General features: G+C 44.1%; 1 protein-coding gene across 7 annotated transcripts; it reads right to left on the bottom strand.

The window, feature by feature from the left end:
• Positions 1-29,907: 29,907 nt before the first annotated feature.
• Positions 29,908-55,484, bottom strand: LOC146359568 (uncharacterized). Of its 7 annotated transcripts, none has more exons than XM_084827619.1 (6): positions 55,347-55,449; positions 51,739-52,110; positions 48,801-48,986; positions 30,836-30,913; positions 30,512-30,588; positions 29,909-30,284 (listed from the first exon to the last, which is right to left on the bottom strand). In XM_084827619.1, exons 3-6 carry the CDS (start codon positions 48,819-48,821, stop codon positions 30,092-30,094), a joined length of 369 nt encoding a protein of 122 aa, XP_084683745.1. In that variant the 5' UTR covers positions 48,822-48,986; positions 51,739-52,110; positions 55,347-55,449; the 3' UTR covers positions 29,909-30,091. The 7 variants fall into 7 exon arrangements, with proteins under 7 accessions (XP_084683748.1, XP_084683745.1, XP_084683743.1 ...); XM_084827617.1 differs by having other exon boundaries at positions 52,022-52,110; XM_084827620.1 differs by having other exon boundaries at positions 29,915-30,378; positions 52,022-52,110.
• Between the last annotated feature and the right edge of the window lie 514 nt (positions 55,485-55,998).

The raw sequence follows: 55,998 nt of genomic DNA, 5'->3' as shown, positions 1-55,998 counted from the left end.
CCCATTAAGATATAACTGTATGGTAAGAAGATGTAATCCTGATGGAATTTGTTTTATTTTAGTTTCTATGGAGAGCCAGTGTGGTGTAGTGGCTAAAGTGCTGGACTAGGAGTTGGGAGATCTGGGTTCTAGTCCCCACTCAGCCTCACTGGGTGACTTTGGGCCAGTCACAGGCTCTCAGCACAGCCTACCTCACAGCGTTGTTGTTGTGAGGACAAAATGGAGAGGAGGAGGATTATGTATGCCTCCTCGGGTTTCTTAAAGAGGAAAAATGGTGGGATATAAAGGTAATAAATAAATAAATAATGTTGGTTTGTTTTTGTTTTACTTTGCTTTGTTAATATTACTGAAATTTAATAAAAATTTGTATTAAAAAAAAGAAAAGAAAGAAATGGACCTGCCTTATCATGCTACCACACAGGAGCAGACAAGGAATTTCCCAAGCAGAGAGATGCCTGCCCCTTCCCATTGCTGCCCTCTACCTGCTTGCTGGCAGGATAGGTGCTGAGAAGGCTCCTGACTGCTGGGATGGGGGCGGAGGGAGGGATTTTCTGGCCCAAGCTCTAAAGATACAATTCTCAGGTAGGTACAGACCTGAAGGTTGCACAGAACTAAGAATTTCACCAGGTGTAGGGTTCCCAGCCACTTCCTGACAAGAGATGACATAGCAGGTCGAATTTCCCTTTTCCTGCAATTTTTAAAGTTGCAGAAGCCCTTTTGGGGCCAATCTACATTGTGCCTGCCATCGCAATGAATTCGGTGTCCTGTCGGGTTAAACGCTCTCACATTAAAATGTGATTATCCACACTCACCCATTTCCCCCATTGCAGTGCTTCATCGAATGCACAAGCTTGGTTCACACTCAAGCTCTGTGCTGTTTTCCTGCTCATAAAGATGGAGGTTCTCATTGGAGGATCAGAAACTCTTCCTGTTTCTGCTGATTCCACACCTACCACACTCACAGCTCTCGATGGCCCCATGTTGTCTTCTGTTCTACTGATCACATAGCTCCCTCAGCACTCAATGTTCCCTCAGCAACAAGCAAAGGGCTGGATGTGCATGCACTTGTCTGATCTCGGAAGCTAAGCAGAGTCGGCCCCGGTAGTTGGATGGGCGACTGCCTGGGAATCAGGCTTCCTGCATTGAGCAGGGGGTTGTTCTATATGAAACTAAGTTTTACCCCCTTCTATCCCCCACTTTGGATTTTTTTTTAAATTAAGGCATTATCTTTGAAGAATCGTGGCTTCTCTGCGATTTTTTTCTATAATTCAGGCATGATCTTCAAAAATGCGAAGATTTGAAGCTTCAAATCTTTGAATCTTTGAAGATTTGAAGCTTCACATCCTCGGATCTTCGAAGATTATTCCTGAATTAGAAAAAAAATCACAGAGAAGCCACGATTCTTCGAAGATAATGCCTTAATTTAAAAAAAAATCTAAAGCAGGGGATAGGAGGGGGTAAAACGTAGTCTCATTTGAAGGGATAGAGCAACCCCCTGCACAATGCAGGAAACCTGATTCCCAGGCAGTCGCCCATCCAACTACTGACCGGGGCCGACCCTGCTTAGCTTCTAAGATCAGACGAGCGCATACACATCCAGCCCTTTGTTTGTTGCTGAGGAAACACTGAGTGCTGAGGAATCTATGCGATCAGGAGCTGGAAGACAACATGGGGCTGTTGAGAGCTGTGACTGGACAGGAGGGAAATACAAACACCGCTGTATATGGACAGGCAGGGGAGGGGACTACGACCAGATATGGTAGTGAAGGCAGAAAATCAGAGCACATTAAGGGGAAATACCAGGATATCAGGGTATTGAAAGTGGGAGCACAGAAGTGTGAAATTCCGGTTCCAATTCGAGGCGGGTACTGCGTAGTGTGAAAAATGGGCAGTGAAACCTCATTGGAAACAAAAAAACCCATAAGTGTAGATCGGCCCTTGGTGTCTGAACCAAAAGACATTCTTGTGAGAAAGTCTCTGGGCAGTGGTGTAGTGGAGGAGGAATGCAGGGAAACATAGCTCCATGAAGTCTTTTTAGTGCAGGCATGGTGACATCATTTCCTGGAGCACCAGAGTGATTGACAGACACTCTTTTCCCTGGAAAGTGAGTGAAGCAGTGGAGGCTGGTGGCTCTACACATTGGAGAGCTCCTTTAGAGTTCTGACTGGTTCTGACTAAAACCTGGAGCAGGTTCACCACCCCACTGACATTGGAGCCACCAGCCTCCACTAGAATTAGGTGATAATGAGGCTTTCAAATGTTAGTTTTCTTTGTGACAAATTAGCATATAGGAACTTTTAGAGATGACCTGAAAACAAAAAAGGACACATATAGGAAGTGGAAAGAAGGCCAAGTAACAAAGGAAGAGTGCAGGCAGGTAGCACAGAATTGCAGGGATGGCGTCCGGAAGGCTAAAGCTGAGAACGAGCTGAGGTTATCGAGGGATGCTAAAAACAACAAAGATGCTTTCTTCAGATGTGTGCATAGTAAAAGGCAGAGGAAAGAAATGGTTGTTCAGCTATTAAATATGGATGGCAAAATGATAACAGATGACAAAGAAAAGGCAGAGGTGCTCAATTCCTACTTTGACTCAGTCTTCTCCCAAAAGAGGGTCTATCACCCCCCTGGCAAAGGTGAAGTACAGGCTGAAGGGGCAGGATTGCAGCTTGAGATCGATAGGCATATGGTCAAAGAACACCTAATTACTTTGAATGAGTTCAGATCTCCAGGGCCAGATGAACTGCATCCTAGGGTAATAAAGGAACTGGCAGAAGAACTCTCAGAACCACTGTCTATTCTCTTTGAGAAATCATGGAGGATGGGTGAAGTGCCAGATGACTGGAGGAGGGCTAATGTTGTCCCTATCTTCAAAAAGGGTAAAAAGGAGGAACCTGGGAACTACAGACCAGTCAGTCTGACATCAATCCCTGGGAAAATTCTGGAGCAGATGATAAAGCAATCCATCTGGAAGCACCTTGAAAACAATGCAGTGATTACTTGAAGCCAACATGGATTTGTCAAGAACTAATCCTGCCAGACGAATCTGACCTCATTTTTTGATCAAGTCACCTCCTTCGTGGACTGTGGGAATGCTGTAGACATCATATACCTCAACTTCAGCAAAGCTTTCAACAAAGTGCCCCATGATATCCTGATGAGCAAACTAGCTCAAAGTGGGCTAGATGAAACAATGATCTGGTGGATCCACAGTTGGCTACAGAATCGGACTCAAAGAGTGCTTGTCAATGGGACCTTCTCAAACTGGGGAGAGGTAATGAGTGGGGTACCGCAGGGCTCATCCTGGGCCCAGTGCTCTTCAACATTTTTATTAATGACTTGGAGGAGAAGGTGCAGAGAATGCTGATCAAATTTGCAGATGACACAAAATTGGGCGGGATAGCTAATACTTTGGAAGACAGAAACAAAATTCAAAGTGATCTGGATAGACTGGAGTGCTGGGCAGAAAACAACAGAATGACATTTAATAGGGATAAATGCCAAGTTCTGCACCTAGGAAAAAGAAACCAAAGGCACAGTTACAAGATGGGGGATACATGGCTCAACAACACTCCAAGCGAGAAGGATCTTGGAACTGTTGTCAATCACAAGCTGAATATGAGCCAACAATGTGATGTGGCTGCAAAAAAGGCAAATGCTCTTTTGGGCTGCATTAATAGAAGCATAGCTTCCAAATCCCAGGAAGTACTGTTTCCCTCTACTCAGCACTGGTTAGGCCTCTGGAGTACTGTGTCCAGTTCTGGGCACCACACTTTAAGAAGGATGCAGACAAACTGGAGAGGTTTCAGAGGAGGGCAACAAAGATGATCAGGGGACTGGAAACAAAGCCCTATGAGGAGAGACTGAAAGAACTGGACATGTTTAGCCTCGAGAAGAGAAGACTGAGGGGAGATATGATAGCTCTCTTCAAGTACTTGAAAGGTTGTCACAGAGAGGAAGGCCAGGATCTCTTCCCGATCATCCCAGAGTGCAGGACATGGAATAATGGGCTCAAGTTACAGGAAGCCAAATTCCAGCTGGACATCAGGAAAAACTTCCTGACTGTTAGAGCAATACGACAATGAAACAAATTACTTAGGGAGGTAGTGGGCTCTTTCACACTGGAGGCGTTCAAGACAGGGCTGGACAGCCCTCTGTCAGGGATGCTCTGACTTGGATTCCTGCACTAAGCAGGGGGCTGGACTCGATGGCCTTGTAGGCCCCTTCCAATCCTACTTTTCTATGACTCTATAATTCTAAGTCAGTGAGTGAAGAAAATAATTAACCAGAGGCTGGATACTCCTTTTCTTAGGTGGAGCTGCTACTCTACCCTAGCAGTTTAGATGGTAACACTTCTTTGCAAGACTGTTTGCATTTCTACTGAAAAGATAAGGGTTGGTACCAGCTGGCTGAAGATCTTTTGTCAAAGCTCAATGTGTTTTACAACTGGAACATATACAGTCAAAAGAAAGGGCCACTGGGTTCAGTGGAGCTTAACCCTAGATACCTAGGAATAGGATTGTGGTCATGCGGATCCTAAGGAGTTGGGTATTACACTATGTACTGCTGCTGTTTGGTATGTATGTGTATGAGCTTCTGCCTCGGATTAAAAACATGGTTGTTCAGGTAGCCATTGGGGGGGTTAGGGTATTTTTAGAAATATGATGTTTTTAATGTAGAATTTTATTGTTTTAAACTGTTCTATTGTTGTACATCGCCCAGAGTGGCTGGGTGACCAGCCAGAGGGGCGATTAATAAAGTAAGTAAGTAAGTAAGTAAGTAAGTAAATAAGAATACACTCTCTCATGATGAGCTCCTGAACTCCCAGATTTACCGCTTACAACACTGTCTATGTGGGTTAAGAGACAGTCTGTGCTGCATGGAATATCAACAACTCGAGGCAGTTATAGAGATGGGTGATGATTTAATTTCAGTTCAGTTTTGATCAGAATTTTACCAACCTTTGTAAAGTCCTTCATATTTGGAAAGGAAAGAACTTGAGATGTTAAAAATCTGAATGTGGGAGAAAGTGGAACTGACAAATTTGTCCATCCCTCAGCAGTTAATACCTCTTTTTCACATCCTTACAGTTGTTCTGGCTCAATCTGAGCTTTTCTACATGAGGCATTTATTGTGTCATGATGCCTTACTCATGGTTGTTTACAGGTTCTTTAGATGATGTCATGACCCTTCACTTTCAATTCTGTTTTTTAAGAGCACTTACCCAGGGGTGTTTTTTTTAAGAGAGGGGGAAATGGAGTATTATTTCTGAAAGTGAAAACATATTTTCCTACTTGTATAATTGCATTATTCTGCTATAGCACAGCACCTCCTAGAGGTAATGTGGTGGAAAAGCAGGAAATGAAAAGCTCTTTGTGTAGAGCTCGGATCTCAATTCTGCAACAAAACTGAAAGTAGATACAGCAGATTAAAAGCCTCCTGTAGAAAAGAAATTTATCTCTAATCCTCATCTTCATTCTGAAGTAGGAGGGGATCATATAATAATTGCCATATAATTATTGTGTAACAAATATAGAAATGCAAAAGTTGCATTCATGACTAGGAATCAATCAAATATCTGATTTAAAAGTCATTACCCAAATATAATGACTTCTACAGACAAAAAAGTAATAACTGTCTTGAACAAAAACAAACTAAAACAAGAACAAAGTGAGGAGGGGAAGGGAGAACAGAAATAAATAAAATAAAAATAGGTTTGGAAAGGACTAAAATGTGAATTAAATGTATCTGTTGACTGAAATCATTTGGGCAGTTTCTGATCTGTAATCCTAAGGGCAGACTGTTCTATCAGTGGGATTTATAATCAGGCTAAACATGACTCAGATTAAGAGAAAAGCTCTCAGCTGGCAAAGAGGAGAAGTTGAATTCTGCAATGTTCAGCGATTAACTCAAATACACTATAAGGATCAGCAGGGATTTGACAGTCAATCTCTTGTGAAAATGGCAACTCAGCATTAGTCCCTCGGGGACAGAGATAATGGAGTCATATTTTTCAGGTGCTCTGCAAGATGTAGAAATTCTAAACCTGCTTCCATTCCTAACCTAAGGAAGCAATCTAACAACAACAACAAGTGTGATTCAAACTTCATATTCATATCTCCATATCTCCACTAGAGGTAGGCACGTTTTTCTGACACACATTATTCCTACAACTTCATTTGCAATAGCAACATGGGAGCCAGTAATTCACCAAACACTGTTGCCGTGATTCAAGACCAGGTCAAATGCTGTATTGCTTTCAAACTTGCAGGTGTAAAGATGGCTCCCACGTCTGTGAAAAACAGCCTGGTGGTTTGTAACTCTGCTTACCAGTCAGTTTTTAAGTAGAGCTAAGCCTAAATGTATCAGAAGATACTTTGCAAAATGTTCTCCAAATAGGAACATAGGAAGGTGACTTACACTGCATCAGCCCAGTATTGTCAACGCTGACTGGCTGCAGCTCTCCAGGGGTTCAGGCAGGAGTTTTTCCAGCCCTACATTGAGAAACCAGGAAATATTCCCCACCATGTTTTTGTGGTGGCCACCATTTCCCCCACACAGTGTCCCAGAATGATGCTAAATCTGGGACCCTGTGGGGGGTGCAAAATAGTGGCTAGGCTGCCAACAGAAAAGAAAAAGTCTTTGGGGAAAACAAAAGAAGCTGTGCTATTGCCACTGCTAAAGGAAGGGGAAAAATGATTTATTTATTTTTTTACAAGGCAGCCTCTGGAACACTTCATAATGTGAGTACTTTTTAATCTTTACAAAAGCAGCGTGTGGAGATTATTGTTTTTTAAATACTGCACATAGAGGAGATGGGGCTCCTTCACACGGAGTTTTTATCCTGCTATTGAGATTGCTCACTCATGGAAGTTTGCGGGGCCTTTTCATGACATCGTTAACCTCCAGGGCACATCCAGAGGTATTTCCTGAGTATTTTGTCACAAAAAGATCTGGAACTAATGAACCCTTTCTTTTAACTCGGAATGTTATGTGATTAAAACAGCCACTAGGTAGCGCTGTCTCATTGAGTTCTACAGAACCTTGAAAATCAGAAGCTTCCCCGCTCAGCAGTCATGTGGTCACTGTCTGAGAGCCCACTGTAAATGCGGAAAGGCTACAGAACAGGATGGCTGTGGGGGTTTTCTTTAGTGTAAAGGCAGCCCGATCAGATTTATAATTAGTCATGTGTGAAATAGACACAGCTCCGATTCAGAATGTCTGTCCATCCCTAATATAATGTGCAGGTTTTTAAAACTGCAAAAGGCATCAGAGGGTGGGCTGATCATTATCAGGATCTCAGCAGGCTTGGAGGGGGAATCCAACCTTGTATTGTTCTTGCCCAAATGATTGAGCTAGGTGGTGCCAAGTTACCGGGAAGCAAAAGTTAAACCCCATGAATCCTAGTCACTTCAGTGGGGAACAGAACTTCCTGATAGATTTTGTCCTTTCTTTTCTTTATGGCTGTCTATTGAATAAATAATATTTACTGATTTAGGGAGCAATCCTATGGCTCCTAGGCAGACTCTGGGGGGCCACAGGATAATTTGGATGCCTGGATCTTAGGTTGGGACAGTGCTCTGACTGCAGATACAGGAATCCGCATTCCCTGCCCCCACCCCCTCCTTGTTGCAGCCGCACTGCTGGCTGCCTCTCTGAAGTTGCAAAGGAGGTGTGCCAGTGGCTGGGGACAGGAGGGGACTGGGGAATCTGGGATACAACGTATCCCTACACCTCCCCAGCCACTCCGATACACTTCAGCTAGATGGGTGAAAACCCCCATCTAGTCAAAATGCAGAACGGGAGGAGCACAGAGGCGAAGATCGCCCATAAGCCTCCAAGTTCAGAGGCTTATGGGCATCATCACAGGATTGTGTCCTTAATGTCTCAGCACACATATTGCAACTTACTGATATAGGTGATCTTTTAAAAATTATGGGTTGGATCCAACTTCCTTGCTGTGCCAATGGAATGGATACAGTTGGTGAAATGGGACTTCCATGTTCCCTTCTCCCTCTGCAGCCCCCCCACCTTTGCCTCTAGATCTCCTCTGGAGGGTCTCCAAACCCTCCAGAGCAGATTTGGAGGGTGCGTGTGGGGCTGCCATTCTACCAGTGGTATCCATTCCATGGGAAATAAATATTAATAAAGGTATTATCTTAAACCAAAATCAACACACAAAGCAAAATGGGTTTAAGAGAACTTGTGAAGTGGAAGATTAGGATGGAGCTACTAAGGAAAAATCAACAGTCCAAAAGCATATTTAACATCCCTGATTTGTAAGAATCATATAGTAGGTTAAACTAATACACATCAACCTGTCCCAGATGCATTTCAACCCCAAAGTCTTCGTCAGTGGGATAAAAAATGTTACCAAAACTAATAACCCCCAAACATTCCATTTTGTTAAGTTAGTTTTCAAAATTGGACCAGAAAATCACTCTTGTATAGCTTATCTGTTTCATCTACTTCAGTCAGTTACTGGGTAGATCAGGAAGAGAAGGGAGGAACATTATTCCTTTCTATCTCATAACCAATGGTTTGCATATGCCAACCCGAAGCAAAGATCAAATTCTAGATAAAGTCCTGCATATGAAAAGTCTATACACCACAGGTTTGGGTGCTGTACAGAATGTTAAATATGCTTTTGGACTGTTGATTTTTTGTTTTAGTATAAATTTATATGGTTTGTTATATATTTAAGTAGTTATAACTACTTCTTACACTGTGTATTACAGATTTGTTATTTTATCCAATTTTATTAAAATTTATTTAAAGGAATCTGTATAATGACCAAGTAGCAACGGTAAGAACAGATCATGGAACAACAGACTGGTTTAAGATTGGGAAAGGAGTACAGCAGGGTTGTATACTCTCACCCTACCTTTCAACCTGTACGCAGAACACATCATGCGACGTGCTGGGCTTGATGAATCCAAGGCTGGAGTTAAAATTGCTGGAAGAAACATTAACAATCTCAGATATGCAGATGATACCACTTTGATGGCTGAAAGCGAGGAGGAGCTGAGGAACCTTATGACGAAGATGAAAGAAGAAAGTGCAAAAGCTGGGTTGCAAAAAACCAAGATTATGGCAACCAACTTGATTGATAACTGGCAAATAGAGGGAGAAAACGTGGAGGAAATGACAGACTTTGTCTTTCTAGGCGCAAAGATTACTGCAGACGCTGACTGCAGCCAGGAAATCAGAAAATGTTTATTTCTTGGGAGGAGAGCAATGACAAATCTTGATAAAATAGTTAAGAGCAGAGACATCACACTGACAACAAAGGTCCGCATAGTTAAAGCAATGGTATTCCCTGTAATAACCTATGGCTGCGAGAGCTGGACCATAAGGAAGGCTGAGCGAAGGAAGATAGATGCTTTTGAACTGTGGTGCTGGAGGAAAATTCTGAGAGTGCCTTGGACTGCAAGAAGATCAAACCAGTCCATACTCCAGGAAATAAAGCCAGACTACTCACTTGAGGGAATATTAAAGGCAAAACTTTGGCCACATAATGAGAAGACAGGATACCCTGGAGAAGATGCTGATGCTAGGGAAAGTGGAAGGCAAAAGGAAGAGGGGCTGACCAAGGGCAAGATGGATGGATGATATTATTCTGGAGGTGATGGACTCCTTGGGGGAGCTGGGGGTGGTGACAACTGACAGGAAAACCTGGCATGGGCTGGTCCATGAAGTCACGAAGAGTCGGAAGCAACTGAACGAATAAACAACAAGCTCCACCCTAATCATCCATTCCATGGGCACAATGACAAAGGTGGATTCAACACTTTTAGTAAAACTAGACATTTCTTTTAACTGAATTCTGCCAGACAAATCACGTTCTTTATAGATATGAACTATATTAACCTCTATTGATAAATGTCTTAAACAAGGGATGCATGACATTTGTTTGCAACCGTCCCGACAGCCATGGACATTCTGCCAAGAGGGCACAACTCAGATTCCATTCAATTGATAATCATATCAACATGATATATTAATGTGTAAATATTTTACAAATATTTACTAACAGTTAATTGATAATGCAGTTACTTAGGCCATGCTAAATGTGAGCACAAAAATCAATAAGATATAATATGGGTGTAACTTTGTGAAAGATTCATGTTTGCATCCCTGAAGCCCAGTCCTATGCATGTTTACTCAGTTAGAAGTGAATCCCATTGATGTCAGTGGGGTTCCCAAGTAAGTGTGCATCCATCACATTCAGCCTGAATCTCTGAATATCTCTGCTTCATCGAAGAATGACTCTCGGCATAGCCTTTCAATTATTAACACAAATATTTTTATTCTACCTTTTAATTGCCATTTCCTTAGCTGCTGAGACATGGCTGTCCCACAGCAATCAAATAAATGACTCGAAGTAGAACACAGCCACTCACAATGATAGAGATCCAGATAACGGTGCTTGCACTGTTCTGAGACACACCTAGTTTTTCACTGATAGATAGCCTAAATCATTTCCATGAGCACATCTGTAATGCCATTCCAGATCTACTAGGCAGATACATTGAAACCTCTTTCTAGTGGAGATGGGAGAGATTATTCTTTTCTTTCCTTTTCATGCTGCAACATACATTTAACAAGCCTGGTGCTCACTCAAGCGCATGCTGCTCAGAATGACGTTAATCACTAATGTCAGTTGCTCATTGTAGTAATCAAGAGTGTTAGAGGTTACATAAATGAATGTCATCCTGAGGAGAGAATATGAAGCAGATGGTCTCCATTCAAGAAAGAGAGTAGCTGAGAGAAATGGGAGAAGAGGAAGAAACCGAGAAGCAACAGGGAGCCTGAAAAGTTAAAAAGAGAGAGAGAGAGAGAGAGAAGGAGAAGGGAAGTGAGATGTAAGTCTATGACCCTGCTCTCTCACACATACTGTTTCAGGAAATATATCAGCTACTCAGTTTCCTAATCTTAAAACTGGGAAAACGTAATTCATCCTCACTAATTGTAGTGAGGATGAATACATCCTGAGCCATTCATATAATATAGTTATAGGACAGACCTTCTGTAAACATGGGAAAAGATACTGTTTGGTGCTCCACCTTCTTTGAGTGGCAGGAAGATAAAGGCAGCCTTTATAGGATCAGCTTTCTTTGGTGGAAAGTCTACTTGGGACTTATAGCGGCTCTGAAACAATATGTCCAGGTTGAGCAGGTGTAACCCACTGTTTTTTTTTTTTTTAAGAATTCTGAGGAATATTTCTGCACATGCTCAGTAAAGGAGTGAGATCAGGAGTGGCCACCAGTTTAGGCAGTTACCAAAATTGCAGTATAGAAGCTTGCTTTCTCCTCCCTGAACCTTATGACAGGGCTGTTTAAGTTGTTCCTGTGTTGCTGGATCCTGATCCATATTGAGAAGATTACTGTAAAGCTGGAGTGAATGGAACAGAGACTGTTTTCCTTCTTTGGCAAGCAGAAAAAAATCAAGCTCCAGAGAGAAGTTTTATTTATATTTTTGTTGTGGACTCAAGCAGAAAAAAAGACAGAACTTTGGGAGGGCTGTGCTCTGTTTTATTGTTTTGGTGGGTTAGGCATGTATAATTATTAGATGTGCAGTATTATTGTTTTTAATTAAGATACTAAAATATATATTAATTGTTCCTGTACAAAGTCTTTGCTGTAACTTCCTCTAGAGACCCTGAAGAAAAAGTGTTATACAGGCGCTGGGAGATGCAGCAGCAGCAACCACACAGGAATGACCAGCAACAATGCTAGATCGATTCAGCATGCAAAGACCAGTGGGCTGCCAAGTTCCACACCTCAGCAGGGTGAACCCAGAGCTGACTGGCCCTGCTCCTTTTCCTTCCCGCTGTTGCTGCCTGTTTACTTGCCCTCTCCAGACATGAAAGCAGTGATCTCCATTTGCCTTGCACTCTCCTTCTGGGCAGGGGTGCAGATATTGCCCTGAGGCAGAGGCAAAGGAAAGGGGCTATAGTGCCAATGACAAGGAAAAAGTGGGCCCACTCAGGGCGGGGCCCCCACTGAGGGAATATTGCCCAAGGGTCCCCCAGTATCTAGAGCCAACAGTGCACCACACAGATTGTTGTTAAGCCGGCATGGACTTAAAGTTTATACTCACAAATCCTGCACTGTACGCATTTCTCTGACCTGTTATGGTACATGAACTGCAACCAATATATTTGCTCTCAACCTCTGCATCCTCATATATCAGGTACTCACTTGCACTTGAAAACAGTGGAAGCTAATGTCACGAGAGAGGCTGAGGCCTGATTCAACCTGCCTCTGAATGCTGCCTGCTCTGTGTAGTCAGCTATCCGGTGTTGATTCAAAATTTTGATAAGTTTGATTTGAAATTTTTTTAGACGTCTGCATGAAAATTCATAAGCATTTTTGTTCACACTTCATCTAATACATACATTTTTGCATAATATACACCTTTTGGCAAGCAATTTTCTAAATGTAATGCATTTTGTTATTTTCCCTAGTATATACATTTTTTGATTAAGGAACTCCATTGCAAAATTCAGAGAAGTGTGAATTTCGAAGGATAGCTGAGTTTCAGTTTGCACAGTAGTTCGAAAGTGCAGAATTAAATATGTTCCCAATAAAATGCAAATTGAACAAACTTCTACCCCATCCCTAATTACTAGTGTAGCAAGTAAGCTATTTTTTATCATTACATTTATAGGTTATCTTTTTTCCTGTTGCAAGGAACCCAACACAGCTTACATGATCCTCCTCCTCTCCATTTTATCCTCACAACAACCCTGTGAGGTAGGTTAGGCTGAGAGTCAGTGACTGGCCCAAAGTAACCTAGTGAGCTTTATGGCTGAGTGGAGACTAGAATTCAGTTCTCCCAAGTCCCATTCCAGCACTCTAACCACTACATCACAATGGCCCTCCAGTGTAGATAACTACTTACCAGATCAACTCCATGTTCATACATGTAACTAAATCCACAAATGAGTGGCTACTTTCTTAGACTGTGCCTTGATTGGAATCCTTGCATTGTCAAGACCAGGGAATAAGCCAGGACACAACATGTTCATGAACAGATGTTTGCAGCTTACTGCTAATGACTGATGTAGCAAGGAGTGTGCTGAATGGAGGCAGTGAAAATGTTGACTGGAGAATAATCACACCCTGGTGCTATGCCAGGTTATGGAAGGCTGCATACTGAACTTACATCCCTAGTTCATAGAAATGTCATATTTAGGGTGGCCAGATGCTTTTTTCTGATGGGGCTCTTGTGCTTTTAACAGTTATCTGACAAATGACATTTAGAAATTTAGCAGGTGATATTCCCCCATCACTTCATGTGAGGAAAGACTTCAGCTGGTTTATCTCTGCATGTCAGATATGTGTTCAAGGCATAGGAGCAGGGCCAGGAAAAATAATTAACCAGCCTCGTCAAATTCCACTCCTCATGAAGAACTGGGGTATTCATCATTTCCTTTTTCTTCTTTTTTAGTGGCTGTGCTCATATGGCCTTAATTGAAGTTTGACACAGAAATGTAGCAGGTGAAGATTGTCCTGGATTAACACTTGTCTGGCTGTGGTTGAAAGCACAGGAGTAGACTCAATAAAAACCCTACTCGCAACTTATTGTGCTCTTGTCATCCTGCAGCAATCTTGCACATTCCATTCTCTGTACTCAGGTTCTCATGAACTTCAGATGAATCTGTCTATGGATGAACTTCTACAGATGTCTTCTATGGATGAACTACTGCTGTGGATGTCATCTACAGATGAACTACTATGGATAAATCTCTCAGTTGTGTCTTCTCTCTGTTTTTCCAATCTTATATTCATTTCATCCCATTTCTGCATCAGTTTGAGGGGTTTCTTTAAAGGCAGCACAAAAATTCTTTCCTAATATACACATTTTTGTGCTCAGATTTTCCTTAATATAAGCATTTTCACAAGCTAATAGAATGCATTTTTGTAATTATATTCAGTAATACATGCATTTTTGTGTCCACTTTCTCCTAATATACTGATTTTTCTATGCATTTTGTAATTGTTGTTGTTGTTGTTCAGTCGTTCAGTCGTGTCCGACTCTTCGTGACCCCATGGACCATAGCACGCCAGGCCTTCCTGTCCTGCGCTCTCTCCCGGAGCGTGCTCAAGTTCATATTCATTGCATCCGTGATGCTATCTAGCCATCTCATCCTCTGCCGTCCCCTTCTCCTTTTGCCTTCAGTCTTTCCCAGCATCAGGGTCTTTTCCAGAGAGTTTTCTCTTCGCATTAGGTGGCCAAAATATTGGAGCTTCAGTATCTGTCCTTCCAATGAGCACTCAGGTTTGATTTCCTTTAGGATGGACTGATTTGACCTCCTTGCAGTCCAGGGGACTCGTAAGAGTCTTCTCCAGCACCACAGTTCGAAAGCATCAATTCTTCGGCGCTCAGCCTTCCTTATAGTCCAGCTCTCACAGCCATACATTACTACTGGGAAAACCATAGCTTTGATTAGACGGACCTTTGTCGGCAAGGGGATGTCTCTGCTTCTTACTATGCTGTCTAGGTTTGCCATAGCTTTCCTCCCAAGGAGCAAGCGTCTTTTAATTTCCTGGCTACAGTCACCGTCTGCGGTGATCTTGGAGCCCAAGAAAGTAAAATCTGTCACTGCTTCCATTTCTTCCCCTTCTATATGCCAGGAAGTGATGGGGCCAGATGCCATGATCTTAGTTTTTTTAATGTTGAGTTTCAAACCAGCTTTTGCACTCTCCTCTTTCACCCTCAACAAGAGGCTCTTGAGATCCTCTTCGCTTTCTGCCATTAGGGTGGTATCGTCTGCATATCGGAGGTTGTTGATAATTCTCCCAGCAATCTTAATTCCGACCTCTGATTCATCCAACCCGGCATTTCTCATGATGTACTCTGCATATAAGTTAAATAAGCAGGGTGACAATATGCAGCCTTGTCGTACTCCTTTCCCAATTTTGAACCAATTGGTTGTTCCATCTCTGGTTCTTACTGTTGCTTCTTGACCCTCGTACAGGTTTCTCAGGAGACAGGTAAGGTGGTCTGGTAGTCCCATCACTTTAAGAATTTGCCACAGTTTGTTGTGATCCACACAATCAAAGGCTTTAGCGTAGTCAATGAAGCAGAAATAGACATTTTTCTGGAATTCTCTTGCTTTCTCCATGATGCAGCGAATGTTGGCGATTTGATCTCTAGTTCCTCTGCCTCTTCGAAACCCAGCTTGTACTTCCGGTAGTTCTCGGTTCGCATACTGCTGAAGCCTAGCTTGTAGGATTTTGAGCATCACCTTGCTGGCATGTGAAATAAGCGCAATTGTGCGGTAGTTTGAACACTCTTTGGCGTTGCCCTTCTTTGGAATTGGAATGTAAACTGACCTTTTCCAGTCTTGTGGCCACTGTTGAGTGTTCCAGATTTGTTGGCATATTGAATGCAGCACTTTAACAGCATCATCTTTTAGGATTTTAAATAGCTCGGCTGGAATACTGTCATCTCCGCTAGCTTTGTTGTTACTAATGCTTCCTAAGGCCCACTTGACTTCACTCTCTAGGATGTCCGGCTCAAGTTCAGTGACCGCACTATCATGGCTATCAGGGACATTCAGATCTTTCCTGTATAGTTCTTCTGTGTATTCTTGCCACCTCTTCTTAATCTCATCTGCTTCTGTTAGGTCCCTGCCTTCTTTGTCCTTTATCATGCCCGTCTTTGCACAAAACGTTCCCTTGAGATCTCCAATTTTCTTGAAGAGATCTCTAGTCTTTCCCATTCTGTTGTTTTCCTCGATTTCTTTGCATTGTTCATTTAAGAAGGCCTTCTTGTCTCTCCTCGCTATTCTCTGGAACTCTGCATTCAGTTGGGTATATCTTCCCCTTTCTCCCTTGCTTTTCGCTTCCCTTCTTTCCTCAGCTACTTGTAAAGCCTCCTCAGACAGCTACTTGGCTTTCTTGCATTTCTTTTTCTTTGGGATGGATTGAGTTGCTGCCTCCTGAACAATGTTACGGACCTCCATCCATAGTTCCTCAGGCACTCTGTCTATCAGGTCTAATCCCTGAAATCTATTCCTCACCTCCACTGTATATTCATCAGGGATATGATTTAGGTCATACCTGAACGGTTTAGTGGTTTTCCCTGTGTTCTTCAATTTAAGCCGAAATTTTGCAAGAAGCAGCTCATGATCTGAGCCACAGTCAGCTCCAGGTCTTGTTTTTACTGACTGTATGGAGCTTCTCCATCTTTGGCTGCAAAGGACATAATCAATCTGATTTCGATATTGACCATCTGGTGACATCCATGTGTAGAGTTGCCTCTTGTGCTGTTGGAAAAGAGTGTTTGCTATGATCAGCATGTTCTCTTGGCAAAACTCTATTAGCTTTTGTCCTGCTTCATTTTGTACACCAAGGCCATGCCTGCCTGTTATCCCGGTGATTTCTTGACTTCCTACTTTAGCATTCCAATCCCCTATGATGAAGAGGACATCTTTTTTTGGTGTTAGTTCTAGAAGGTGTTGTAGGTCTTCATAGAACCGATCAACCTCAGCTTCTTCAGCCTCAGTGGTTGGGGCATAGATTTGAATTACTGTGATGTTGAATGGTTTGCCTTGGAGTCGTACTGAGATCATTCTATCATTTTTAAGATTGTACCCCAGTACTGCTTTTCCCACCCTTTTGTTGACTATGAGTGCTACTCCATTTCTTCTAAGGGATTCTTGCCCACAGTAGTAGATATGATGGTCACCTGAATTAAATTCGCCCATGCCTGTCCATTTTAGTTTGCTGATTCCCAAGATGTCGATGTTCAATCTTGCCATCTCATGTTTGACCACCTCCAGCTTACCTTGATTCATTGATCTGACATTCCAGGTTCCTAAACAATATTGTTCTTTACAGCATCGGATTTTCTTTTCACCACCAGACACATCCACAGCTGAGTGTCCTTTCGGCTTTGGCCCAGCCGCTTCACTCTTTCTGGCGCTACTTGGAAATACCCTCTGCTCTTCCCCAGTAGCATATTGGACACCTTCCGACCTGAGGGGCTCATCTTCCGGCGTCATATCTTTTAGCCTTGTGATACGTTCCATGGGGTTTTCTTGGCAAGAATACTGGAGTGGGTTGCCATTTCCTTCTCCAGTGTAATTTTGTAATTGGAGAAGTGCAAATATCAAAAGATAATTTTCAGCTTGCATATTGGTTTGGGAAGTGCAAATTAGGGAGGTTCGCATTAAAATTTGAACCAAACAAATTCCTCCTCTTTCCCTAATTACAACTGAATTGCTTGTTGCATATTAGGGCCAAACAATGTGTAAGATGGGAGATCCATGACTGGATCTGTGGGCATCTCTACACCAGCCTAAAATCCTGCCTTTAAAATGGGTCTTTCTGCTTCTGTTTTAAATGCAGGATCATGACGACTCCCTTTTTCACCCACTTCCTTTCGCCCCTCCGCTTTCCCCCTCCTTTTCCTTGCATCTGAGTCTTCCATTATCCTTCATTGATCTCACTCCACTTCTTGTCGCTTTTCCTCTCAAGTGGAACACAATGGGGTAATTTGATAGCTCATTATCTGCTATCTGTTTAAAATTAGAACAAAGGGCATTTAGAGCAGGAGATGCCCTGGAGGTTCACTGCGTCATATGAAGAGCCCACAAACTTCCATGAAGGAGCAATCTCAATCGCAAGATAAAAGCTCCGTGTGAAGAAAGCACGTGTGTAAATGCAGCTGCAGGTACTGGGCGAGCTACCAGTGTTTCTGGAGAACCAATGAAGGGAGGAGGTGTTTACATCTCCGCATGTTGGTTTTCTGATCAAAATTATGCTTCCTCCCTCCACAGCGCTTTGTCTTGCAGTGAAAAAATACAAGTGTCTACGTGCCCAAGCAACCAACAGCAGGGGAGGGGGCATAATTTCAATTGGTGTAAGGAAAAGGATGAAATACCCCCTCCCCACTAAAAAAAAAAAATCCTCCCTGTCCCCCGCTGCCTTTCGGTTAAAAAAAAAAAAACCCAAAGAGGCAGGAGATCCAGGCATGGAGCTGATGTGTAACATGGAATTTGTCCTTATCTATGTAAAATTATTTATAGATCACCTTTAAAGGTGGAACGCTCTCAAGTGTCCCCTAGATACTTTCTAAAGTTAATGGCTTGTGGAGAGGGGTAGAAGAAGGGTTTGAAAAAACTAGCATACACACACACCAGTCAAGAAGGCTTGACATCTGCATCAGTAAGACAATACTGACTATTAAGCAGTAGGCCACACTGCCTGCACACAGAAAAGGAATCCCCAAGCTCAGTAATTCCACAAAACTATTTTCAAATTTGCATGCCCTATCCTTTTGCTCTTTGTTGCCGCCGACACCCCTGCTCAAACCCTTTTCTTCCATGGTACACTTTGATGCTTCGCTTTGTCTAGTTTCCAGCCTTGTGTAAACTGTTTCCTTTAGGACTTAAAGAGACAGTCATCAGTGTTATTCTTCACAACAGGAAACATCTGATCTATTGTAATTAGTAAAGGCCATGTTACAGGCCATTAAAAAAAAATCATTCTCCCTGGCAATAGACTTTCACGATAGTTTGCTGATGGCTGGCCTTTAAAGGGAGCTGGCATAATTTCTTTTGACATAATTTCTGCATTAGAATTAGGACGCTAGTGCAAATGTCAGGATCTCTTTAAAGCCTGTAGAGAAGAGAACAGCCTGATGGAATGGAGCGCAGACTTGGGGCCATTGTATTCAGTGATATTAGAGGTTGCCATGGGAAACTGCAAAACGCAAATTCCAAGCTTGTTTAGTAAGACAAGAAAAACTTGATGTCACTGATTGTCATTGTCTCTTTCCGGGCCACTTTGCCTCTTATTTATTGTTACTTTCTGAGACAATACCTGCTTTTGGAAGAGTTATGAAACTAGTTAATTAGAACAATGAATATACCAAGCTAGCTCAGAATTATAGGGCAGAGATAATGATGGATCAACAAGTGAAAATCCATGGACAGATTTGTTTCAATTGGTTTTTTTCTTTGGGTCCACTGAATGGGGACATCTAATGCCAGAAGATATTTGAAGGTAAGCGGGTATAGAGTTAATCATTGCTTGGGTGGGAGACCATGGTAGTTGCTTGTTACACCTTCCACTGTCCCTGTTTACCAGAGATAGTTGCTCTTCCCCATTACCTCTCCCTGCTAAACAATATCCCTGGTTTAGCCTTATTTCAGCTTTTGGAGAAAGGCTGGGCATGTCTTTAAAAAAAATGTTAATATGCCCATGCATGCACTATTGTTCTTCCAGTCTCAGCCCCCTTGTAAGCCTATAGAACTGCCTTTCCCAACCTGGTGCCCTCCAGACATTTTGGACTTCAACTTCCATCAGCACCAGACAGAATGGCCAATGGCCAGGAATGTTGGGATTTGTAGTCCAAAGCATTTGGGGAAGGCCATTCTATAGATGTTTCATTGTAACTTTAGTTCATATGTATGCAAAGGCAATAGTGTGTAATGGGGGTGTGGGGGTGAGGTTGACCTCAGCTGGTGATCCTTGGTGTGGAAATGGCCAGTCCACGTACACAAGAGTGTCATAGAATCATAGAATAGTAGTAGGGTTGGAAGGGGCCTACAAGGCCATCGAGTCCAACCCCCTGCTCAATGCAGGAATCCAAGTCAGAGCATCCCTGACAAATGGCTGTCCAGCCTCGTCTTGAAGGCCTCCAGTGTGGGAGAGCCCACCACCTCCCCAGGTAATTGGTTCCATTGCCGTATTGCTCTGACACTCAGGAAGTTTTTCCTGATGTTCAGTCGGAATCTGGCTTCCTGTAACTTGAGCCCATTATTCCGTGTCCTGCACTCTGGGATGATCAAGAAGAGATCCTGGCCTTCTTCTCTGTGACAACCTTTCAAGTACTTGAAGAGTGCTATCATATCTCCCCTCAGTCTTCTCTTCTCAAGGTTAAACATGCCCAGTTCTTTCAGTCTCTCTTCATAGGGCTTTGTTTCCAGTCCCCTGATCATCTTTGTTGCCCTCCTTTGAACCCTCTCCAGCTTGTCTGCATCCTTCTTAAAGTGTGGTGCCCAGAACTGGACACAGTACTCCAGATGAGGCCTAACCAGTGCTGAGTAGAGGGGAACTAGTACTTCCCGGGATTTGGAAGCGATGCTTCTATGAATGCAGCCCAAAATAGCATTTGCCTTTTTTGCAGCCACATCACATTGTTGGCTCATATTCAGCTTGTGATCGACGACAATTCCAAGATCCTTCTCGCTCGTAGTGTGGTTGAGCCACGTATCCCCCATCTTGTAACTGTGCATTTGGTTTCTTTTTCCTAGGTGCAGAACTTGGCATTTGTCCCTATTAAATGCCATTCTGTTGTTTTCTGCCCAGCACTCCAGTCTATCCAGATCACTTTGAATTTTGTTTCTGTCTTCCAAAGTATTAGCTATCCCTCCCAATTTTGTGTCATCTGCAAATTTGATCAGCATTCCCTGCACCTCCTCCTCCAAGTCATTAATAAAAATATTGAAGAGCACTGGGCCCAGGACTGAGCCCTGCGGTACCCCACTCGTTACCTCTCCCCAGTTTGAGAAGGTCCCATTGATAAGCACTCTTTGAGTCCGATTCTGTAGCCAACTGTGGATCCACCGGATCGTTGTTTCATCTAGCCCACTTCGAGCTAGTTTGCTCATCAGGATATCATGGGGCACTTTGTCGAAAGCTTTGCTGAAGTCGAGGTATATGATGTCTACAGCATTCCCACGGTCTACAAGGGAGGTGACTTGATCAAAAAATGAGATCAGATTTGTCTGGCAGGACTTGTTTTTGACAAATCCATGTTGGCTTCGAGTAATCACGGCATTGTTGTCAAGGTGCTTCCAGATGGATTGCTTTATGATCTGCTCCAGAATTTTCCCAGGGATTGATGTCAGACTGACTGGTCTGTAGTTCCCAGGTTCCTCCTTTTTACCCTTTTTGAAGATAGGGACAACGTTAGCCCTCCTCCAGTCATCTGGCACTTCCCCGGTCCTCCATGATTTCTCAAAGAGAATAGACAGCGGTTCTGAGAGTTCTTCTGCCAGTTCCTTTATGACTCTAGGATGCAGTTCATCTGGCCCTGGAGTTTTGAACTCATTCAAAGTAATGAGGTGTTCCTTGACCATATGCCTGTCGATCTCAAGCTGCAATCCTGCCCCTTCAGCCTGTACTTCGCCTTTGCCAGGGGGGTGATAGACCCTCTTTTGGGAGAAGACTGAGCCAAAGTAGGAATTGAGCACCTCTGCCTTTTCTTTGTCCTCTGTTATCATTTTGCCATCCTTATTTAATAGCTGAACAACCATTTCTTTCCTCTGCCTTTTACTATGCACGTAGCTGAAGAAAGCCTTTTTGTTGTTTTTAGCATCCCTCGCTAACCTCACCTCGTTCTCCGCTTTAGCCTTCCTGACGCCATCCCTGCAATTCTGTGCTACCTGCCTGTACTCTTCCTTTGTTACTTGGCCTTCTTTCCACTTCCTATATGTGTCCTTTTTTGTTTTCAGGTCATCCCTAAGCTTTTTGTGAAGCCACATTGGCTTCTTCTGTTGTCTTCCACCTTTTCTTCTTGTTGGAATTGTTTGTGATTGTGCCTTGAGAATTTCCTTTTTTAAAAGTTCCCACCCATCTTGGACTCCTTTTCTCGCTAGCATTGCTTGCCATGGGACCTTACTGATCATTGTTCTGAGTTTATTAAAATCAGCTTTCCTAAAATCCAGGGTACGCGTTTGAGTACACTCGGCTTTTGCTTCCCTTAGAACCAAGAACTCAAGTACAACATGGTCGCTTTCCCCCAGAGTTCCTGTAACTGCTACTTTATCCACTAAGTCATCTCTGTTGGTTAGGATCAAGTCAAGGATAGCCGATCCTCTAGTTCCTTCCTCTACTTTCTGTAGGAGGAAGTTATCCGCCACACAAGTCAGGAATTTCCTGGAGGGGCCATGTTTTGCAGAATTTGTCTCCCAACAAATATCAGGGAAATTGAAGTCCCCCATTACTACTACATCATGCTTCCTTAAAACATTGGCTATTTGCTTTTCAAAAGTTTCATCCTTGTCTTCTCCTTGATTGGGTGGCCGGTAGTAGACTCCGACCACCAGGTTCCTTTTATTCTTTGCTCCATTTATTTCAACCCAGATGCTCTCGATGGGGCTACCAAGCTCCTCCTCCTGTATTTCTGTGCAGAGATATGTATTTTTCACATACAGTGCAACCCCGCCTCCCTTTCTGTTCCTCCTGTTCTTTTTGAACAAGTTATATCCTTCAACTGCTGTATTCCAGTCATGAGAGTCATCCCACCAAGTCTCAGTTATACCTATCAAGTCATAATTTCCCTCCTGTATTAAGAGTTCAAGTTCGTTCTGTTTGTTTCCCATACTCTGGGCATTAGTATATAGACATCGAAGACCATGTGCTTCATAGTCTGGCTTTCTTCCTACCTGTGTCTGAAGACTATTATTGGGTGCTATCAGAGCTGTTCTCTCCATTGCAGTGCATGCGCCTACGTCCATTGTTACCCCCAACATTACATCTCCCTTCCCCGTAGGATTCAGTTTAAAGCCCTCCTGATGAAGTTCTTCATGCTGTGGCCAAACACATTCTTCCCAGCCTTTGTGAGGTGCAACCCATCCCTAGCCAACAGCCCATCTTCCAGGAAGTATAGCCCGTGGTCCCAGAATCCAAATCTCTCTCGTCGGCACCACCTTCGTAGCCAGTCATTCACCCGGAGTATTTTTCGTTCCCTTTCTGTCCCTCTTCTAACTACTGGAAGGATGGATGGGGAAAGTATTTGGGCCCCAAAGTCCTTGAGTTTCCTTCCCAAAGCTTCAAAGTCTGCCATGATGTCTTCGTAGCTCTGCTTGGCAGTATCCTTTGTTCCCACATGGATGAGAAGAAAGGGATACCTGTCAGTGGGCTTTATGAGTGCAGGCAACCTTTCAGTCACGTCTCTAATCTGTCCTCCCGGGAGACAACATACCTGGCGAGTCCACGGGTCTTCGCGACATACTTGGGTCTCGATCCCACGCAGCAAGGAGTCTCCCACTACTACCACTCTTCTCTTCTTTTTCTTGTAGGCCTGGGTTTCATCGCCTCTGTTTGACTGACCTTTAGCCTCTTGCTCACTCTCATGCAGGTTCCCCTGTGATTCTTCCTCTGCAGGCTGTCCTCCAGTCTCATCTGCAAGTACCTGGAATCGGTTCCACAGCTCCACCGCTTCCACTGGTGCAGAGTGGCGTCTAGTTCTTCTTCTCCTAACTGTCACCGTTTTCCAAGGAGTATCCTCTACTCCATTTTTCTTCACCTCAGCATTTCCCACTGCCTCATCTTGCTGTTGCTCTTCAAGCTTCTGGTCTGCCCTTTGCTGCTGTAGTTCCCCCATTCTGTCCAAGAACTCTTCGTGTTCTCTTATTCCCCGGAGGGTTGACAGTCGCCGCTCCAGTCCACTTACTTTTTCCTCCAGCAGCGTGATCAGCCTGCACCTGTTGCAGGTGTAGGCCATGTTGTTCTCAGGCAAGAAAACAAACATTGCACACACCTTGCAGGTCACCACCACTGGAGAGTCTTGTCCTTCCATTGCCTCTTTTCCCTTTTTGTGTCTAGCTTTGTGATTGTTCTAGAGTGACCTGTGCCTGCTCCTCTACTCAGTAGAGGTTAAAAGCAGAGTCCCACTGGTGTGGAAGTGTGTGTTACAAGACAAATAAATGAAAAAAAGTTAGTAAAAAAAAATAAAAATAAAATGTTAGGGGCCTCCCCCTTGACCTCCCCTGCTGAACTCCCCTGGCCAACTCCTGTTTGCTCCCCCTGTTCGCTCGCTCTGTTCGCTCGCTCTCTGGGAGCTTGCCTGCTTCTGTAGTCCCTGGACCAGCTGGAGCAGCTTGCTCTGCTCTGCTCTGCTCAGCTGGGAGGCGGGAAACAGACTGTCCATATTGTCTTCTGTGGAATGATGGAAGGAATGCAGGGTAAGCCACTATTCCAGCTCTGTCACGTCTCCACACCCCTTATCAGAAGTGGCACCTACCCCCAGTGTACATGTGACCATGAGGGAAGATGATCAAAAGGTGACGTAAATGTTAACACTTATACTCATGTAATAAAAAAAATCCAGAAATCCAAGTGACTCATAACTCACAAATATAGCTTTGAATGGGAGCTAATTAAAACTAACTCTAGCTGGATTAGGATCAGTGAGGAGGAGGAGGAGTCCTTATCATATTTACATGACACTTCCCTGGTAAAATAAATTTCAGATTCCTATCTCACAATAAGCCAGGGAGAGTTTTTATTAGCTTAGAATGGATATTTATTTTATTAAAATTATTAGAGTCCCCCAAATGTGCAAATTATTTGCATAAACCATAGTCTATGCAAATAAAACATAGTCAATTTTCAATATCATAAATATTATACAACATAAAATAAAAGTTGGTTAATACAAGCAAAAAGACTAATGAATGAGTATGCTGAGTGTTCATCTACATCTGTACACATTGGAGTCAATTTAATTCATTGTGAGAACATCTATTCTTGCCAACACATCTGGTCTGGATTGATTTGACCATTGGATAAATGAAGACCATTTTCTCCAAAAGATCTCTAATGAGTCACTTATTCCCTTCCAGACATTTTTATAACTAGGGATTTTCTTCACTAGCAAGTTATTGTATGCGTCTATTAAAATAATGTAGTAATAACGCTCAATATTTGTACAGTGCAGTTCTCTGAAATGCCCGTCCATCTCAGCTGGCATGGCCAATGGTCAGGGATTATGGGAAGACTAAACCAAAACATCTGGAGGGCATGAGGTTGTTTAAAGTGCTCCATGGGCATAATCTAGTCTAGCGATGGGAACCCTTTTTCCTGTTGAAGGCTGCGTTCCCTTGGGGCTCATCTGTTAGTGGTAGGCAGCAGTGGAGGCTGGTGGCTCCAATGTTGGTGAGGCGGTGAATCCACTCCACATTTCAGTCAGAACCAGTAGACCTCTAAAGGAGCTATCCGAGGTGCTTCCACACATTGGAGAGCTCCTTTACCATTCTGACTGCTTCTGACTGAAAGCTGGAGTGGATTCACTGTCCTACTGACATTGGAGTCACCAGCCTCCACTGGTAAGCATGGCCCCCCCTATTGTCTCTCTTTGTGCCCTCCCACTGCTGTTCCCCCCCCCCCTCATCCCTGAGCAGGCTTTCTGGGAGAGGGACAGATAATTCTTGCCACTTGCAGAGGGCTTTGAAATTAGGCCAAGGGCCACATGAAACTAGGCAGAAAGCTTATCCCCCCTGATCTAGCTATTAGCTTTACAACAATGTAATTTAATATCATACTCCCCATATTGCAGATGGGAAAACTGAGGCTGTGAGACAATGGCTTGGCTACTGCCAACTAATGAGTTCATGGCAGAGGCAAGTTTTGAACCAACAACATCCTGATTTGTAGCAGAGTCTCTGAGCCACAAAACCGCACCAGCTCTGCCTATCCACCATAAAATAGTGCACAAGGCAGGCTGGGCAGAGAGATAGGACGAGATATAACTTGCTTTAGACAACCCAGTGAGGTTGATGGCTGAGCTGATATTTAAACCTGGATGTCTGATATCCAAACCCAGTGCTTTACCTCTATGCAGCCAACGTTGTGTGTCTTTGTGCCTTTTTTTGTTCCTGCTTCTATTAATATGTTTTCAGTGTTTCACCCCCTTCCTTAGCATAAGACAGGGCTCACATTAAAATAAGAACAACCTCAAAGTCAAACAACCTTTGATAGGAGCTTTGCCTGAAAAATTATTCCCAGCTAGTTTCCTTACTTTGACCTACAGCGAAAATAAAATGTGTAACAAAATGTGTCTCTCTCCAATTCGGGCCTCAATTGCCCAGTTCAGTGCTGTTGCAGATCCACCATATGTTCAAACAAGTATTTCAGGGGGCTCGGATGATCGTGCATGGAATTCATTTGCAGCTCTGTTTATTTAATGCCTCCCCGCAACAAAAATCAATGACAGTGAAGTCAAATCATGTGGTTCATGTGAAGTCAAATCATTAGTGATAACAGCTGTGTGTGGTTAAGAAGAATACAGAAACTTTTCTCAAAGGAAATAGTTCCTCCTCCTTCTTAGCCAAAGGGAACTAAAAAAGAACACACTCCTAAAATTTGGAAAGAGGTGATTTCTGACCTTCTCTTGGGTTACTCTATATCTTTTCCATCTCAGCAGCAATTTGATATGGTCTAGATGACCCCCCTCTCTTTCCACTCCCTTCCATTAACAGTTGGTACTGATAATTTCATTAAAAAATGCACATACACACCTCTTTTCCTGTGAGCCTAGGCAGAGAAATGTGAACAGAGCAGCAGAAATCAACAGCCAAAAAGGAACTGAAAGAATCCCTAAACAAGACCAAAGCCAAGTTTATGTTTGGACTGAGTGCAATTTCAGCCCCTGGAACCAAGTACACACATGTGCACAAGAAAACGCAAAATGCGATAGAGAAGTCTTTTCCAAGTGCTGGTTAGTCAAGCCAGAATGTCAGCCTTGTCTTGGATCTGCTTGCTTCATAGAAACAGTGCTATGTCAAAGCCAATTCTTCTGTTCAAGCCTGGCGTGAATCACCTCTGCCTCTGTAGCCTTTCAGCTACTGATCTCTGTCTGCTACCTCCATCCTACAGCTGCCTGTTGGCAGTGGAGCCAGGGCTCACAGGGATGCAGTGCTGGCACTGTTTGAGTAGCAGGGATGCTGATGTCATCTGCCACCCCCCTCAGACTTCCCTGTGCTCTCTGAGTTTAGCTGCAGCCCTCACGGTAGCTGGGGGGAAATGGATTTCTGTTTCTGGTTCCTGGATGTAATGCATATTATTTGGGGGTAGCTTGGCCTTGAACAGCAAATTCAGACCTATTAGCTTTACAAAAGAACTGCTCCTGGGGAGATGAAAAATGCTAGACCTGATTTGTTGATATAGATGAACAGAGCTGTCTTCTAATTTTGGACTCTTCTTGGGGCTGTGGTTTGGGGACTCTCACGGTGAGTGCCTGCACTTCACCATTTACCACTACACCCTGGCTTGTGTGTCTCTTTTGCCTATACTGCCCTAAATGCATTTACTCTCATCCTAAACACACTTACTAGGGAGTAAGCTCCACTGAGCACAGTGGGACTTGCTTCCAAATAAACACAACAGTTTTATGCTTCCAACTGAATCTTGTTTTGGAACCTATGGACAGCTGCCCCCGACTGCTCTACTGCTAATACATTATCCTTAAAAAATTATTTTACTTCTGTTATTTGAAAAGTTCTGCTGCAAGCCATGTTCGTGTCAAAGAGGAAGCATTAAGTCTGCTTTCCGACAGCAGGCAAACAGGAAGTCAACTTTTCATGTACATCTGCTGTCCTGCCTAATTCATATTTCTATGAAGTGTCCCGCAGAGCTTGCTGCTTTTTACGTGATGGGTTTAGCAGATAATAGCTTTTCGAAATGTTAAAACCTCTTGCACTAGAGGATATTTGATGAAAATTTCCAACTTTAGCTCAGTCCTTTAAAGCAACAGCTACCAGTCCCAGAAAGCACAATTATATTTTCAGACGTACAGCAGTAATCCTCTAGGAAGCTCTTAATGACTTATGGGTATGGTACATTTTAGATGAAGCACATGTTTGCTTGTTTTTTAGCTACCATCTTTCACAGCTCCTTCTTATGGCATAGTAAAACCTAAGAGAAAGCCACTTAAAGGCATGGCCAACCTATTTTGTTGCCACCCCTGAGCTGAATTCACGAGATACGTCTTTAAAAACCAAAAATGATCCTTTATTAAAGAGCTGCATGTTTAGAGATACTGTGTATTTTGGACGTGACACAGACATCTGATTGGAAAGCTGCCTAATGTACTGTTACAGACATATAATCAACAGGCGGAACTCTGGGTTGCAGCTCTCAGATGAAGTGAACACAAGGCCATTTCTCCTTTGGAGATCTGATCTGGCTCTTGACTCTAGTGATTTAGGAGAAGAACAAATGGAATCTTTCTTGGATAAGAAAGGCTTAACCCAACAGTGGGGCGGGGACTTATCTATTGCAGTATCTAGGAACAAAATTGATAATTCTAGAAAAAGAAGAGAGAGGAGGAAAGATACTATAAACTCAAGCTTATCAAGGATACCAACAGACTGAGCCTACAGGAGACAGTCATAATGTCCTGGTTTGCATATAACACTAAGCCATGGTGTAGTTTGTTCAAATCTGGCTTGTTGCAAACAAACCATAGTTTGTTAACTATCCCTGCAAAGAAAGCCATGGTTTGTTTTTGGCTTATGGAGCCTGTCTTGTTTAAACTATGGCTTGTCATGATGACTTAACCCAAAACCGTGTAGCCCTGGCTTGTTTGTGCTGCTGTCTGCCCTGAAAAAGAAGTGCCCAGCAAAAGCATCCTGAACATGAAATGCTCTGAAGGTTGTCAAAATGGGCAGGAGAGTAACAAATGAGAAATCAGGAAAACATATCGGGGTTTCTTTGCTCATTTGCAAGACAATCAATGGCTAAAGCAACAAACCATGGTTAATATAAACCATGTATATATGTGAACACAGCCAGTGTATGTATGAACATGTTAATATATGTGAACACAGCCAGTATCTGATCTGCACAATATGCTTTTTGGATGTGGTCATTTGGAGGGTAGAATATGCCTTTCAAGAAAGCAGTAGATATAAAAAGATGTAAACTAGCACAGTAAAAAGCATGCTTTGCTACACCCACAGCAATACCAAGTTGTTATCTGATGTATCAGCTGTTGTAGTATAGCCAAATGTACCTCAAGATGTCTCAAGTCAGCACTGACTGACAATAAACAACTAATGTGGTTGATACGAATTTTCAATGTGGATATTAATTTTAAAAGCATAATTTAAATGTCTTCCTAGGGTGATCTAGTATGATCTCATTTATACGTGCCCAATTCCAAGCTATTAAGAAGACAATAGGCACTCAGCGGCCCTGAGAAACACAGCAACATCATTAAAAAACACTCACCCACCCCTGAATTCATATTTCAAATGTATTGAATTAATATGAATTCCATTCTTAATTTTTGTGTCTTTGCTAGTTGGTTGTTGCATTGGCTGTAATCAATTAGTATGATGTCAGTGTAATTATGTGCTGTTGGATTTTTGTTGATTTTATTTTATGAATGAATTTGCTAGTATATTTCATACTGTGTGCAAATATGAGGGTCTTTGGGTTCAACCCTTTCATCCCTATATAGATTTTCAGGAAATCCATAGTAGGATTGTTGCACTTTTATGTAAGAATTTTTAGATCCATTAAGAAATGCAGCAAATCGAAGATAGGGTTGCCAATTTTCCCTTGGTCCTGCTTATCTATATGATGGCTGGAACACTTTTATTCTGTCTGCAAAGCAAAGCATGAGCATCCACAAAAAAAGGTCCTTCTTAAAAGTATATCTTGCCCTTCAAAATGATACCATTGGATTTGGAGGGAGATATTGCTTAGGATTTCAAAAATAACTTCTGGATAAGAGTTCACAATGGACAATAAATTCACAGTGGACAATCCCAGATGGAAATAATATTTTCAAGAATAAATTGGAACCTATTTACAAAGCTTTTAATGCTGGCCACAGAAATTTTATTCTTGGATTATGCTGGGGTGGGGGTGGGGGATATACTACTACTATACTAGTGTAACACCCTCTGTATCCTATTCCCACTAAGCCCAGGAGGAAGGGGGAAACACACAACTCAGAAAACCCCCTAATAGGGCAAAATGGCAGCCACGTCACCAGCATCCATGGAAACACGATCATGCCCACCAATTGGGGCTGTGCCAGCAGTGATGTCCACATATATTGTCCACATGTGGAGGGAGCCAATGAACTCAAGTCAAAGGGGGCATGCCCTCAAAACACCTACCACTCCCTCGCAACAAAAGAATGACACAGGAGGCAAAGTCAAAGCCTTTATTGCTCAGCATTGGAACAGAGTGGATCCTGAAAGGAAAAGACACATGTGTGGGGTTGCTAAGCAGCCACCCCACCAGGGTTCCTGTGTCTTGGCCAGTTGCTCAACAGACAGCAGGGTAGCAGGTGGAGTGTTCTACATGGCACCAGCTCCATGTTAGGAACACCTTTACCTGTTGCAAAGCTGTCTGTCCTGGAGCTTGCAAAGGTACAGGAGCCTGTCTGCAACCAGTAGGTTGGCAATGGCATGGAGGAACAGCCAGGAACATCCTGGTGACTGCTGCTGGTCATGTGGTGGGGTCACCCTTGTGGTCTGCATGGAACAGGGTGTGGGATGAATCCCGGACCTGGGGGAGAGTGGGCTGTGGAGAATAAGGGGAGACACAGAAAGAATAATGAGCCACAGTCAGCAGCTGGAAAACATTATCCCTGTTCCTGGATGCACAGTAGGTGTTTCTGAAAGAGTAAGAGGGAAGAGGGAGTTGTGGCACCTGAGTACTCAGTGCTAATACTGCCTTAGCCTTCCCTGTGGAAGGGAAGGGAAGGGAAGGGAAGGGGGGGAATGCAGTGATTGTAATCAGAGACTCACCCATTCCCTCTTGGGTGTTGCAGTGGAATTCTGCATCTATAGGACTGACTTCTGCTCCATTTATCTGGGCTGTCATCCTGCAAGGCAAAGTTGCTCATGAGTACTTGGCAAGCAGTGGCAACCATTGGACCAGCAAGCCTGGCCTTTGCCAACAGAAAGCGTGCCTGCATAAGGGAGTGAGCGCCTCCCCTGTGTGGGAGACACTGCTCCCTGCAGTTACGGGGGTGGGGGGGAGATTACTGCAAGACTGTTCAGACAAGGCAGCATATTCACTGGGGATGGGGCGAAGATATTTGCAGCATGGTTCCACCCCCTTCCCCTTACCTGTGTGGTGTGCTCTGTTGTGGCATCATCCCCAGTGACTGAAGTGGAGCAGGTACCTGGAATCTCAGGTTGAGGTACCTGTTAGGGTTTTAGGCAGAAAAGTGTTAGCAACGAGGTGAAGTTCCCATGTGTGTTGTGAGGCCAAGATGCTTCGTGCAAAGTGCCCTTTCTCCTGTTTTCCCTCACCAGAGTTTCCCCTCGTGTGCTATAAGTGTGCATGAAACAAGGCCACGGAGATGTAGCCCTGTGCCACACGCAATCTCATCTGAGTTCTGATCTTCCTGTGTGAGTTTTATATGCTGGTGGTGGTGTGCTGTGATGGGGTGTGTTGATGTGTGCCATGTCCTATGCTCTGTCATGACAATGTGGACAGGGAAGTTATCAGTTCAATGAGAAGGACATTCCTTGTGCCAAGTTTGTGGCTGGTGTAAAGTTGCAATAGGAGTATAGTTGTTGTTTGAAGGTGTATCTGTCTACAACTCCACCTCATTTTAGCCATTCTGCTGGTGCACCTTTGCCAGCACAGCAGCTGCACTGGTGGGATGTTCCACCAGTGAATCTGAGCAGTTCTGTTGGTGTACCTTTCATGGTAGTGCTGTATTTGGTGTTCCAGTGCAGGAGAGCTTTTGCCATATCTTCTTGCCCTTCACCTACTGTAACTTGAATTAGGGCATAATGTGCACCCTAAATGATCTCTGAAATAACCCTGAGTGTTCCCACTAATGTAAAAAAGTCCCAAGAGCGATGAATTTTCTGAATTTACAGATTGTATGATTGGGGGGGGGGGAGTTTCTGGAACAATCAAACAACTCTTCACACCAAACTATACATTATGGAAAACAGAGAGAAGTTGCTGAAAATGGCCTCCTCACATTGCATTATCCACTTTCTCCTACTATGTACTTTTATTTACCAATGATGTGAGTTACATTGTGTGTTTTCATGCCCCCGAAGGCATTGCAGGTCCCATTGTCTCCTGTAACTAACCGTGTAACCAGTCCTAAGAAATGTCTAACTGTTTGGATATGTAAAGTTGTGGATGTCAAGACAGATGGTAGATAGTACTAGGGAGAAATCAGTGGTTGTGGTGCACCTCTGCACCACTGATGTGGGGGAAAGCCTGCCCTGTCAGGGATCCTGATCGTGAGAACTTGGTAAGCACATTCAACCAAGCATGATTATAAGCCCCTTTTCAGGGTTTTGCACTGAATGTGTGAAAATCGATGATGGGACTGGGAAACATGTGGCCCATGCAGCCCCTGCCACCCTCTGGTGCCCCTCATTGTTTTAATTTTTTTTAAGGTGCCTGTAGAGGCTATGGAATAGCCAAATTAGCTTGGAGCTAAATTTAACCATTGTAGCACTAAAGAGCGTTTTGCCAGTGATTTTGGCCCTTTTTGGAAGGGGGTGCCCTGCAAACTACAACCTGCAGCAGGGATTCAGGGAGCAAAACTGCCCCCCCCCCGACCTCAGGAACTGGCCCACTCCTGAGCTATGATATTGTAGTAGGGCGTGCATCCCTGCACATGTCCCATCCCTGTAGTCCTACTCGTGTTGCAGGTGAATGCCTGGCCTGCTTAGGGCTATTGTGTCACAAGTAAGCAAAACACATTACATAAAGAGAGAAGAGAACATGACACGGGGACATTGTTTTTGGTGTCCACCCAATATCTGCCATATATAGTTTGACACTCCTAGTATCAAAATCTGAGGGGGCTGTGATAGGTTTCTTTAGGTATTTGTTCCTTAGCTACTCAGCTGGAATGTTTCGGTGTCTAGCCTGCAAGAAATGTAACTCTCTTAGGGCAATGGCTGTAAATTCACATTATAAAACAGCTTTCTGTGCACTTCAAGCAGATATATGGCCAGTTTTAAATTGAGGTGGCTAGCATTTTCTTTTTGTCCCTTCATTTTTCAAACAAACAAACAAATAAGCAAACGAACTACCAAGACATTTTATAAAAGCCTAGTTCAGGACATGTGGCAATTTGACAATTTGAGAAACTTTCCTGGGCACCACCACAAAATAGCAGCCATGGGAGATGTGGCTTCCTGCTGCTCTCCCTATGTCCCTGCCCACTGGCTTCCTGCTGGCTTCCCTGATCCCCCAGGTGGCTTACCACTGCCCTTCCTAGCCCCCCAATGCTCTCCCGAGCCCCTCGCTGGTCTCTTTAGCCCTCCGCCAGCATACCAGATAGAACTGTCAATCTCTTTTTCTCCCCCCCCCTTCTTTTATGGTGGCTGAGCAGGCTGCAGAGGAAAGCAGTGGCATGCAGCTGCCTGCCATCTTCATTTCCTAAGAATGACTTTAAGCCCCATATGTGGCCCAGAGGCATTCATGGGAAATGAAGATGGCACCTGCTGGGGGCCCTCACTTTGCTTTGAAGTGATCCCAGCTGCTAGTAAGAAAACCTGTTAATTTTTGAAAAAATAAAATGTGGTAGGGGTGGGGGTGGGGCACCTTGGCGGGTACAAAGAGAGGTGTCCAGGGCTGCGCTGGTACTCATGGGCACAATATTGCCTACCCACACTCTGGATGTTATGAGAGGCAATGGACAATTTGTGAGAAGTTGCACCAATACTTGAAAGGTTGTCACAGACAGGAAGGCCAGGATCTCTTCTTGATCATCCCAGAGTGCAGGACACGGAATAATGGGCTCAAGTTACAGGAAGCCAGATTCCAGCTGAACATCAGGAAACACTTCCTGACTGTTAGAGCAATACGACAATGGAACCAATTACCTAGGGAGGTGGTGGGCTCTCCCACACTGGAGGCGTTCAAGATGAGGCTGGACAGCCATCTGTCAGGGATGCTCTGACTTGGATTCCTGCATTGAGCAGGGGGTTGGACTCGATGGCCTTGTAGGCCCCTTCCAACCCTACTATTCTATGATTCTATGATTCAATACAGAAAGCATGGTGCTGTTAATAATCAGCAAGGCATGTAGAACAGATTTCTTTGAAATTGCTTTGTATCTTATAAACTCTGGCCTTGTAAATGAAGTCCCATTAGAGAAATATCAGAGGGTGAAAAGTTTGCATAAATGTCTGCTGCTAAACATGTGGAATCTGGGTGAATTCAGGCAGAGACACCGATTAAATTAATATACTTTGCTGGGAATTGAAATGGAAATGATACAGAAATGAAGAAAGTGACACAATAATTACATTACCCCTTTTTAATATGCAAACAATCCCCAAGATATTTTTAAAATTTTCCACACATGTATCAAAGCCAGATACTTTGCGAAAGAGAGAGATGAGGAATTGTCCATCAGATTATTATCTTTTTCTTAGACATTCACAGACAATATATGCCAAACTTTTGGGGAGGTTCTTTCTATAAAATTCTTTCCCCCCCTAATCGCTGAATGTTTAAAAAAAAAAAAAATGCCAAGGGCCAAATCAGGAATAGCATTTGCTGAATGGAAAGTGCAGTTTATAAATGGTATGTAATACTAAGCAGGCTGAAAATTGAAAAAATCCAGTATGCAATCCATCAAAGGTATCGCAGAGACTTTTGAAAAAAAATTGTTTCTCTCTAAACAGTAGTTTCTGGTATATAACAAATACTAGAGGCTTTTTAATCTGAAAAAACAAGTAGGTTTTAAGTCTCATTCTTGTTGGACAATAAATATACAATGGTGTTGTTTTTGTAGACATTCTAATTGCCCTGGTGCCACCCCAGTTCTCAGTCCAGAATGCCATTGTGTTCCTTCTTCACTGAAGTCCTCATACTCTAAATTTGTGCCATCATAAGAGTTGTCATGGTAATGGCAAACATCAGTCAGCTCCAATGGCTGGAGTGAAATCCAAGTGTCGTTATTCAGATGACTTTTACAAATAACGTGAAAAATTGGACTTAAAAGGAAAGGTTTAATGGCAAAAAGAGAAAAATTAAGAGTGGAAGGAGCCATCTGTTTTGAAATGCTGCTGTTCTTAGTAAATGGGGCAGAGTATAATTTCAAAAGGAAGGAGAAAGAAAGGCATTGATAAGTTTAGAGAAAAGGTTAATGAAAACCGAGAGTGCATATTCTCCAGCACTTTACACTTGAAGAGACCCATTCGAGTGTTTGCAACATCATACCAAGGATCACAGGCTGACATACAGAGACACACAAACTGGTGTATTATTGCTGAAGGCTCTTTCCTCCCTACTCTGCATGGCGCACTGTATTCCATTACTTTGCAGTAGCCTGTCCTGCACTGTCTTCTGAAGCATTACATGCAAAGGCTTTCTTGGGAGAGGAACATTCTGAATGGAGAAGGAGCAGCATTCATTTCCCTGCTTCAAATCACCTCCCCATGGCTTCCCCACAACCCCCAGCAGTGTTCAAATCACACATTTCCAAGAGTAAAATGAGTGTCTTCAACCCTCTAGGGAGAAAGCCAGGGCATTTGTTGTGGAGAAATGGATGGCAGGCAAAATATGAAGCATGTCCTCCTGCCCTGTCACTTCCCCCCCACCCCGAATCCTAAATGTATTTATTTCATTGTACACAGACGCACACACATCCAGCTAGTCAAGAAGAGGTTTAGGGTGATCACTGAGACCACTCCTATGATAGTGGCTGCCAGACCTGCACTATTCCGGAAGAGAGCCTTCCTGGTCCAGCAGGCAGCTCAGATGAATGCTGCGTGTTCTGATCTAATTCTGCTCCTTCTGCAAATGTTGCAAGATTTGGAAACCTAGAAATACAATGATAATATAAATGTTGCATATCCGGGGTGGAGGGGCACTGTGGCTTAGTTTATTGTTTTGAAACAAGGAGTACCAACAGTGGGTGAAGCTTCTGCTAAGTTGTCTTCTGTGTGTGCTGAACTAAAGAACAGTTGTGTTGGAGGCCTGTTGATTCTGCAGTCCCTCTTTCTACCTATACAACAATAAACAAAGGAGTTGTGGTGCCTTTTTGTGATCAAGTGAGGAGTTTGGAGGTGCTGCTGGACCTAGCTTTGCTTTTCGGCGGGCAGGTGGGGGCAGTGGCCGAGAATAGAAACCAAACGTGCTGACAAAGTTCTCAGGAAATGGGTAGTGAAAATTCTTTTCTTGAGAAACAGAAACTTGGTGAAAGTAGAACTTAGGGCACAATCCAATGCAGGTTTAGACAGAAAAAAGTCCTACAACTCCCAGCATTCCCCAGCCAGCTAGCTGGGGAATGCTGGGAGTTGTAGGACTTTTTTCTGTCTAAACCTGCATAGGATTGTGCCCTTAAAGCACTTAGAAAAACCATACAACAGAAAAACCATGTCAGTCATCCCAACCAATCTGCAGAAGACTTCTACCAGGACAGCATCTACAATCCCTGCCTGGATTTGCTTATTGCCTCTCTGAGAACTTATTTCAGTGATGAAAACCAACCTGCATACTGTTTGCTGAAACTACATCCATCTCAGATGTACCACACTGAAGAAAAAGACATTCAAACCCATGTTAATTCCATTCAGGAACTTTACAAATTTGAAAACTTTGAGGCTGAATCTGTTACTTCATATGAGTTGTGGGCAAAAACAAATACCAAAGAAATGCACCCACCATCGTGTGACATATGCAACATGATCTTTACTGAACTATTGGACCACACCAAACTGCTCCCTGCTATTAAAATGGCCATCCATACAGCTCTTTCCCTCCCAGTTACAACATACATAGTTGAATGATCCTTTCGCACTTTGTGCAGGGTGAAGACATGGCTACATTCAACAATGAGTGAAAATTGATTGTCTGGCTTATGTTTGTTGAGTGTTCACAGAGAAAAGTTGAAGACCTTCCCCAAGGAGAAATGTATAAAAGAAGTTATTGACCATTTTGGCCAAGACCCTCAAAGACTCCAGTGTTTGTTTAAAGAATGATCCACTGTGTATTACATTTTCCTTTATGTTAGAGACAGAGAAGCATTAACAAAAAAAGTCTGACTGGTTTCAGATCTTATGTCTGGCATTCACCACAGCCAAGAGCCTATCTACATGGAAACGGGTTTTGAGGCGGTTCCTTTTAAATACGGATTTTCATCGGGTTAGCTCACCCCGGGGTAAATGGTAGCCAGGAATTCAGTTTATACATTTTAAAAAAACACCATTTGTATGAGGCAAATGAGTAGAACTGAACATCATCAAATGGGTAGGTGCGGGGAAGTGAGGAGGCTTGCTCTCTGCCCCCTCCCCCCAGTCAGTGAAGCTTTTAAAATCTTTTAAAATTGCACTTCCATACATAACAGTTTGTTATGCTCCCCCCCACACTCAGAGAACATTTAAAGGGACAGGCATCAATTGAGGGCAGGGTCGAAACAGCGTCCTTTCAAAGCAGCAGGGATGACTCCCATCCCCAAGGCAATGAGTTACTTCCTGGAAGACATAAGTCCCCACTTCATGCAACTCTTCTGCAAATCAGCACAGCTTCCACCAGCCCATGCTGAAGCCAGCTGAGGTCACATGGACTGCCAAACTGCACTGAAGCCACCGTGACTGGAAAACCTACCACAAATAGAGTTTCAAAAACCCCCAGATTTGGGGCAAGAAATGCTGCATTAGCTTCAGGGGGGGGTGGTCTGTGTCATCTGACATGATCCACTTGGGGATGGAGCAGAACCGGGGTAAAAGCCTGGTGCACATGAGCCCCAAGACAGATTCTGTGTAAAAGGTGTGAAATTCAGCATTAGGAGTTCTTAATTTAGTTTAGAGTTCCACAGTATTGTTGTCCAATGGATAAATTGAAGATGTATGTCTTTCTAGTGCCTTATCTAGAGGCAGTCGATTCGGCACCATGCAATGGTGTGTGAGGTTCAGTTGTATGGACTGCAAATAGTTGAATCAACTGCCAGTCAACCTGTAGTTACAAACCATAGACCTTTCCCCCCCTTCCCAATTATTTCTGTGAACACCCATGGGGCAAAAAAAATCATCATTTCTACTACTTTTGTTTGCCTGAGGAGCTGGTTAAGCTGTACATGCCATTTTTTTACTCCTTAGGCAGCCAACTTAAGCCAGAGTCTTCTGCCACAGGGAATTCCAATGTTTTGAGTTTATGTTCTGAGCTTACATTTGGGCTAAACATGGTTGCCAAAAATCTGCTGGTCCCCACATGACTTCTGTGCCTCTAATTACAGGCATGTCTGATGTCATTTTCTTTGGGCCTTAATTCCCAGTTTGACTTTCTACCTGTGAAAGTTGTGACTGTTATGGACTGCATACATGTATGTACATATGCTAGACCAGGAATAGATAATTTGTGGCCTTCCAAATGCAGTTGGACTACATATCCCATCATCTCTGACCATGCTGGCAAGGGCTGATGGAAACTGGAGTCAAACAACATCTGGATGGTCACAGGTTCACCACTGCTACTCTAAGCAATAATCCAGGGAAAGCAAAAAATATGCCTAACCTCTGTCAGTCTGGATGGCAATTCTTTCCTGCCCCTAGCTGGATGACCAGCAAATGCCCCCCTGAATCCTGATGGTGGGTGGGCTTCACTGCCTGGCTGGCTGACTAATATAGGCCTCGCTGAAGTCTTAACCCACAAATCTCATGCGATACTGGAAATCCTGTGCCTTGTGAGAGTCCGTCCTTTAGAGCCTTCCCTCCCCAGCGCTTGAGAAGTGGCCTGGGTGCTGTGTACTGCCACTGACAGTACCAGTGGGGATGGACACACAGACCATGACAGAAAATGTTGCCTCTTCTTGCTCACCCCACAGGTATAGCCACAGTTTCAGGGTCCCTTTCAAAGACAGGTGTCAGAAAATTGAGAGTGAGTCAGGCAGTAGTGTTTTCAGGTCTTCCTCATCCTGAATAGCTTCATATTTTTCTTGAACTCTTGAGGATCAAAGTACATGTTGCACCCAGTTACATGTTTCTTCCCCTGTGGATTTTTGTTTTATTTTTATTGGATGGCAGCCTCAGAGGCCGTAGTTGAGAATGGCAGGACAGTGTAGGAGTGCGGGGCTTAATCTTTTCCTTCCTGCTCAGTTGTGTAGTGGTAAATTTTGAAGTGCAGACGCACACCATGGCTGTCCACGCCCCCAAGGAGACTCCAAAAATGCAGGCAGCTGTGTTCCAGCGGTTTTCATCTCCTCCAATAGCAGGTTTTTTGTCAAGCCAAATGGGTCTTATTGCCCATTGAGGACCAAGCCAACCCAGAATACTTCACATTACAACAGGCAACAAGTTACTGTTGCTGGGAAAATCCATTTCCCCCCAGCTGGTGAGCAAATTACAGCTAAGCTCAGAAGGAACAGGGAACTCTGAGAAGGGTGGTGGAGGCAGGTGACATCAGCGTCCCTGATAATCAAGAAGTGCCGTTGCTGTCATCCTTGTGAGCCCTGGCTCCACTACAGCACTGTTCCTGCCATTTATCCACTTACAACTTCAGTTTCCATGTCTCACACACTAACTGTCCCCAGAATCCAGCCTGAGTTGCTCTTGATCTGGCATACAAAGACATTCTCTCCCCACCCACCCCCACTTTAATCTCCATTTTTACACGTTGTATAAAAGGTCACACCGTCACCTTTATAGTGCTTTTTTGTTTCATCAACAAACTGTATGGGCCTGTTCAGATGTCACACTAAGCCATGGTGACTGCAGAATTTCTGGTAACCACGGTGGTTTTGCATGTTGTGTGTGGGGAGAAAACTACATTCCTTCCGTGTGGTTACTAAGCCACCCTGGGTAACCACCCCCTGCAAACGGGTTAAGGGGCCCCAGGGAGACTTACCGTGTCATCTGGCAGGCCCTCTGGTGGTTAAAACAGGCTCCAGAGGACTTCCATGTCTCAACCATAGAGTCCACTGGCTACCGCGCCTGCTACTGCAGGTGACGCTCTAGCCACTATGGCCTTTTTCTATCGTCGCGCAGCCATTTGGGATGATAGAACGGCTGCTGGGAGCCTGTTCACACTGGGGATGACATTGGGATGTGCCCTAACCACTCAGGTAAGCTTGCCCAGTAACTACAGAGGGAGGGGAGATAATGGAGGCATGCAGTGCCGTGTGGTTCCTGGTCATCTGACAGGCCCGTGTGCAGTGGTTTTGCTACCCTCCCCCCATAGTTCTCCTAACCACCCTCCTCCCTCCTAACCTATGTGAATAGGTCCTATATCTTCTTGAGTTTGGGTCCATTAATAATATAAGATGTTAAAACATAAAACCACAAACTGGCAATAAAAACTCCCCCAAAATTTGTATGGTTGAATATTATTTGTAGTGGTTTAATTCATTCTAAGCTGGGGCTGTGGGACTTTACCCTCCATGTACACTAACAATCTTTGGAATGGTTAGGACATATTTGCTGTGGCCATAAGGAATTTACCACTCATGCAAGAGAATGGAGAAGTGAAGAGTTGTTCCCCCTTTAATGATCATCAGATGGGGAGAGAAGATTTCTAGTGGCAACTAAGAATGCATTAAGCTGTATTTATTATTATGTGCGTGTGTGTATTCAGATGAAGAGCAAACAGAAACAACAGGAGAGAATAACTATTTTCCACTATGTGGAGTTTGTTCAGCTGCTGCCAATCAAGTTATTGTTTTACTATCCTCTAAATGGGGACAGAAGCTTTGTAAGTTCTGACGATGTTTTCTCTTTTTAAGGACAGAGTTCATCTTTGGCACTTGTGTTTTTTTGGTCCAGAAAAAGCAGAGAACAGCAAATCTCTACAAACAAAATGTGCTACTTTGATACTCCCAGTAATTTCCATAAGACTGGCTTAAATTGTTCAAGTGTGAGAGCTGCAGCAAATGCCAAAAAAACTCGGCTTGGAAAATATATTATTCTTATGTGCACATATATTTTGATTGAATGAACTTAATGCTCTCAAAAGAGCACTGGCAAGAAGGCTTTCTGAAATAAGGCTCCCCTTGGTTGGCTTCCCACACACTGCGCTGCAATGGGATCCCCTTCCTGATCCATGACACACTCTGATATTCCACTCTTGGAAAACTGCTTGCTCGGGCCACCTCTTGAGAAACAACAGCCAAAGCAATCTGGAAACTCTGGTGCATTTGAACAACACAGTCCTGATGGCTCAGCAGTATTTCCTTGCAACCATGTGTGTTCTTCAGTATTCGTATACTTTTGAACTCTTGCTGGCAGTCTCCATGTCATACTTATCTTCTCAACACCTCCTATGAATTTAATTTTTCTTGCCATCTTAAGTATATCCCAAAATTGCCAGCTGTTAAACATTCCCATCTTCCTACATCTTCAAGGGAGGTGTGTGTGTGTTTTCTTCCCTGCTTCAAGTATATTTTAGTCAGTGTGCCTACTTTTACTTCCCTATATTCCCTGGTGTCCTTCTGGACTGCACAAATCAACACTAGACTGTAGGCATCTGAGCATACACGGAGCTGAACTGTCAGTCCCAGCAGGGTTGGGACTGGCACTTGAGGACAGCAATGATGTCAAGGGTAGGCATGCTCAGGCACCTGCCAAGGGCCATACCCCAGCAGAAGCCCACTAGCAAGAACTTCCTGGAGTTGCTCCTCCTCTTCACCATTGCAACCTGCTTGTTCACCTGCCTCTCACTCTGGTCCAAACAACAGCGGTATTGAGAAAGACGAACAGGAGATGCTACTGCCTACTTGCTCCCTGGCTCCCAACCTGTCTGTCAGGGTAGAAACTGAGCCCAGAGCAGTTTGGATTCTGAGGAGGAACAGCTGTCCGTCGGAGAGGGGACAGCTCACCCCTCACAGGCTCAGCACCTGGCAGAGATTCCTCCTGCCGGCATTGCAGAGATAGAGAGCGACCCAGGTAGTGAGGGAATGCGGGAGGGGGGCTTCTTAGACACTCGACGCAGATGCAAAGAACAACGAGCGATGGAGGGTGCGGAAAGGAGGTGTAGCGCCTGTTTGGCACGCAAGCAACCGCCACCTCCCATGGACCCAAGGGAAAGAGGGAGGATCTCTCCCTAGCCCATAAGTTCTGGGTTTTCAAGTGACTCTCTTTCAAACAGGGATAAACTGACTACTTGAAACTTAGGCTACCCTGTTCCTTGCTTTAGTAGCTAGTGATTAGCATCTGAAAGAGTCATTAAGTTGTAAAAGGATTAAAACTTTGAAAAGAAATCCTCTTGTCTGTGTCTTGAGTTAGCTATTGGAAATTTACTGGGAGAAGCTGCCAGAGCGCTCATGACACTGTCATAGAATCATAGAATAGTAGGGTTGGAAGGGGCCTATAAGACTATTGAATCCAGGTAAGCAAGAGGTAGTAATGATGAGAAAGAGGATGAGGAGCAATAGCAGCTGGTGACAATGGTGGCAAGAAGGTAGACTCACTAAGGGCAGGGGGCCATTGAGGGTGTCTTGCCCAAGGACCCTCAAGAACATGGAGCCAGCACTGTTTGAGGTGGTGCTGGGGCAGATCCTGAAGAAGAACAATCCAGTGGCAGAGTAACTTGCAGGTTCAAATTAAAACACCCATCCCAAGAGTAGATCTCACAAGCCTGAAGCCTGCCTGCCCCTGTTATATATTGTTTGTTGGTGTATGGTAGTTTGGGTTTTATCATGATTCTACATGGATATGATGGAATTGTCCATGTGAGTAGGGATGGCGAAGAATTTCGCCACGGATTCCAGGGAGGCCAAATGCCAGCGCATTCGGCCCCCCGGAATCCGTGGCAGAGCGAAGCCCCCCACCCCGTGAAACGCGCATGGAACAGACCTTACCTGTTGCCGTTCACTGGTGCTTTGTGAATGGCGGCCGCATCTGCGGCCACCATTCGCCTCCCCATGAATGCCGTGATAGGCTACGTAAGTATTTACGTAGCCTATCACAGCTAACGCAGGGATGGCATTTGCATCCCTGCAGAGGTCGTGATAGGCTACGTAAATATATACGCAAGCCTATCACAGCAATAGAAAGGAACGCAAATGGCGGCCGTCGTAGCCGCCGCCATTTGCGTGCGTGTCTTTTGCCATGATAGGCTATGTATATATTTACGTAGCCTAAGACGGCAAAAGACAGGGGCGCAAATGGCGTAGCGGCCGCCATTTGCACCCCTGTCTTTTGCCATGATAGGCTACGTAAATATATATGTAGCCTATCATGGCAAAAGACAGGGGCGTAAATGGCGGCTGCTACAGCGGCCGCCATTTGCGTCCCCGTGTAGCCCAGCGGCCGGATGTCCAGCTGCGGGTGGCCCCAGCCGGCAGCTCCACGGAGTCGCCACAGAGCGGAGCCAGCCGAGGAGGATTCCAGGGGGAGGGACAGAGCGCCTCCCCCCCACTGCAGATTGCCTGGCACGGAGCCAGGTAAGTATTTCATACATCCCTACTTGTGAGAGCTTGGCCCTAAATGGAGGCTTAAAAGTATTTAAAAATAAATAAATAAAAACTCAGGAGATGTCTGTCCTCTTCCCTCATTCTGTTCTGTCTTCACTACATCCAAATGTCCTGCACTACTTAACCTGCCCCACTCTTTCTCTCCATTGATTAGTGGGAATGTTTAAATCCCTAAATGTTAAAATGAATTTTTGCCAAACAAATGAAATTCAAGAGAACTTCTAAATTTTTAAATAATTTCAAAGGTAAGTTTAAGGTTCATTATTTACAGGCAAAATATAGTTTGAAACAAAGGACCCTCACACCTCCAGACAAGTTCTTCCTTTCTTTTTTAAAAAATTGCTGTAACTCAGCCTTTTGTCATCTGATTTCTCCTCGTGAAGAAGATTCTAACCCAATTTCATCCTGATAGAATAAATACACAATTGTATAAGGAATTGAATTTTCCTGCTTAAAATGGTAGAACGCTAGAAAGTTATCCCACCTATGCTGTGTTAGGAACATAGGGAGCTGCCATATACTGAATATATGCTCAGTACATCTAGCCCAATATTACTAACACCGACTCACAGTGGTTTTCCAAAGTTTCAGGCAGGATTCTTTCCTCGCACTACTGGAGAAGCCAAAGCCGGGGACTGAACCTGTGTTTGTGGCTCTATAACCAGACAGTGGATAAAGAAGGGGAACAGCTTCTATCCTGCTGTGGGCTAACTCTGGCCCCAAACAGACATTTACTTTAAATCCGTATCTAGCAGCTACTTTTCTTTTTCTTCACGTTTACTCTAGAGTAGGCACAGGACCTTGGTCAGGATTGTAGCATGGGGGGTAGGGACTATTAAGATCCAAATGTCAGGGTGGAAACTGAGCCGATAGAACCCCAGAGCAGTTCTGATTCTGAGGAGGGTCAGCAATCCGTGGGAGAGGAGCCAGCTCATCCCTCACAGGCACAGCAGCTGGCAGAGAGATTCCTCCTGCTGGCATTCCTGATATAGATAGTGACCCTGGCAGTGAGAAAGTGCAGGAGGGGGGCTTGCTAGACGCTCAACGCAGACACAGGGAGCGACGAGCGATGGAGGGCGCGGAAAGGAGGCGTAGCGCCCGTTTGGCGCGCGAGCAACGGCCGCCTCCCATGGACCCAAGGGAAAGAGGGAGGATCTCTCCCTAGCCCATAAGTTCAGGGTCTTCAAGTGATTCTCCTTCAAACGGGGATCAACTGCCTACTCGGAGCATAGGCTACTCTGCTATTCATTGCTTAGTCGCTGGTGATTAGCATCTGAAAGAGTCAGTAAGTTGTAAAAGGATTAAAGCCTTGAAAAGAATTCTTTCGTCTGTGTTTTAAGTTGGCTATTGGAGTGTACTGAAAGAGGCCGCTAGGGCACTACTGACACCAGATTGGCAGCTCTGCACCTACCACACATTCAAAAGGATGCACCTGATAGACTGGGATTTAAAGTAATATCTGTTTTGGCCCTCTGGTCTCTTTTCAGTCCTCCGACTCTTAACAGTCCCTTTAACATTTCTTTTTATCCCAAGCCCTTTTCTAGTTCTTACAATTGTGTGTGTATGTGTGTGGGAGGGGAGGAGAGGGTGTCTATGAGCTCATATCCAATCCACTTTTTTTCCTGGCACCGAGAGAAAGCATAAAATGTTTTTCCAAAAGGATTAAGCCAGCACCTTGAAAAGATGGAAATAAGTTGTACCAAAATGTGTACAGGGCAATATGCATGCTGTATACTTTTCTAAATAAAGGCGTTGTGATAAGGGTGAATGGAAAGAAGGGGACAATGTAGGATTCATGCATTGATTTCAATTTGTGCTGTCTGAGGTGCAATATTTATTCCAGTTTTGTACCACAGCGGTGAGTCGCAAGAATCACAGATGAAGAAAACAGGCTCAGCTGGGATGGCTTTTGGCTAACCTGTGAAAACCTCATACATTTTCCCCATCTGAACTCTCAATGTCATCAGCTGCCCATGTTTTGAGTATCTGTTCAGTCTAGGCAACACAGATATTTCCTCCTCCTCCTCGGGATATATGGACTGTGTGAAATCTGCTCTGACTGTGTTTCGTGGATTGTCAGGTGCCTTTGTTCCATCATCTGCCCACAGATGGATGCGAATTTTTTGTTTCGTCATGCGGAAAAATATGCAAATAATTATGTAAGTATTTACATAAGTATTTACATAATTTACCTTAGTACATAACAATTAGTGTATTGTCCCCCATTCCATTCAACATTTCCTCAGCAGAAACTTATGTATTCTCCTACAAATTTATATGAGTAAATCTCGGGAAAATAAAAAAATCATCCGAAAGTCCACAGACTCCATGCGGCCTGAGGGGGTTGCTCCTCAGTGGATTCTGCAGGTTGGATTCTTAGAAATCCTAGCTCATTTTAGTCCATCTCGAATTTCTCCAGCATCCCTCCTCCTCCTCCTCCTCCGGGATCTTCTAGTCAGGCCTGAACACAAAGTGCACTCTTTTCAGGGAATGGAGTGGCAAGAGTTTCCATCCAAATATGAGGTTACAAATCACTTCAGAGACCCCTGAATTTGCCTGTCTTTTTAATAATCAGGGAGCCCTAACTATCAAATGACTCCCTTAGTTGAGTATTAGGAATGCTTTCAAAGCTGAAAACTATTTGGTAATACTAGATGCTATACAATAGGTATATATTAGGAGACAAGAGGAGGCTGGGGGATGTTGACCTGGTGTTGAATGGGGTACGGCTACCCTTGAAAGACCAGGTCCGCAGCCTGGGGGTCATTTTGGACTCCCAGCTGTCCATGGAGGCTCAGGTGTCAGCTGTGAGCCGGACAGCGCTGTATCAACTCCATCTGATACGGCGGCTGCGCCGCTTCCTTCCCGACCATCTGCTCCCATCGGTAGTACATGCCCTGGTCTTCTCTCGTTTAGACTACTGTAATGCGCTCTACGTGGGGTTACCCTTGAAGACGGTTCGGAAGCTGCAGCTGGTACAGAACGCAGCAGCTCGCCTGATTAAAGGCAGCCGCCGGCGAGATCACATCACTCCAGTGCTGAAGGAGTTGCACTGGTTACCAGTTGTTTTCCGGGTCAAATTCAAGGTGTTGGTTTTGACCTTTAAAACCCTATATGGTTCTGGCCCAGCCTATCTTAAGGAGCGCCTCCAGCAGCACCAGACAGGCCGCTTAACAAGATCAGCCTCGGATGGCCTTCTCTCTGTCCCATCAGCCAGGACAGCTAGACTGGTGGGGACGAGGGAGAGGGCCTTTTCTGTGGTGGCCCCCACTCTGTGGAACTCCCTCCCTAGGGAACTCCACCATGCCCCCTCTTTAATGAGCTTCCGTCGTGCATTAAAAACGTGGTTGTTCAGGCAGGCATTTGGGGTGGGTTAGGGTATTTTAGAAAATGTTTTTATTGTAGAATTTTATTGTTTTAAACTGTTTTATTGTATGTTGTACATCGCCCAGGGTGGCTGGGTGACCAGCCAGATGGGCGATTAATAAATTTAATAATAAATAATAAATATTTGATAATCAAAATGAGAATTAAATAGGCTCTGACCAGTTTCCCTATATTCCCTTCTCTTTATAAAATTCTCATTTGAAAACACACACACACACACACACACACACACACCCCTTTTTACTTTTTGTCACAATGCCTTACAAGCAATTAGCTGCTTTTCCTAGCCCTGAAGTTGACTAACATATTTCTGCCACCTTGCTTCTTGTACTTCAACGCTGCAGTCTATTCATGTATTTATGCCAGCATGATTGCCAAAGATGCACTATGGGACAAAATAATCATGCTCATGCTATCCTTAGCTACTATTATCAGGGTGTGCCCAGAAATACTGTGTAAATCTGAGGTCTCCAGCATGGGGCCTGTGGTTACGAATATGCCCCCAGACACCTGTCTTGGCTCCTGCCAGGCTCCGTGCCCCTCCTGATTTTTATTTTATTATCGCAGAATGTTTTTACTATGCTTTTTTAACTGGGAGGCTGGCATGCTGCAAAGCAAAGTTCCGCTCTCCGGTGCCATCTTTATTTGGGTTTAAATGAGTGGTTTTGTGTTTGTTGCTCAAACCCCCCACCATGTATTAGGTTCTTGAGCAAGTAACTTTTCTTTTAGGTGTGCCAGTTTGCCTTCTACGAAATGAGTGTTTGTGACTGACCCAGCCCATAAAATGACAGCCATTTTATGACTGGGCAAGCCATCTCCATGGAAGCCATTTTGTGAGAGCACCCACAACACTATCAAAATTTCGAATGTGCTCACTGGCCCCAAAAGGTTATTCAATGTTCCATTCCAATGAAGAATTCGTTCCCATGTCAGATGTACACAATACTTCCCTCTCAGTTTCTGCATGTCATATTTGGAAGAGAACACACTTATAAAGCAGGTAGGTGAGATCTCACGGATCCAGCATCTTACAAGGGTATAACATGCTGAATCAATGTTCTTGACACCTGGAGAAGGGTACAGGAAACCTTTTGTCTCAAAGCACCTTAAGAACTGGCTAATGCAATTTAAACCAATCTATTCAAATATATAGGGATGAATGAGCTGTGATGCATCACACTTGAAATGTTTAAAAGTAATGGTGTTCAGGCAGGCTTTGTCATTTGGAGCACACTTACACAAACACAATTTCTCTATGATGGAAAGCAGTGGGGGCTGGTGGTTCCTATTTCAGTGGGGCGGTAAATCCGCTCTGGGTTTCGGTCAGAACCAGTCAGAACTCTAAGGGAGCTATCCATGGTGCTGAAACCATTTTGGGGATAGGGTTTCAATGCTGTAGATAGCTCCTTTAGAGTTCTGAGTGGTTCTGACTGAAACTGAGAGCAGATTCACTGCCCCACTGAAATAGGAGCCACCAGCCTCCGCTGGTGGAAAGTGCTCTGGATCCTGCATTAAATGTTATAGGTATAGGTGCCTGCTTTAGTGCCAAACCACGTTACCCTGAATGCGTGTTGTACAGCAACGTCTTCAGGTTTTCTTTAATTAATTACAGGTGGAGCCCTACATCCTCATTTGTCACTGAGACCACAAGTTCAGGGAGGGGAGATTTATCCCTTCCTTTCTCAGCCACAAAAATCTCCCCACGTCATGTGCCTTTAGAAGGAAAATTCCCATTGGTGCCACACAAACTCCTAAGCCTCAAAGCTGTGCACAAGGCGGGGAGCGGGATTTTCATTCTGATCACAGCTGGGGAGGGAAAAAACAAAACCCATCTCCCTGTGTGTTGGAGTCCCAGTAACAATCATCCCCCCCCACATGCCTGTATATACTTTAGGACAAATTATGACATAGCTGTTCACTTTGCATTCAGCCTAATGTGTCGTTTGGCCTTTGGAATGGCATCCGATGCAGAGTCTTTCATTCCTGTTTCTCCGTGTATTACCCGGGATGCTGCATTTGATTGAAACAATGCCCGGTACCTTTTACAATCCTGATTCTTAAAGTGAGTACAGACAATTAAAAGTCTACTAGCATTTCCTCACAATTGTGAATCTAGCTCTATATTGCAGTTAGCATAATTGTAGTCTACTTCGCTACCCATCTCTGCTATTCAAATCATGATTCGTTCCACATCTGGGAGCCTATGTGCAAATGTGCGCACACATACACAGGCTGTAGTGTTCCATCTCAAAGGTGACTCCATTATGCTATTGATTTGTGAGTAGGGATGTACGAAAGTCACTTACCTTTCCGCAGATTCTGTTCATGGGGGGGGGAGGCGTTCCGTCCCTCCCCCCGGAATCCTCAACGGGGGGGGAGGCGATCCGGTCTTCCTCCCGGAATCCTCAACGGCCGGATGTGCTCCGCAGCAGCTCCACAGAGCAGCCGGCCAGGCCAGGGCTGTCCGCAGCCGGATTTCCGGCCGCGGAGGGCTGTGGGTAAAAATAAAATTTAAAAAAACGCGTACACAAATGGAGGTGGCTATGGCCGCCGCCATTTGCGTTCCTTATTTTTCGCCATCTTAGTCTACGTAAATATTTACGTAGACTAAGACGAAGAAACGAAAGGGGAACGCAAATAGTGTACTGGGCGCTATTTGCGTTCCCCTTTCTTGTCTTCGTCTTAGTCTAGGTAAATATTTACATAGACTAAGACAGCGAAAAATAAGGAACGCAAATGGCGGCGGCCGTAGCCGCCGCTATTTGCATAAGCGTGTTTTGTTTTGTTTTTTACCCAAACGTGATAGGCTACGTAAGTCTTTACATAGCCTATCACATCTATGGGGGGGGGAGAAAAAAACACAGACTGTAAATGGCGGCGGCAGCAGCAGCCGGTCGGAAGACCAGCCGCCGCCACCGCCAAAGCCGCTGCTGGAGCCGCTGCCATCCGAAACGTCCGCCCCAGGTAACTCTCATCTTGGGGGGGATCCGTGGGGGGTGGCAGGCCGTTCCGCGACGGATTTCGGGGGGCCGAATGCACTGGCATTCGGCCTCACCAAGATCCGTGGCGGAATTCTCTGCCATCCCTATTTGTGAGACTCACTTTTACGTGCACTGGAGATAACAGTCTTGGCCAGTCGTTTGCTATTGAACTGGTACCGGGAACCCCACTACCAAAGCAGGGTTTGCATTTCCTCAGTAGCAGCTGAATGCCATAGAGTAGAGTTCCCTTTATTAAATGGGCACCCATTACGGCAGCGGGGTGGCAGAAAGTAGATGTCCAGATGGTTTGGGCTTCAGCTACCAGATACCTCTACCAGCATGGCCAGCATGGTCTACCAGCATGGTCAGGAATGCTGGGAGCTGAAGTCCAAAACATCTGGAGCCTACTTTCTGCACTAGGGCAGCCTTCCCCAATCAGGTGCCCTCCAGATGTGTTGGACTACACCTCCAAACATCGCTACCCAGCATGGCTGTTGTGTGTGTGGGATGATGGCACTTGTAGTCCAACACATCTAGCCAGGGAAGGCTGCAGAAGGGAGACAAGTAAATGAGCTGAGTATAAACTCAGTGGCTTTTCCCTGTATGTGGCTCTTCTATTCATCCCCACCCCACACTCCACCCCCATGCGCGCGCCCATGGTTTTTGTGAGATTTTTGCTATGATCCAACTGAAGTTCTGAATTGTCCAGTGGGGAAAAAAAATATAAGGGGTCCTCGGGATGGTTGGGAGATGTTTAATATTTAGGTGGCTAAATGTTTCCTGATCAATCCCTACTTCCTGCAAGTAGCATCAATGATAAAAGTTGTTGAAAATAACACAGCAATGCAAGTGAGGGAAGAAAAATGAAGAAAGTTGCCCGAAGAAGGAACATAAAGACAGGGAATACAAGATAAGCAGAAGTGGTGGTGGCTGAACTGTTCATTCTCTCCCGCCACCCCACCCCTCTTTTTATCTCTTTTATTGATATTCTACAACTTCCCACTCTTTTAGGCCCAAAATGTCATGGCTTCCCACCTTCCCTTAAAGAACTAAAGCAGCATTTTATTCTCACAGTCAATCATCCTTACGTTGACAGATTTCAAGCACGTCCCTATCTCTGCAAAGCCTGCTTGAGCCAAGTGTCTAGTTATTTATATTATGTGAAGAGAGGACTCTTATCAAGCCACTGGGTACAATTCATTGTTTCCCTATGAGTGATGACAAGCTTCCTTCCTCTACACTTATATTCAAAATCTGCCTAATGTTTGACGTATTGTTTAATGAGAGCACTGAGCAGTCAAGAAGAGGAAACGAAGAGGTCTTATGGTCCTCTTTGGATGGTGCAAGACAGAGGAAATGCATGGCAGCCTGTTGGAGATATAGAAATACCAGGGAAAGATCCTTGCGTCACATGCCTCCAAGTGACTAATTACGTAACTCGGTGCATCATTTAGAAATGCTGGGAACACTAAGGGCTGGTTCCAGCATTCACTGGTCACCACACAGCTGGCCATGGAAATATGGGGAGGGGCTGCCACTGGAGATAGCATGAGGGCACCAGTCCTTCTCTCTGGGACCCACGCTGCAATCTCTGCAACGATGGCACCCTTTCTTAAGCAGCCATGCTCCTTCAAATTGTCCCGTTCCTATAACCTGTGCCACTGCATGATCTCTGCAAGGTTATCAACATGCCAACAGCCGTTATGTACTCACCAACTATCTGAACCAGGCTTCAGCTTTTCTAGGGTGGCCAGATGTCCTCTATTACAAAGGACAGTCCTCTCTTTGATGGGCCAGAGGACCATTCTCTGTTTGAAGGCATCCTCTAATTGAAGGGCTCTCCAGTACAATTCCAGTTTAAAGATAATGAACCATAAGAAGAGTTAGCACCTGGGCAGCAGACTGAACAAGGCACACAGGTCCCCTGGTCACAGTCTTCCACACTATGGTGAGACGTACTGTATTTCTATTTAAATTATAATTATTTCTAAGTTTATATCTAGACATATCAATCAGCATACGCAAATGTTAGGCAAATCAGTGTCCTGTTTGGCCCCTTTTTTGCCATTTCTCAAGTGGTCACCCTATCTTTATCTGATGTGAGTTGGGTGATACTAGGCTGGGTTCTTTGGTGGAGTAACCTGTCTCTGTGGCTCCCTGGCCTCGTTCTAGGCTGCTTCCTCCTCCCTCCCACTCTGCCTGGTGCTTCCCTACTCCCTTGTTACATCCCTTTTGAGGTTAAGCTCTCATCTAAGACCCTAACCTGGAATTGACTCTGCCTGTGGAAGGATCCTCCTCTGGATCTGCCCCAGCTCTGCTCCCTGGCTCGGGTCCCAGTCCTGCCAAGATTTGTGCCTTAATCTCTGCATTCTTAACTGCCTGTGGCCCAGTGTTGACACCCAGGGAGTTAACGGACACCGGGATGAAGATCACCACTTGCATGGACACAGCAGCTGCTCCAAAGTGAATTCAGTATTTGGAAGAATGAGACAACAGCACACCACTGATGAACTGTGAGTGTTTTTCCTGTTCATCCAGAAACAGACCTTGGGCGTGGATCATTCTCTTCCCCATTTGCCATTTCTCTTCTGCCATACCACACTGACCCAGCTAGTTTGCTGCACATACGCCACTCCTAATATAAAAAGCAGAAGTGTTAATGCAACTGATGGCCTTGAAGAAATGTATACCAATCTTGGCTATGGTTTCAGGCTATAGAATATCGCTTCTTGACTGCACCAGATCTTGCCAGATCAGTTTGCTAGCAAATACTGCCCCAGCACTGAATATCTGCAGGCAAGCATACGTGGTCTGAAATGTTCCCCACTGGTTTAGCGACTAAGCATAATATTTTATCATCCCCCTTCCTTTCTTCTGGGCTGGATGGAAAGCTCAGAAAGAAAGAATGATTTCCCCCTTCTATTCTTCTCTGTCTATAGCCTCCCTATTTCATGGTCTCATGCCATGTCATGCCATAACAATAGCACAAGATAGGATGAATACACCACATATACAGGTGATAAAGGGAGAAGCTACTGAGCATTTACACAGAGTGATGTCTTGTTCCCAGTAGTGAATGCTAATCTGGTAACAGCCCCCTCCTTCCACAATGGAGGCACTGCAGGGTCTTATAATAAGTCCCATAGCTGAGTAAACCACTGTGAAACAATAGGTTTATTTAGAAAAGCTCATGGGCTGTTACGATGACCTAAGTAGAACCTTGCTACCAAAACAGCATTGGACCCTACTTTGCTGCTGTTGGTTTTCTGAGACCATTAGCTGCGGCTAACATTCTACACCAAGCTAGTTTAAAATACATACATCAAACAATGAAAAGTAAGGATGTACTGTACCAAGTGAGTAGTCCCATCTTTCCTAGATGTGATGCAGTATGTAAATCTGGAATATTCAGGAATTGCAAAAACGTTTACATACCTCCCCTCCATAGTAATGAACAAATGAATGAATGAATGAATAATATTAGCCCTATTCAGGTGTTTTAAAAAGGGTTAAAATCAGTGTGTGAGAAGAAAGAGTGCTCCAGCCCAGCCCTTCTCCTCCATCACCTTTGTTGCTCTGTACTCGTGAAGGGTATCTGAGGAGAACCTCCTGTATCCGTGGAGGCTCTCCACACAAGCCAGAAAGCAGATTTTCCAGTGTCCTGGCTCATGTGGAAAGTCTCCACAGGTACAGGAGGCTCTCCAAAATGTCACCCTCCACGAGTTGAGGGCGATAAACACAGTGAGGGAGAAGGGCAAAGCTGGAGCTCTCCTTCTCCTCACACATTGATTTTAACCCTTTTTTGAACACCTGAATAGGGCTTTTTCAGCATTCTGAAATCATTCTTGTAACCCAAACACAGCAGAAGACTATGGAAGATGAAATCAGTTCAGCACCAACAATTAAGAGTTAAGAGTTATAAAATAACTCCTTGCCATATTATGCCTGTTCTTGAGAGGCTAAAGCTGCTTAGCTGGGACGAACAAACAAAACCTGGAGGAATTCTGACTCATTGGAGCAGTTTTCAAACTTGGTGGGCTGATATGAGTCTCGTTGAAATGGAAGTCAAATCCAGTTTAGGGCTGAGATATTTGAAAGAGTGCCTCCTTCCATATGAACCTGCCATAGTTTATTAACTTCTGTGGAGGCCCTGATGTGTGTCCCATCACCAAGGGAGGTTAGATTGGTGGGAATGTGGAACAGGGCCTTCTTTGTGGGAACACCCTGACTGTGGAATTCTTTCCCTAGGGAGGTGAGACTTGACTCATCTTTCCTCAGTTTTAAGTAGGTGGTGAAGACACTTTTCTGTTCAGCTTTTAATTTTTATTTTTTTAAAAAAATACGGAGTTGATTCTTGTCTCTGAGGTTTTAATGATAGCTTGGCTGCTAATTTGGTTTATTGTTTTGAATTTGTTTTAATGTACTTTTTCTTTTGATACACTGCCTTGAGAGCCCTGTTTGGGCCAAAAGACAGGTAATAAATATTTTAATAAATAAAATAACAAGATTAAAATAATCTTCTGTGGTCCACTTTTCAACGGCAGCTTCTTGGCACTCCCTCTCTTTCCCAGTTTCTTTCTCTCCACAAACAGACTGGATTCTGTGCTAGAGCTCACTTGCTTTGAAACCCTGGCCAGCTCCCTTTTCCACACAGAGCAAAGGCAAGATAATTAGTCAAAAACTGGAAGAAGATGTGCCTAGGCAAGTTCATTTTCTACTTTGACCCTAGCATTAATTTCCTTTGAAATTGGAACTGAAGTTAATTTCTTACCTACAAGGTAATTTATGTTATCCAAAAGACATAGCACCAGCTACACTGCCTCTGCTCATATAGACAAGATAAGATAAACAGTTTAAGCATTTGTGGAATATATTTTTCAGATTTGTTAAAAAAAAGAAAGAGTAGCACCTGAGAGAGAAAATTTTCTTCCACCACTCCGTTGTAAAAAATCTACTAATACATTAAATAATGGAAATTTCTCATGTTCCAAATCAACCACCTGAGGCAGCTGCCTCTGCCTCGTAATGTCTTGCATTTTCCCTTATTCTTATGAAGAACAAAGCGTTTAATCACATAAACACAGCAGATCCGAAAGTGCTAAAGCTTACCTGTGACATGGGCAACATGGAAAGCGTATTCTTGAGTTCCTGTGACCTTGATGAAAGTTCCTCGGGAATCACATTCATATTCTTAGCCAAATGCCTTCATACCCATATTTACATGAAAGCAAAATCTCACTGATTCCAAGAGAGCACAATTCCAACCAAGTGATGAGTATCACAGCCTTAAGGACCACTATGAAATTGACACTGACCTATAGAAAACACCTCCATCTACAAAAGTCATTTCCTGTTAGTGCGCAGAAGTCGAGTGGATATGCATGTGTTGCCTCTGCACACAATTTTAAAAAAGATTGGGTCGGGGGAGGCAAATGCTTTTTGTAATAAAATACAAAAATGGTTGAAGGTGGGCATGAAACTTTCTTTGATCACTACTGAGCATTAACACCAACAGCATTATTTCCTATATTGTTACTTACAAGGATATTTCCACCACCGGTTTTCAGTTCTGGGACAGGGTGGTGAGGTAGGGAGGGGAGATAAAGGAAGGTCACAATCACAATTTAGCTCATCCATGAACAGCTGGCCACAACTAGGAAACAATTAATATAGTTCCACATTATGAATAGCTACTTCTCATTGTCAAATTCACTCTATTTTCCTTTCTAAAATAATAAGAAAAATGATATTGGAAAGAGTGGTATTATGGTGCTGTATAGAAAGCTGTCTAGAATCATTCCCCCTACACCATATGCCAGGAAATAAGAGCTGTTCTGCAAGTAACAAACTTACAATTTGCCATTTCCATACCTTTTCCCTCACACACGCCAGTTCTATCCAGACTGAGGCCTTAGAAAGATAGCCTGTAACAAGCAGACGCTTTGTAGGCACATGCTGTAGCAAGCACTGTTCTGACATTTGCTAAGCACCAGAGTCCCTCAAGTGACTGGGAGCTAAGCCATTGACGTCACTGAACAATAGGCAAAATATTTCCTCCTCCTCCTTAGCCCTGAACTGTAAACACCAAGCCTCCACACAGCAGGCTGAACATTTGGGGAGAAAGAGAACGTTGCTGCCTGAAAATAAGCAGCTGCTACTGCTGCTGCAAAACCAGCACCCTCGTCTCTGCATTTTGTGTGTCTTATGCTGCAAGACTGTTGGCGCTGGTTTCATTTCAGAGAACAAAGTAGTGGAGGTGTTAGAAGGGGGGAAAAACTGACTTCACTGGGTGCAAGAAAATTGTAATGAAACCTGGACTAAGGGAACCAAAAAGCAAGGAGCTGGAGGGGAAGGAAAGAGGGAGGGGTGGAAATGGAGGGAAGGTCTCCCTTCCAAAGTTAAGCATGCGTGAGTTTGTCAGGAAAAATGGTACCTGCTCGATCCTATTAAACCTTTTGGTGGTCTTTAGTTCCATTTGTCACGGTCAGAGATGGATAAATCCATCAGTTTCACTTTCTTTTGC

This window comes from Heloderma suspectum, chromosome 1, assembly GCF_057233095.1.
Source record: "Heloderma suspectum isolate Gila_16-S chromosome 1, 16-S_ref, whole genome shotgun sequence".
Lineage (NCBI taxonomy): Eukaryota > Metazoa > Chordata > Lepidosauria > Squamata > Helodermatidae > Heloderma > Heloderma suspectum.
Note: the sequence above shows the minus strand (reverse complement) of the source record. Positions and strands in the feature narration are given on the sequence as shown.

Coding starts and splice junctions, on each gene's coding strand:
- LOC146359568 (XM_084827615.1), bottom strand. CDS start 55,454: ATGTCAGAACAGTGCTTGCTACAGCATGTGCCTACAAAGCGTCTGCTT. Junction 30,914..55,346: donor TGGCGTGTGTGAGGGAAAAG/GTATGGAAATGG, acceptor AAACCCTAACAG/GTACCTCAACCTGAGATTCC. Junction 30,589..30,835: donor CAACAGAGCACACCACACAG/GTAAGGGGAAGG, acceptor TTTGCCTTGCAG/GATGACAGCCCAGATAAATG.